We start from the raw sequence: 68,342 nt of genomic DNA, 5'->3' as shown, positions 1-68,342 counted from the left end.
AAATTATTTGTACTTCCATCGGCCCACTTTGTAATTAATTCTCAAGATAATTTCAGAATTTTGGGGTGAAGTTACCTTCTCGCTTTGAAACGTAACCCCTTACAACCCCACTGCGGGCTTTGTCCCCCGAAGGGACTCTTCACTCGAGGACATTTTAAATTTTATCTGAACGGCATCGGGTCAAATGGCACAGTCGGGCTTCGACAAACAAAGTCGGACCGCAGACGTGTGATTCGAGTGGATGTGGTCCAGCGCAGCACCAAGGGGAGCTGGGTTGCGGGCGGGACACCCTAGCGAGAGGGCCCCATAAACAATGCCGTAAACACTGCATCTCGAGCTCGTTCGACTCGACGGGATCCTCCATTTTTTACTAATATTACTCTTTGATGGTTGTTTATTTTAGGGTTTATGTCTTCGGTTTTCTTTCTGGTTATGGGATTTTTTCTAGGGCGGGTTATAATGGTCCCCCATATACCATATTTAGTATTATTGGATAGAGAGATTTACTAGCCGCATCGCATCTCAACAATTTTTTAATTAAAAAAGACAAACACGATAGCCGAACTGACTCGTCCCCTAAATAAACTACAAAAAACAGATTTTTTTTTCAATAAAGACACCCTCGGGCAGTTTTCTTATACATATTACAAGTTAATATAAACCATTAGGGGCTCCCCTACTCCACGACAATAGTTCTTTAAACGAGCTCACTTCCGGTAAACGGGGATGTTTGGTACTTACCAAACTCATCTTCCTGTCTTCCATTCGCTGGGTTCCCATTGTGAAAAGCTAAAAAATTGACAATGATGTATCAATAATCCGGCGAACGGAGAGTAAAATATTATTGAGGGGATATAAGCGTCATTTATTAACGGCGACAGGACCGTATTAATCTGAACTTTGAACCGACATCTCCACATCCGCTATTTCGAAACTGATTCACGCAGAGTAACAATTTACTTACACCAAAGAAATTTAAGAGAAGAAATTCTATGAAATCACCTGATGATAAAATCCTATGACCAAATAAGCACAATTAGTAATTTATCAAACCTAGGTGTTAAAAGAAAATCATCATGACATTTTATTTGTCAGTTTTGTCCCAATTGAAGTAAATAATGCGCACAACTGTCAAAATCTTTGTTTTGTTAATTTTTCTACAACTGGTAGACAAACACGCTTCAGCAGTGCTTAGTCTAATTTTTCATGTTTTTTAGAAGCTATCAGAAGAACAGCAGATAGCCATAGTAGAACATCAAGTCTCGATCGATGGAAAATTAACACCAGAGGAAACACTCAATAGAAACGCAGATAAATATATTGAGCTGATAGAAAGCTTGACTAAAGATCGTGTAATGGCAAAGTAGTATAATTTTGATAGTTTATATACGAGTATATACAATTTTAGGAAATCTTCGTGATCGTTTTCCCAGAAGCGACTTTAGATAACGTAAAACGAAAAGAGGATTTAAAATCGTACTCCGTTGAAATTTCTAATTATGAGAATCCTTGTACCGTCCACAGCAAGAAATATCCAAAATTTTTTCAAAAATTGTCCTGCGCCGCAATTAAACATCATACCGCACTCGTACTAAATTTAATAGAAGAGTTCTACAAACAATTTTACACTTCAGATGTTGTACTACTCGAGGACGGTTCCATCATGTTTAGGTAATAACTACTTCCGAAACGTCGTCTCCTTACCACGTCCTCCTTTTTCAGCATTCGAAGAGAACTTAGACTTGGTGAAAATTTTCTCTACCATTATCCCATAGCTTTTGCAATTCCAGTAGATTATTATTTAAATTATATACTGGCACCGAATCTCTTCACAATGAAAATGGTCAAATTTACTCCGACTTCGCTTATCACAGGATTTGGTTTTTCGTATGAAAAAATTATCACTTTGGCGGAAAAGAGGTACTATTTCGTTTGTAGTAATTGGATCTCGGAGTTACCTTTTCTGACATGTTAGAAATATGCGACATTATAATCTTTTTCAAAAAATGAGAGTGTAGCATTACAGGTTCACCAAATGTGGGCGCAGGAGTTTAATTTAACATTGTTATTCTCCGGAGCCAACAATCCTAAAACGGGACAAGGAGGAACCGGAATTTTTGATTGTAAGCTAAAAAGAATACAACCAGTAAGACGTTAAATTTTTGTAGTTTCAAGTAATACAGTTGCAATGGATATAGTGACTCGTGGTGGTACCAAAGCCTATGTGTATGACCTCAATGACGGATTACTAACACCAATGGAAAATAAAAGTGTTGATACATTAAGTGAAGAGATGGACAGTTTTCATTTCCAAGTAGACCTCGATCTGTACAGTAAATTATACTGAATAGAAAATAAATGAGTAAACAATATCTACTCTATTACAGGATATGAATCTATGGTTTTGAACACGAGTGAAACCAACTCTACTAATGTTGAGGTTTGTTACAACAAAACAAAAAATAATTATTTTTGTTGCCAGTTTTCTGTACGAGTATCCGTGAAGGAGTCAACACAAAACAAAAAACAATACACCTACCATCTCGTTGCGTACAAAGGCTACAAGACTTATTACCTTGTTTTTGAACCCGGGGGAGTTGAAATTTGTGGAGTAATCGCTTGTCTGGACTCTAACGTAAGGTCTTGCGGTAAGAGATTTGACAAATACCAAGAAGTTGAATGGCCGATAACGTTTGAAGAGATTGTGATCAAGGCAAATTTTTCTTGGCCTCTCAAAGAAAGAATTTATTCCAGTTCGCAGTTTCCCAATTCTCTTCTAAGTTCTATGAGACCTCTTAGTCCCAATTTTACCACGTGGAGTAAACAAGTCGTTTGCGATGACACAAGCAATGTTTCCTATTTGGAGAGAACGTTTGCGTTGACGAAACGCCACAACAGAATTCTAACTTTTGCCATTTTTGGAAGAAATTTTACTTTGATCGACGCCAGGTCCACTGTCAGAAGACTCATTTTCATCAGTCCTCTTCTCATATTTGTAAATATTGGAGTTGCACTCTTTATTTAATAAAAGGATTCAGATTTGTCAGAAATCTTCTCAATGTTCTTCCAAAAATAAAAACATCAGAATCACAGTAAAATCAAAATCCAATGACAACGATGCACTCAAATGTCAAAATCTCCATTTTTCTGCAATTGGTCAGCAAAATCAGCTACAATTACGTGTGCGCTGCTCATGTATTACATATACATTTTATATAGTAAGGATTTTATTTCGCTGAACATGAACACTATTAAGCCTACGTTCAATTAAAAAAAAAACCATGTCAATGCATTACATACAAGCAATTAGAACATATCCAAGCAACCTTAATGTTGCCATTAATGCCATTAAAAAGTCTTGGAACAAGAGGGTGGACACTGAAAATTTGTTAAAATGATTTAATTTAAAGTTTCTGTTTAAACTTGTTATTTGGATGTAACAATACTTAAACTATAAAACTAAAATTTCAGTTCGGTCAAAATAATAAAATAAAACACCTGCAAGTTTGGAACATGAAGCCCATGTTCAGCGAAATAAAATCCTCACTGTAGAGGAACATTCTGTAGGTAGCTGTAGTAAGAATATCAAGTGATAGACACAAAACTAACACCAGAAGAAGAAACATAGAGTAAGTGGAAACATTGTCTGAAGATTATTGAATCAGAACAACTCTTAGACCAGTAAGAACAATTCTCAGACCGCTAAGAACATATTTTTTATAAGACTGTTGGACCCCAAACTTACTTCTTGCATTGAATAAGCTATGTATTAAAAGACCAACAACAATTCACATTTGGAGAGAACTTTTGCACTAAGAAACCATCGATTTAAAATTCCTACTTTCACCATCTTTGGAACTTTGACATATACATACTTGCAGAAAATTGAGTCTGCTCATTCTTTTTCTTCGTTTTGTTCTTGTAGTTTTCTAATTGAATAAACAGTTTCTTGTTTATGATAAAAATTGTCAAGTGAAGCCTTTATCCTAAAAGAAATCAGTTGCAATATTGCAGATGTGGCTCTGGGCAAAAATTATCTGATGCTGTTTTTATTACAACAAGTGGTAGAGCCATGGAAGAAGTAAATTTACCATAATCTTTTAAACGCGCCAGAAACAATCTTCTAGGTGTAACAACTGTGTAACATTTGGTCATTTAGCAAGAATTTAATTAGGTACAGTGGGGAGCACGGAATTTCGCACACCAATTTGTATGTCATTAAAAAAAACTATCTAGTCTAAGCTTTATGGTCATTATAATCAATCATGATTTATGTGATCATGACTGATGTTTCACCTAAACTGTGACGAAACTGCCGCCAGTATCTCATTTTAATAAAATTATGTTAGTGAAATGTCCAGTGTGTGCGAAATTCCGTGCTCGCCACTGTACCTACCAAAAATATTTTGGACAGTTAAGACATAAAACGACAAAGCAAAACAAAACATGATGACATTCCACTTGTCATTTTACGTCTGAATTTAACGTCCGAAGTAATGATGCGCTCAAGTGTTATAATCTGTGTTTTAATAATTTTCCTGGAATTGGTAAGCATGTCAGGTGAAAATAATATCTACATATACATTTCTCTTTTAATGCACTTTAGAGACTATCACGGGAACAGGGGTTGGCCATAGTGGAATGTTCAATACCCTCCGACACAAATTTAACACCAGAAGAATCAATAAATAAGAATGCAGAGACATATATAGAACTAATATATAAATTGCACAAAGACCACGTAATTCTAAGCTAGTTACGATTTCAATCATTTAAAAAAAATTGAAAATTGCAGAATATTGCTGTGATCATTTTTCCTGAAGGGACTTTGGATAACGTCCAACGAAAAGAGGACTTAAAATTATATTCTACCAAAGTGGTGGATAAGGAAAACCCTTGTAATTCTCACAGAGCAAATTATCCAACGTTTTTGCATAGACTCTCATGTGCTGCCAGAAAATACGACATCATAATCGTAATGAACTTAATCCAAGAACACAACCATAATTTTTACACCTCTGATGTTGTACTACTTGCCGACGGTTCCATCAAATATAGGTACTATGTACCTATAATTTTGTTTCCTCTTAATCAAGCCGTCTCTTTAAGTGTTCTAAGAGAACTTCGACCTGGTAACAGTTTTCTTTCGTACGATCCTATTCCACTGGAAGTTCCAGCGAATCGTAAATTCCATTTTGCCAAATCGGACGACGGCAAGACAGCAATAAGTTCCAGTCCTTACGTATCCCTTTCAGTAACGTCGATGATAACGGGATTTAGTTTTTCGTATGAAAAGATCATCAATCAGGATGAGGAGCAGGAGGAGAGATACTATCTTGTTTGCAGCAACTGGATCTCGCAGTTACCATTTTTGACATGTTGTTGGAATACGATCGCTGTTTAAGCTTTTTCAAAAATGTCTGCTTGTAGCGTTGCAGGTTTACCAAATGTGGGCCCAAGAATATAATTTCAAGTTGTTGTTCTCGGGAGCTAACAATCCCAAAACGGGGCAAGGAGGAACAGGAATTTTTGATGGTAAGTTAAGAAATAGAAAGTAAGAAACATGAATTTTGACACTCTAGGCGGGCCAGTCTTAATGGACATCCTTGGTGATGGTGGTACCAAAGCTTATGTGTACTATGTTAATAATCGATCATTTGCAACACCTATAGAAAGTAAAGATATTGATACACTGAGCACGGAGATGGACAAGTTTAAGTTGGAAGTGGATCCCGATTTGCACAGTATAATGTAAAAAACAACAGAGAAAATAAATGAGTTTTCTCTATTACAGGATACGAGTATAGCATTCTGAACCTTGGACAAAACAGCTCGTATAATGTGGTACTTTGTTACAACAAAACAGAAAATAATCATTTTTGCTGCGACTTTACTTTACGAACATCTATACAAGAATCGACAAATGCCAAAAATCGGTACACTTATCATCTCGTCGCGTACAAAGGGTACAAAACTTATTTCGAAGTGTTTAAAACTGGAGGAGTCGAAATTTGCGGAGTAGTTGCTTGTTTGGGCTCTAGTCCAACTTCTTGCGGGAAAAGATTTAGAAAATACGAAAAAGTTGGATGGCCAATAACCTTCGAAGAAATTATCATCAAAGCAAAATTTTCTTGGCCCCTGAAAGATGGAATTTACCTAAACTCCCAATTTCCCAGCTCTCTCCTAAGTTCAATGAGACCAATAAATCCCAAACACACCAACTGGAGCCAAGAAATTATTTACGATGAGAACAATGTTTCGTACATAGAAAGAATCTTTTCTCTGACTGAACCGCACAAAAAAATTCTCACTTTCGCCATCTTTGGAAGGAACTTTACTTTGCAGGATGAACGATCGTCAGACAGGAAACTGAGTCTGCTTAGTCATTTTCTACTTTATATAAATATTTTTGCTGCACTTTTTTAATTTAATAAAATTGTTTGACAAAAAGATAGTTATACTCGTACAAGATAATTGTTACTGCGGAAACTAACTGCTTTGAGCAGTCATTTTAATATCTCTGCCAAACGTTCTACTGTGTTCAGTTCTGAGTATAGTGGACAAATGTTTTTCCTTGTTTCCATTCTATTTATTTGCGTTCTTACAGGGACGGTAAGTTTCACAATTTTAATGTTACTGAGTGGTTGATTCGTTTTAAATTAGACATCCCAAAATAACGAAAAAAAAATACTTTTTATGCACGACGAATTCACAAAGAACTCTAATCTCAAAGCTCACAAAGCACAAGAAAGACTCATGACTGTCACCAAGAAGCAGGTAGAATTTACGAGTAGAATATTTAAAAACATCTTCATTTGACTATGTACCAATAATCAGATGGTTTTTATTGGAATAATTTGAGACATTTAGAAAACTGTACTTGCAATTTTTCCCGAGATGCCGCTGCAATCTGGAATGAGTGAAAGGAATATAGTCGCGTAAACTACTAACATACCTAAGTTTCGCAGCGACAATCCATGTGGTATAGACAAATATTACCATCCAAAGTTCATGCAGGAACTGTCTTGCACAGCCAAACAAACCCACACAATGGTGGTCACTAATGTAATCCAGAAAAAAGACAAAAAGTTTTACCCTGCAGATTTGGTTAATGGCGACGGTTTAATATTACACAGGTTAATTGCATAAAAGAAGCAAGTGGTACTACGCGTACGTATTTCAGCAATCTCTGAGAAAATCAAATTGGCAACGACAACTTTAACAAGCATTCGATACCATTCGAAGTACCCTCCCGCAGATACTTCGCTGTGCAAACGGAAGAAACAAAAATAAAACCTTGACCTCAGCACCCGATTTTAGAAAAGACGTTCTCGTTATTTGAGCTGCAAGACAGACTATTTACTTTTGTTATTTCTGCGAATTTTTGGATCACATTTCCTTATCTATGTTCAATAATTTAATAAAACATTTAAAATGTCTTCAAAAATTTAATAAAAAAGTTAGTCAACTTAATTAGCTAAATTTGCTTAATTTGAGTTTAAACAATGATCTGTAAGTGAACTATGGTGACCCCTGGCAAATACATATTAGTTTCTTTAACTATTTCTACTTGATGCATAAACTAGTAAAGTACAAACTAATTTCTCTTAATTTACTTAGTGAGGCAAATTCTTGTCTCTTACAACTTTCAAAACTGAGAGCGCTGAATAAATTGTTTTTAAAATCTACGAAAATATTCATTTAATTCCGTAACTGTCGAAAAAAGTTGTCTCTTACCACAATCCCCAGCTCATAGTTGATCGCATAATTTTGCGAAAATTTCAGTTTAAACATGTTCGTAGTCATCAACCTCAACATCAAAAAGAATTTTTTGTTTTCCTCGTTCCAGTCGTACCAGTTGCAGTTGTCTATGACGTAGTTGACCTCCTGAGAGGTCTGAAAAAATTACGTAGGTGTGAAAATGTTTGCTAAACATTATTGTCTCTTACGGCATCTTCTACTTTTTGCCCAGCCATTATGACAACTGTAAATGTTGTAACTGTTGCTACAGAAACTGTGATTAGACGTTCAAGCTTGTCAAAAATGTTACCTTGAAACTGTCAAAACTATTTTTTAAGTACCTACATATTTCTTTACCAACTCTTACCATTAGAATGAAGAAGACAATGCTGATTCCGAACATGGATCCAATAAGTGCATATAACGCAATGAAGATCCTTGAGAAATTTCTGAATTCTGCGCCACATCTGAAAGAGAAAAATCTTATTGATCTGGTTTTAGACTTGACAAAAATAACGTACATGAGCAATTTGACGTGTCTCTTGTGTGCAAACATCAATCGTTGTTTGATGATCTTTTGATACTTTTGATCGTAGAAAAGTTTGGCGTTGTTAGTGATGTCGTATCCAGTGTTGATGTTTTCCAGGCGTTCTTTGACAAGATAGATTTGTGATTTTGTATGGGTTATCCCATAAAGGAACTGGTAGGTTGGTAAAGGTGTAACGTAAGCAACTATTGGGAATGTTGATTTGTACAATAATATTAGTAGGTCTTTCCAGTGGGGGCAGTGGTCCTCGATGAAGGCAAGAACGTAAAAGATTTCTCTGTCATCTTCGTTTGATAGTATATGCAAGTAAGCACTGTACAGGACGATCAGTAAGGTTGCGATGAAGATAAATGTGATGAACTGTGACTCTTTCTTGAATGATTTGTAAGTGGTAATGCAACATTTCTCAATTTTTTCTAATTCAACTTTTTCAAATAAATTTATTATCAAGTTTGTTTCTGCGATTATCACGGCTGTGACAATAGTCAGTAATACCTAAGGAGTAAAGTTGTAGTTATAAATATTAAAAAAAAAATGTTCATACGTAGAAAGATGCGAAGTATATAGGTGCGTACTTCATGAAGTAGTAGAAATCAAAATCAGAAAGAAACGAGAATGTCTGGATTAAGGAAGTGATAAAATGAACAAGGAAAGTAAATCCCAAAAGCAACTTTGTTATTTTAAATCGTAATATGTCGTTAGAGAGGATCCGTGTGATCTTCATTAAATCATCTAAAAGTAAAAAAATTTAAACGACGAAAAAGTGAAAAGAAAAACAATCTATGAGTAAAAAGAAGAAGAAAATGTTCGGTTTTGAAAAAAGATCAACTTTAATTTTTTTGACATTTTTTCAAATAAATTAAAAAAAATAAATGCACTCCCCACAACAATTACCGCATAACATATGTTTATACTCGTACATGTAAAATTTGAACTTTAATTTATTTTTTTTTCTGTGTTATCCTTCCGAGAATGGAATTGTATAAAATCCATATTGCACATAATTATCAACATAAGGAGTTATAGTCATTGATTTCTAAACTTCTAAAGTATTGTGGTAAACGAGATGGTTCTGTAATGTCTTGCATACAGTCAACAAAAATTAACACAAGCAGTGCAAAAATCAATTATCATTCCAATATGTATGTATGTATAGGGTTGAAATCTTCTTAAAGATAAAATTAGTCTATTTATACCAAATGTTTGCAGACCATTTGCTATACTCAGACATTATTAAATATTTGAAACTCATCATTCAACCAGTTCCAAACAAAATTAATTGAATTTCTATTTTAAGCGGGAATTAAAAATGAAAAAAAAAATTCCAGAACTCACCTCTCAAAAAAACCTCCTTATCAAACGTCATCTTGCCTTGCAGACAATCGACTAACAATGATATTATGTTAATTAAGGCTTCTCTGATGAATTAACTTTGAACGTCATAATAATTAACCCAATGGGACACGTGGCCCGGCTGTTAATGACTTACCAATAATGATTCCTTTAAACATTTTTCTAAAGTCATTTGGCTCATTTCTCTCGTTGAAAATGAAATGATAATTATCGTTTTTAATGATGCTCAACTGAGAAAAGCGGTGATAACATTAACTAAACTCCTTTTCTATTTTTATCACTTTGTTTGAATGTACCTATTTGTTTCCGCAACGAGAGCACCTATCACTGAAGACAATGTGAACGATCAGGAGGGTCTTTGCATGTTCCTGCATCTAAGTCATGCCTTTCGTGACAGTCCTAATATGGGTCGGGGTGCTTGCACTATTAGGAAAATATTTAAAACAAAGCCAAAAAAGACAACGAAAAATAACAAATGTCATCCCGGACTAACATCTGATTACAGATACGCATCTCGGGAATTTTTACATAAAATAAAATTCACGTCCAGGATGTAAAACACCGGTGTTGACCACAGAACGTTACCCCGTGACAAATTGCAACCCTCTTTAGTAACAAACGTGACAGGCTACCTTTCCGAAATTTTAGATTCGATTCTATCTGGTAAAATCTGAAGGGACGTCAACGCGTTACTACCTTTGTTTCGGTAAAACTACCCTCTGAGAGTTGTTTAACATATGTTAACAGCCAGATCTAAAATAATCGCTTGCGTCAAGACTCACCATCTCTCAAATGAATAGAACGGTGATGGGGAGTCCCATCGCTGTCTCCCCTTCGACCGCCATTACCGCGATTAATTCCCAATTTTGTGCTTATTAACACACAATGCTTATTCCCACGCTGTTCCCACTTCCTCGATTTATAAATACAGTCTCTCATAGTAAAAATCCCAACTAACTGTTCATTCCGAATTCAAGTCCTACTAATTACGCAGTTATTGATAAAAATCGTGTAGATTGGAAAGGACAAGGCCCGTCCGATACTATCTGTTTGAAATTTGCATTTTCCTCGACGTGCACGTCATGGGAATAGATAATAATTTTTTTCGGTTTTGGTGAAGTTTCCGTTTTGATGACGCCGTCCGTTCTCGAAACCGGCAAAAAAAGACAGACTCTACGAAGACGGTAGCCATTGTTTATTGTGTTGTCCGATAAAAAAAGGATGTGTGCGGCGAATGCTGCGCCGTTTCGTGATAAGGACCTTAATGCGCAATAATTCTGGTTGCTCAGCAGGAGGCGCAAGATTTTCATCTCGGGACTTCGCAGCAGTTTAGCACCCGAGCGGCGGACGAGAATGGTAAAAAATAATAACCGAATGAGGAATGGATGGAGGGAATAAGGGCCAAATGTAAAGCGGTGTGGTAACAAGACGAATAGGCGGTGGAAGACGTTCTTTACAGAGATGTGTTCTGGACTGAACACATACTCGTACATCAACACAAATCAGTCCAATTGTTGACAATGTAAATCGATGAAATTGATAGGTTTATATAATTTTTTACTCTAGCAAAAACAAATAATTCTCAAAATCTCGTTGTTTTCAATACTAAATTATTATTTCACGTTAAAACTGCAAAAATGCAGTTTAATCTAGAGTTTTCCAATAATCTATCACCATCCATCTGATGAATGATGATACACGAAGATTTCTTGACGAAATTGCTAAAAATCTTGCACTAGATATTGTGAGTCAACTTCATCCTTATCTATCATCATCATCATCATCATGCAAATTCACTTCCACTACAGGTGTCCCAAAATTCGCAAAATTACTGAATGGTACACTATTAACCAGTGTTAGAGGATAATGAGAAGAAAGTTTCAAAACTACAAAGAATCAAGAGTTACTCTTACTTAATTTATTTTGATTGTTCAAACAGATTTTGACGACTTGATTTTTATGGGCTAGTGGAACAAGTTTTAATTATTACGAGTATAATTCGGTTTACTGTGCCACTTTCCCATTTTCAAGGGATAATAATTTTTAAAGATTCTGTCTCAAAAGACATAAAATATTGTCTCTGAATTCACCTACAAATTATTTCAACGTACCTATATTCTACTTTAATGCTTAAATTTGGGATCGAACTAATTTAAATGAACTGTTCAAACAAATCGCCTTCAACAGCCGAACAGTATTCCAATCGAGCTTAAAAGTTTCTTCTAGCTCCAACCAACTGATAACAATTTATTGTTATAAGTAACGGGTGACTATTAAAATTTTCACTTAGGGTTGGCTATGGATCATTCTTTGTTTTCCGTTGCACCTTAGACACTGACAAGTTTGACATTTCAAAACTATGTTTCAATTGTACTGACTGACATTTGTCGTTCGTTCTTGCGTGTGTCTAAAGTAACACAAAAAATAAAAACTCGTTCAAAGCGAACTCCAAGTGAAAATTTTAATAGTCACCCGTTATAAAGAAAACGCTTGGTGCCAAATTTTTAGAATTTGCATAGATCCAACGGATTTAAATAAAGCCATCAAGCGCGAATATTTTTCAATTCGTACGTATGTCGATATAATGAGTAAAGTAAGGGACGCAAAAGTTTTTTCAGTTTTAGACACAAATAACGGATTTTGGAATATAGAGCTAGACGAAAGTAGTTCAAAATTATGTACTTTTAATACGCCTTTTGGACGATATAGATTTAAAAGGCTTCCCTTTGGACTAAAATGTTCATCAGAAATTTTTCAAAGGAAAATTGTGCATTGTTTTGAGGGAATTGACGGTGTTGAGATTTATGTAGATGATATTTTAGTTTGGGGCACAAGTCAAAAAGACCATGATGAAAGATTGAAGTTAGTATTAGAAAGGGCTCGAAAATATAATATAAAGTTTAATGTAAATACATAAATGTAAATTTTCTGTTAATGAAGTTAGGTACATAGGACATAAAATTACCGATCAAAGGATAAAGCCGGATGACAGTAAAATCGAGGTAATAAAAAATTATCCAGTACCAACTAACGTTAAGGAACTGCAATCGTTTTTGGGAATCGTAAATTATTTACATAAATTCATTCCGAACGTGGCAGAACTATCAAAGCCTCTTAGGGAATTGTTGAAGAAAGAGGTAGTTTTTCGTTGGGATTTTGAGCAGCAAAAGGCTTTCGAGCAATTAAAATTACATCACTACCATCCTCCTTAACTAAATAGTTCGTTAAATTTTCTAACTACATGTCCGATTACCCAAATATCGTCTTTCCTGATGTACAGTTTTTCATTTGCCTTTCTTCCAAAATTACGCTCTATTTGTCGCAAAGATACATTTTTCGGCCTCTGCCTAGAAAAACTGATTTTCCATTCGTCTAAATCGTCTGCAAAATAACTATTTTATTCTCTTCGATGGCTAGCAGAACATTAGCAGCATTTTCCGTTGCTCGATTCCTATTCATTTCAGACCTTCTGCACTTACATACACGGTTAACAGTATCTTCATGTTCAAACTTCTCTACAATTCCTCGAACTGTTTCTATGGGAAACCTGACTATTTTCATCACATAGAAGAAATCGTTAAGCTATACATACAAATAAGTATTTCAATAAGTTTCTCCTTTGATTAGTAATACATAAACTAGTTTCAACGTATCCGTTTTTCTGTTTTTTGTATTACTGTCGAATTTGACTAACCAAATTTTTGACAAATATCCAGTTTTGGAAACTTCTCGTCACTGCAATTCCTTGGTGATTTCTTTTTCTCAGTTGGTTGATAGTGATAGTGAAAACATGCTGCTTGGACTTTCTCATTAATGAGACATTGTATCCCCTACAGACAAATAATAATTACGTAATAAAAATAAACAACTACGAAAATCTCTTAACTCTCTTTTACGAAGCACATTTCGAACAAAATAAATCTTAGTGGCAGGAAACTGCGATGACAACATATAAAACCTTATCCCGGACAAAAGGATCCAGCAAAGGACAAATGTTTCCATCACATTAACTCCCACAGTCGCAGATTATTCAGTACGTTCAGGTCACCTAATCTTCAAAGTACTTCAGTCAGCAACCCTCAAATTTTTCCTCTTCGAGCCAACACTAAGTAATTGCTTAATCCCACCGACCATTCTTGACTTTTAATAGTAGTTGATAAATGAATCCAACGGGTGTTGCATATCGTCAGTGCGTACTCGTACAGGGGTGATTTTGTGTACATTTTGGGAACTTCTGACGGCATTCATTTAATAGAGTACAGTGTGGTGAAGTTAACGACATTACGCAATCACTGTGGACCACAAAGTGAGCTAAATTATACGTGAAATTTGAGTACCGCCAATAAAATAAATTGATAGACACTTGTAAAACCAAAGGGTCTTAAACATTTTATTGTCGATCGCTAAAAGCATCTGAAAGGGTCAGTTTTTCGCTGGCTCATCCGTCAGATCGATATTTTATCGGCCTGTCGCCATCAACATTGAAGGGTGTTATTGATAGATAACAGTGTGTGAGTTCTTTACAATTTAAATGATTTTTTTTTTGTGCGAGTAGACGAATACAATGAGGTGGCCACGTTGAATTTGATACCTATAAATTATTAATGATATGGTAAATAACTGTCACCCAGTTTTTGAAAAGAGGGTTTGTTTATGTCTGAATATTAACATAGTGCTATTAGTCTGATATTTTGACTAATCATAGACGATGTGTTGAGTCTGATTAAACATGTGCCGAAACGTAAACAACTACTGGACGGACGAATTTACATTTTAAATTTTCTATGTTTGGGTGGCGGACATGTTCGATTGGTGTCTCACGCAATCACTTCCTTTTATGCAATCCTGGCCGCCATCGGTTTGCTCATTCATCAAAGCTTCGTCAAAGTTATTTTGCTCACGAATTTTCGAAAATTTTACAGGGTCTAGGTTGTGGAAAAAATGAATGTATTTCAAAATAAATTAAAATATGAAAAATAGTGCTTTCAAAGGAAATATGTATTACATACTAGAAATATCAGTGAAGATTCTGATCTCGATCCCGTACCCCCCCATTTTTTTTAAATAATAATGACGGTTAAATTGAAATACATACCGGGTGTAGAATTGGTTTACGAGACATAGGATTTTACATGTAAAAATAAAGAGTTTCAATTATTGGCTCCCCTAATAATTTTATGCCAAAATAGTTAAAATGAAAGTTAGAGAGAATTAAAAATACTGTCTAATTCCACTCTTTGTTTTTTTTCTAACATCTTGTGGTACTGAAAGAAAAGCAAGAAAAGAGTTAACACAAAAATACTAAAAAGTAGCACTAGCCATGAAATTTGACTTTTAAAAGACTATGTATTTGTCAGATGGTTTCTCTATTATTTAATTGCCTTTTAATTTGCCCTTCAAATGAAGTCGTACAGGACTACAGGATGAATGAAAAGGTATCTTCCATTAAATGCTCAAACTTCTCTAAAATTCTTCCAATTGTTTCTGTGGCAGGAATTGATCGGTCTGGAAAATCTGAAGCAAATGTTGCTTGGAAGTTGCTTAAAAAATATCCTCCATAATAACTTTTAAAGAAATAAATACAATTTCATGCTTAGTAGTACTTTTTACTGTTTTGTGTCAACTTTTTTCTTGCCTTTCTTTCAGTACCACAAGATGTTAGAAAAAAAGTAAGACTAAAATTAGACAGCAATTTTAATTCTCTTCAACTTTCATTTTAACTATTTTGCCGTAAAATTATTAGGGGAGCCAATAATTGAAACTCTTTACTTTTACATGTAAAATCCTATGTCTCGTAAACCAATTCTACACCCGGTATATCGAAAATACAAGATATCGAACAATGTAACAAATAAACTAATCAAAATAATTAAGGGGTCAACTTTTATTTAGGCTGTAAATTTTAAACGAAATGGGCAAAAATGTTGGGTGGCTGGTTAGTTGTTGCTATGACAATCTTTTGTTAATCAGGAAAACTTAAATTGTCAAAAAAGCTTTACTTTCTAAAAAATTCCAATTAGAGTCATTTCGTTGCAAAAACAAAGTGATAATTGTGAATCGAGTGATTTTATTTTTACTGTTCCGAAAACGTTCTGAAGAGATGGAACGCAATGGAGGGGTCCATCAAGGTGGACGAAGACAACTAACGTCAGTAGAAGTTTCTCGAGCTGTTACTCTTCTAGAAGAAAACAAAACACAGCGATATGTTGCGGAACAGCTGGGAGTAAGGCAATCTGTCATATGGAGGCTTTGGAGACGGTTCCAAAACACTGGAAGCGTTACTCGTCTTCCTGGACAAGGTCGTCACAGAGCAACGACGCTGCTGGATGACCGTTTTTTGCGTTTACAAGCTCTTCGGAAACGTACAAACACAGCACGCACTTTACAAAATGATCTTTTACGTGCCAGAGGTGTACAAATTTCGGACCAGACCGTAAGAAATCGACTACGAGAAGCAGGCCTGAGATCCAGACGTCCAGCGAAAGTAATGCGTTTGACGAGAAATCAGCGGCAAGCGCGAATGCACTTTGCCCAAGAACATCATAATTGGCAAATTCGTCACTGGAGAAGGATTATGTTCACTGACGAGTCTAGGTTTGCTCTGTGTTCGAATGATGGACGAGTCCGAGTATGGCGACGCGCAGGAGAACGATTTTTGCCCAGTACAGTCCAAGAAGTAGTCCCGTTTGGCAATGGTTCCGTCATGGTGTGGGGCGGTATTTCAATCGACGATAAAAGTGACCTCGTCGTCATAAGAAATGGTGCTTTGAATGCACGGCGTTACATTGACGAGGTGCTGCAAACCCAGATACAACCTCGTGCACATGCTGGCGGTGAGAACTTTGTCTTAATGCAAGACAATGCAAGACCACACGTAGCGAGAATTGTTACTGATTACCTTCAGGAACAGAACATCGCCATAATGCAGTGGCCAGCGTGCAGCCCCGACATGAATCCCATCGAGCACCTTTGGGACGAACTGGGCAGACGAATTAGAAACCGTCAAAACGCACCAATCACACTGCTGGAATTGGAAAATGCTCTTTTAGAAGAGTGGAGACAAATCCCCCAAGAAAACATCCGCAGACTTATCCGCAGTATGCCAAGACGCTGTGCGGCTTTAATTCAAGCAAGAGGGGGTCCAACCAAGTACTGAAAAGTCAAAACCGAAAAAATAAACACGAAATGGCATCAAAAACAATTATGCCAATTCAGCCTTATTTGTTAATTTTTAGAGTTATTTTTAATTATCTGCAATTTGTTAGAAACTGTTGGTACCACTGTAAAACTGTTTTAGGCTTTTGATCATAAATGTTCCTTCTTTTCGAATTTATCATTTTTATTAAATTCAAGATTAATATGAAATATATATTGCCTTTCAAAAGTTTGACCCTTTAATTATTTTGAGTAGTTTATATTAATTTTATTGCGTTAAAAACCATTTAGGCGTTACAAGTCTAATAGTGCTTATTCACAATGGACATAAGACATAAGAAATACATAGGAGATACCTAAGAATAATTTGTAAATTTGGGCAATTGGAAAATAATTTTTGTGTCCATATAACTCGAATATGATTCTCCATGCCTTTTTGTACACAACAATAATGTTTACTGAGGTCACTTCTCATAAGTTACGTAAAAATTAATAGTATATACACTGCATGTATCATGACTTTTTTATGCATTATGTCAAGCTTATGTCCATTGTGAATAAGCACTAATATCGAATAAAACAATTTAAAACGGCAAATAAACGTAAGAAAAACATTATTAATTTTCTTTCATTCACTATTTAGATTGAAGAAAAACAAAAAATCAAGACATACAAGACATAAAAATATATACAGGGTGGAACAAAAGTATCAAATATTGGCTGTAACTTTTTAATTTGACAATTTATGAAAAAATGTTACAACTTAATTTTTTTTTCTCAAAAATTTCCTTATGTAAGATAACAAAATTTTTATACTGTCGTTTAGACAGTTAAAAGGGCTATCTGAATCAAGAAAAAAAATAGGGGGTTTCCATTTAAAAAATATATCGATGACATTATCATTTGAAAATAAATGATTGCTTGAAATTTTTTTTGGTTTTAAAATTTGTATTTTTATAAACTAAAATTGACTCGTTCAAAGATTTTTTTGAAAAAAAATTTGTTTTTCTATTATTGATTCAAAAAATTGAAATTCACGCATAGTTATCGGTGTCTGAAGTGGGTCATTTTCTAACGTGTATTTCTTTTTGCATTGTTAGTAAGATCGAAACCATAGAAACCATACAAAACAGTGTGTGAAATGCGATTTCACGCACACGACTATTTCTGTGTTTCACTTCACGCACTGTATTTTATGAGTTACCTAGCAACATGGTCACTGCATTGAAACTTCAGAGTTCCTTCAAAAATTTGAATTTTTAATTTCAATTTTTTGAATCAATTATAGAAAAAATATTGTTTATATTTCGTGCGTGAAGAGTTTTTGTGCATTCAAAGGCTTATACTGCCTCGACCTTCGTCTCGGCGTAAAAGACCTTTTCATGCACAAAAAACACTCTCTTCACGCACTTAATATAAAAATAACTATTAATTTTTAAGGAATTTATTCAATACTTTTGCTGCTCGCCGTATGTTAATAAATTTTGAATAAATAGATTAATTCTGTTAAATTTGTCATTTTTTATAAAAGTGAGTGAGCATATTATAGCATGTTTATGCATATTTTTTTGCATATTTGTGCATATTTCAGTGCATTTTTAGCTAAAAAGCGCGTATATATATATATATATGTATATATTCTTCATTTTCTAGTGCATATAATCCGAGCTTTAATCATATTTAATTCGAGGAAATGTTTAATTTGATTCGACTACAATTATTTAGAAAATAGAGTGTGTTCAATTAAAATTTTAAATATCAAGTCACTAAAAGGGCAGTTTTAAATCTAGTTGGAAATTTTGGAAACTTAGTTTAATAATTATATTTCATAACGACTGTTTCTAAAAAGAACTCAAATTCCAAAATTATTTTCCACACACTTGGACTAATAACATCTAATAACGTCATTCTTCCTTCTGTCTGGCATAATGTTTCTCTCCTAGCCTTGACTTCTGATCAAAGGTTACTGATCCGTCCATCTATTACAAACGTTCTATTTTCGCCGGAAATCTTTGTCCTTTCGTTATGTCACATCATATATTTTTTTTCTGATGTATGTATATGCGCATTCATTTTTTTTGTACTCATCCCTATTTAAATTTTCGCCTTGTACATTTATCGACTGTCAAGTTTTTCGTCACCAAATTCTTCTGCAAGAAAAATATTCGTCGTGTCAACATTTGCGTTTGTAATGTGTCTATTATCAACATTTCGATACAGACACATTATTTTATGAAAAAAAAGCTTTTTGTTTTCTTCAAATAAACAAAACCAATTTTTAACAATTCCTACTTCTTGGACTGCTTTAATTACTTCACCGTACATTTTTAGGAATATTTTAATTTATAGGCAGCCATAAATTGTTCTTTGAAAAGGACCAGATGATCATTCTCCCGCTGGTAATAAACGAACAAGAACGATTCCTTTTTAAAGTGCCGAAACGTTCAGTTGCTAGACTACGTCCACTGATAGAGTGCATTTTTTTAAATATCCTTAGATAACAAAATCCCCAAACCATAACATTAAAATATTAAGAAAGTATCATAGATTGTGTTGGTAATATCTTGAAGCATTCGCGCCACTGATTCTCATTGGTTGTTATGAAACCCACGCGAAAAATAAATTATATGACATTTCAAATTTGAAATTGTCAGTGCTGTCAAGTGGTTTAAGCATTTAGATTTGCGATTTTTCATCTTTAGCGCTTTGTTTTGCGATTCTCTGGTTTTAAAAGTTATTCGATTTAATCGTGTTGCTGTTTTGATCTGTTCCGTTGCGATTTTTTGTTGATTTTTTTAAATTTGTAAAGTGAGGGCGTGCCTCAAGAATCTACAGGGTTATTCTAAATGATTGTAGTCGAAGTAGGCGTGAAAACTGAATGTAAAATTTATGGTTGCCGCTCCACATAAAAAAACATCAAAATGATATGAATAAGTGAGTACACACCGTTCACACACGGGTGCAAAACAACTCAATTTTTTTGGATTCAATCGTTAATTTAACAAAAATAAATAAAAAACCCTTCACCGCACTTTTCACCTAAAAAATGACAGTGACAGCGACAAAACTGACAGTTCACATGAAAGCGGCAAAAATGTAATAACATGGGCATGGCCTACGTCGACTATAATCATTTAGAATAACCCTGTAGCATTATGAACACTTTAAATGACATTACAAACATCGAAAATAATACAGAGGTAATTTTTGTTAATGCATTAAATAGGAGTGCATAACAAATAATCTCTTGCTTGTGTTTAGCCATTTCCGAAAAAGCTGGATATTTTAATTTCAATAGCCAGCTTTTTCGGAAATTCGAAAATCTATTGTGGGTTGCATTTTTTATTCCGTCGGGCACATTATCACTCGTGAAATACCCTGTATTAATAAAACCTAATATATTACTCCTACTGTACTGAAGTTTTCTTTCGTCTTTCCTAAATGCAAACATGCAGAATAATAATAAAACATCACGTGTAAACCTGCTCTTTCCATTTTTTAAAATTTCGCGCCGGATCTATTTGTTGTGGCGTAGAGTGAACATTTTTAGTAACATTTATGCCAAGCAATCTATGAGTGGACAGAGTTTATCAGGACCGTACTCAATCATTTTCAAACTTCCCCATCACCGGAAAAAAAACAGTCAAAAATGTTTCCTGAAAGAATCCAACAATGCAACAGCAAAGCAAAACTAAAAGAAAAAATGTTAATTCAATATGGGGGTAATTTCAAAATCCAGTTCTTTTGTACATAACTAGTTCGTCTATCTGTGGGGGATTACATTTTATATTTTATCTTTTCAACTGTCTTAAGGAAGAAAGTAGTAAGAAGGCCCCTTCAGCACACAAAACATTTTAAGCATTTTGACCTTGTTTTCAAAGTAAGTATGTATCTTGAAAAAAAATTAAAATTTTAAGGGAGCTGCCTTGTTTTTCTATTGATCCGCTTCAGCACAAAAATGAATACGACTTTAAAAGAAAAACAGTATTTATTATTAAATTAGGATTATATATGATTTTCCTGTTTTGAAGTTTGTACTGTGTGGGCCTGTTCAGCACAGAGATGAATACAGTTACAGCCAAACAAATTCACCTTTTAAAAAGCAAATATTTCAAGGATTTAAAAAAGTAAATGGTTTTTAAAATAAAAACTAGTTAAAAGTATACACAAAATTTTATTTGATTGAACAAATATAAAACATTCAAAGTGAACAAGAAACATGTGAAAACACTGATACCTACATTTTTTTTTAATCAGCATCGCCCATCCGATAGCCATAAATTACTCATTTTGTCAATTATACAAAAATTTTAAACAGAATAAAATTGGTGAAAACACAATTAGGAATCAAATTTTACCTGCTTTAATTCCTGCGACATTAGCTGTAGCCAAAGCATTGGCATTAGGCGCAGCTGGTTATGCTGGTACTAAATTAGCACAAAAAGCCTTTGGAGATGGTATAAAAAAGAATAAAAAAAACACAAAAAACCCGAAGACATATGGACAAGGAATAAAATTGATAGGAAAAAGGGATTAAGTAATATAGAAATATCTGATATTATGAAAAATGAGAAAAATTCGGGTTTGCCTCAGGAAGCTACGCGAAATTTTCGAGGTGTTTTTGCAATTGAAATGTTACCAAAAAAAATTAGAAAAGATGTATCAGGTATAATTAATTTTCAACCCTCTAATTGTTATGGCTCACACTGCACCGGGATTATCTTCGTTAGCCCTACCTCCACTAGTTTGTTTATCTCTTGGTGCGGGGGTAATAGAAATATTAGATAAGAGATTAAAAATATCAGAAAGAATTGAAGAATATAAGTTGATTTATAAATTTTATCGACAGTTATTGCATTTATATAAGGCTAATAAAATAAATGAAAAAGAAATAAATTTACGTGAAGAGGAATTTGTCAGTAATTTTAATTATTTTCCCAGAGAGAAATACTTAGAAAAAGTCCACTTAAACGGAAATTAAATTATTTGATTTAAAGGTTGATAAGCAGGGTCCGGACGAAATAGTACCGCACAAGTCGACCAGTACAACTTTGCGTAATACCCCACTCACATATAAACACGATTCAGCTGGTTCGTTTTTAATAACAGGGAACCAGCTGAATCGTGTTTATGTGCGAGCGAGGGATTACGCAAAGTTGTACTGGTCGACTTGTTCGATACTATTTCGTCCGGACACTGTTGATAAGTGCTATGAAATTACTGCTATAAGTTAATCAGATGATTAATTTTGTAATAAATGAAGTCGATAACAGAACTAAAAGAAATTAAATTATTTGATTTAAAGTCGTATTCATTTTTGTGCTGAAGCGGACCAATAGAAAAACAAGGCAGCTCCCTTAAAATTTTAACTTTTTTTCAAGATATGTACTTTGAAAACAAGGTCAAAATGCTTAAAATGTGTTGTGTACTGAAGGGGCCTTCTTACTACTGAAGAAGCACGTTACACACGCATAAAATTATGGTTTGTTGGATTTAATTATTTTATTAATTGATCATTACTGAGACGCTGGATATAAATATTGTTATGAATCTTTGGAATTCCTGTATAATTGATTTTGGTCCGGAATTATTATTTAGCGATGGGCCGGATTCGGATGGTGTTAATATACCGTAGGGAGTTCCCAGGAAGAATAAATAACGTCAGTCCCACTTGATTAGATAATTAAAAGGTGCCTAGGAATTTTCAACATACCATACACGTATTTTATGAGCCAGCCCCTAGACCAGTTAATACACAAACGAAAACAGAACCCATCAAAAAACTATTTAATCTCATCACTTGACCTCCTCCATTAAAACGTCCTGCCCCCATCGTTATAAATCACCCCAGAAACTTCGCCAATATCCAGATGAATTCCCTCGCTCCAATTGGATCAAAATCTGGACGTTCTGGTGGCCACCAACCAAAAAAAACAACAAATCGTTGGCAATTTTCTCGGTGTTTAAGGCTGTGTGAGCCCCCCGCAGTCCCAAACCAGCCAACTAGACTGTGATTAATTACCTAACATTCCACACTACAACTAAACACACATCGTCACTCCTCCCCGCCACGAAAAAACGCACGGAATTAAATCCTCGCCTTCTTTTGCTCTCCTTTGTTGGTCTAATGGACAAACAAAATTGGACGCGCTGATTAATGGCGGCGAGCCCTTTCGAATTTTCCCCGATTCCAAGGAATCACCGGCGAAGGAGGCGATGGGTCCGGGCGTCGGAATCCGACTTGTGGGCCTCCCGCCGGGGCCCCTAATTGGCGGTCCACCCCTGGGGGGCGGCGCCCTGCACAGGTGTAATGAATTTCATATAAAACACTCTTGCACGTCGTGAAAAATGATTTTTGTATAGATACAATCTCTTGATGGAAGGATATTAATAAAGCTGTACGTACGCATTGTCAAAAATAAACTCTTCGCTTTTTTAATCAACTGATGGGATTTTCGAGGGGCCATTATTTACCGTGTGATTGCCTCTTATATGTCGACAGGGGCGGCCGCACCTGATTTATCGATTCAGATATGCCGTCTTAATTCGTAACAAGAAAAAATTGTTGACAACTCCGATCCTGTTGAGTTCTTTCCAAATCTACAAGATGTAAATTGAGGGGCACAAGGCGAATGTGATAACATAAATCAACGGTTTGTATATGTATATATTATATAGCGCATCACCTGTCCACTAACTTAAAACACGATCCATCACTCGAAATAATTACCGAAGAGATGTGATGTGTTCTTCGGAAACAGCGCCGGTCCTAAATTGGAAAAGTATTAGCCGGTGATGAAAAAATCGCAGATGCGAAGTGAGCGGTATTGTTACGGTTTACGAACTGAAATATTATCTGATCGTTTCTCTTTGGAAATTTGAGCGTGCCCGTGTGACAGTGCTGCTCTGTGGCCGATTTTCAGAATTAATTGATTTCATAATTAATTATCTTACAGAGAGCGTGACAGTGATTAATTGTTTTAATCTACAAGAAATCATAATTAGAAAGCAGTGGACTGCAAGCGCCTCTACCTCCGGAACCATCGTCTGCATCCAATTTATGTGTTGCCAAAAAATTACAGTTTTTCTGTGGAATTAGAACACTGGAAAATTTTATTAGCAAAAGCTAGTTTAAGAGATGGCTTCAAAAAAATGTCATTTTAATTGAATTCGAAAACGGTTTAATAACAGTGATGATCAAAATTGCCTGTTGAGAACTTCCAAAAATGGATAATTATAAATAATACAAACGATATAAAGAACAAAACCAAAAAGTTTTTAAATGTACCACAAAAAATTCTCTGCAAAATTTATAGGTAATAAATTATTTGTTAGAAATTAGATTTGACAAAAAAAAAATCAAATGAGCACGGACGTTAATCAAAAATACTGTCAGAGTTGTCATCTAATTAGTCGGATTAGATATGTTGCCAATATATGGGCAATACTAACAGAATGCAGCTGTGGCGTCCAGGGAGTAGGTACACAGAGCGATTATGGGAAAGACATCATCCTGGGCCACTTCAGTTTATTATTTTAGTTTATTAATCTAGTACAGTGGAGAAATAGACAGGACCCAACTCAAAATTTTAGAAAACTATAAAAATATACAATCAATTATCTCCGTTAATACAAACATTTTACGGAGAAGATTTAGGCTAAAATTCTTAAGAATAATGTCTAGTACCTCGTGTTACAAGAAACAAATCTAGGTAAATTGCTCGAATGCAATTGCTCGAAGACGAATTGCTCGAAATCAGCTGCTCGAAAGTCAATTGCTCGAATATGACTTTGCTCGAATTGCAAGTTCCTCGAACGGCAGTTTCTCGAAAGTATTTTGCTCGAAAGTAATTATCATACACAGGATAATGCGGTGATTGTTATTACAAAGGCCACATCCGTATTGCATTTAATAAATTAAAAAAAAAACTGTTTTACAAAAAATTCTTAACTTCTGATTTTTACACTGATAAGAGGATTTCTAACATTTATAAACGAAATTACCGAAGAAAGATATTAATTAGATTTTAAATCAAACGATATTAAAAATTTGAAGACTGGTTTTATTTATGATGTGGGATTTGTAATTGCGGTAAGGCGGTAAGGCCGTTACAGATCTTCAGGTGCAGGCATTTGAGATTCCATTATTTTCTCCAAGGCCGCAACAGTTTTTTTTGTTATAAAACAATAAGTTTATGGAATATGCAATTGGGATATAAGGTTAGTAAGTGCATTATAACAGAATCGAGAAAGAGTTTGAAAAATCGCTTATACGAAAAAAAAATGGCTTCGAGTAATTTTTTTACAGGAATATTTTGAAGGCATTAATGTCATTATTACGACTAGTCCGTAATTACTAATAATTACTAATTACACTCCAATTACACATTTTCGACCATATAAATTCGAGCAAAACATTTTCGAGAAATTGCAGTTCGAGGAACTTGTATCTCGAGAAAAGTTACAATCGAGCAATTTCATTTTCGAGCAATTGATTTCGAGCATTTGATTTCGAGCAACTGCATTCGAGGAATTTGCCGGAGACGACAAGAAACGCCTCAACTTCGAAAACACCCTGTATTTTCGTGGTCTCCCCTAATAATACCGTGGGATCGAAAAAAAAATTAGAGTAGGCCCTGACCAAAAATTTCAGTTGGGAATTCGTTAAGATTTCAATTATCAGATGTCAGTCTTAAAAGTTAGGTTGGTGATTTTGAGAACGTTGAAATTTGGATTTTCATAAAGGTGTGAATTATGTGTGACCTGTCGGTTGTGAAATAATTTCCTCAGCTAGTGCAATGAAACAATGAGATTTAAAACTCCCGCACCCACCTTTATTCAACGTCAACGGTGAGCAGGCGCACGCCGCTTGTTTATAAATCGATCCAACGATCATCGATCAATATATTATCCAGAGAGGTGCTTGTGGGGGCTCTTATTGCAAAAGGTAATTTCATGCACAATAGACACACGATAGGGAAAAAAGTGCAAATCTTTTTTAAGGATAAGCTGAAGTGTACCAAATGATAGGTTAATCTATGCAATTCTTTGTTCATCCTCTTCAATATTTTCAGCTGATCTTTTTGTCGCTCGTCTACTGCCTTTTTTGCGCAGAACACTACCTGTTTACAAAAACATGTTTACGCATTTGTAGACTTTCTGGGCAAGTTGTTGGTAAGTACCTCGAAAGTCCGGAAACTTTGATTGCAATTCCTAAAAAACTCGAGGTGTCGAATAAGTCATTCATCGTTTTACGTTGCTCTAAAGTGAACATATTGTAATTGCAAATTTTAATATTCAATAATTAATAATGACAATTAGCATTGTACTGAAGCGTATTAATCACGGCCTGCTCGATTTTTTTATTTTTGATCGCACGGTACTACAATTAATAGTTATTTACGAACCGAGTGCGAGAAGACATTTTTCGGGCATTATTTGATTGAGTGTGCTGAATACGTCTTGGCGCATCGAGGTTTGTATAATTTTCCCATTTTAAATTTGGTTTTACTACCAGCCCTATTGCGAGGAAGTTAAATATCCCAACAATAGACAACTACCACCATAAATCCTAGGACTGTAAAAGAAGGTCTGTTGTCGTGAACGCGTGCCGGTATGTCTAGAATTTTGTTGTTTATTAATTAGCGAACATAATCAACATTGAATCATAAATTCAAATTATTGTCTTTTTCAATCATTAGGTAAATACGAGAACATAAATTTATTCAGTTAGGTATTTATTTCTCAAAAACATGCAGCAACCCAGCAACATCACTTTTCTCAAGCTTTACGAAACAGCCGAGACGGCCCTGGAGCGTAGGTATAACATTTTCACGGCTGGTCCCACAACAACAAGCCCAGCTTCGAATAATTACAATTGCACTGCCATAAAACCAAATGTGAAATGGGAAAATAAATAAGTAAGAACACAGACAGTAAGAAATAAAAAAAGGAGTCTGTAACATAACTATAGAAATATGTTTTATACGTTGGCACCATCTAGTTCAGAATTGCTTTAATGTCGACATAAAATTGGTTAAACAGTCACATTCCTTTACAAATAATTGATAAAAATATGCGAATATGCCATAAAAAATAAGTCGATATAATTAGGCACTATAACTCCAGCTATTCATCTATTATAATTATATTTATAATGTAATAAATAAATGAACTTTTTACTGCTACAGAAGTTTTGAGTCTACGACATAAATCTGTAGATGGCGACGTCTAAGATCTAAGACCATAGATAAAATAAAGACAAATAGAATGAAAAGAGGCCTATCAATTTTGTGCAACAGAATCCATGGTAATGGTTTATCGCACCGTCCACAAGCCAAGAGATGGCGCAAATTTGCAAGGAAGATTTAAACTTTTGAAATCAAAGTTGTCTCAATTCATTTCAAATCAAGGGACTTTGCATTCTATTTATCTTTATTTTATCTATGTCTAAGACCAAGCTGTTGTCTATGCCAAGCTGATGCCAAGCTGCATACCAAGCTGAAAATCCGTCGAATTTAAACCTCACAGAGATTTAATAAAAAATTATGTACTTAGGTAACGATAATATTGTGATGTATAAAAATTAATTTTATTGCTCTTGCAATTTCATCTCGTCGGGCCAAAGTTTTTTAATTTCTGCAGGAGCTCCCACGTCGTACATTAAAATATCGGCGACTTCGGAAAGTAGATTTTTCATATCATTTTCGCAAATCTGAAACAAATTAAGAAATTATAAGAAGGCAAACTACCTCCTGCTTTGAGATAAATTAAAAATAACTCAAACAATTAACAGGCCGTTCATGTTCTTGCGTTAAACACAAAATAACAATAATTACAACCGGAATAGAAGAAAAGTGTTTTAGTGTGAAATGGCCATTATAACCTATAACATTTTATATCGGGTGTCTAAATAAAAATTTGGTCAACAGTGCTTTGTTTCATTGACATTTTGTTGACATTGAACATAATCAAGCTGGGAGAAATTTTAATTTGTGACAAAACCACAAGATTTTAAAATGGTTTGACGACCAAAATGTATTATACAATGGTATTATATTATTATACAGGGTGTCTCAGCTAAGATTTTCGAGCCTAATATCTCGATTATTTGCCAACAGATTTTTATGAAATTTAAAATACAGATACTTTAGACAGAGTGAAGGTTCAATTAGTGATAATAAAATTACCCCAAGTTAAAAAATGTAATTTTAACACATGTTTCCTTTATTGAAAATTAAGCGCAATTATTATTAGATTGTTAAAAAATAGGTGTCTACAAAAACAATTAACTAAATCACACGTCCAATTCAACGAAAAGATTAGATATTGTTGTTAAAAATTTAATTTAAATTTTTAAGGTATTTGAGCAGTTACCTATTGAAACAATAATTGATGAAAAGTTGCCAAGCAACATTTTGTACACCCCTTAAGATCTGTCAAAAGTGGGTGCGTTTTAAAAAAAAGGCAAATTGTGTAAATTTATTGCAGCCACGTTTGACACGGTTTTTTTCTTTTTTTTTGCCAAACCAGAAGTCCTTCAAGGACGAGTTTCTCCTTACAGCATTTTTTATTGACGATCATTTTTTTAAATATAAATCTTCAGTGATTAAACATTTTAAAAAGGCATGTTAAAATTACGTTTTTAATACTTTGGTTATTGCATTAATAGGATTTTATTGTTTTCAACTGTCATAAATTCTCATTTTTCTCCTTTGTAAACTGCCTCTTAACTGCCCTAAGCAAAATGAGCAGATAACGAACCGTTGGTTGCCCTAGACAACACATTCAACGTCACATTTCTGACAGGTCTTAAAAAAATTGTCAAAACTGTCAAAAGCAAATGCAAAAGCAGTTTTAAAAGATTTGGAAGCTTCAGGGACGTCGTTTCAAACAATTTTGTGTGCAACTCGTTTCTGGGTAAATTGGGCTTTTCTATTGCCCTCGAGGCCTTAAAACCCTCGCTACGCTCGTGTTTTAATCTTGTCCCTCGGGCAATTAGAAAAGCCCAATTTACACAGAAACTCGTTGCATAAATAACTATTAGGTACTCTTCACCATCTAAAATATCTGCATTTTACATTTCACAAAGATCTGTTGGAAAATAACCGAGATATTAGGTTCGAAAGTCTTAGCTGAGACACCCTGTATAGTGGCAACTATACTTGTAGGTACTATCGGCGCCATCGAAATGTGAACGCCAAATTTTCCTAGTGTGTGTTGAAGCATTAATCATAGGCGTGCGTTAATGTGACAGATTTGTGACAATTTTCACAAACATAATTAGTCAACAGATTTAATTTATTTTTAAACAATATACCTGCCACGACACTTGAGCGATATAGGAAAAGCGAGGGCTGTTGCCAAACTCGACGAAAATTGTAAAAATTGTAATAGAAAGTTATAGGTAATAGAAATCTTTTCTTAACTTCCATACATATAGTACGCCAGTGAACAAAGTTTTATTTAATGTAGAACAAAACAGAAGACGTTTCTATGGCACCAGAAATTCGTTCACATTTCGTTGGCGCCGATAGTACCTACACCACACCTAATTTTTATTCATGTCAAACAAGCAATATTCTTAATATACAGTGTGGAAACTACTTATGGAATAAATTCAGTAATTTCAAAACTAATGACACTTGTCGAAAACATTGAAACAGGTCAATTTTTATTTCTCATAATACTTATTTTATGTAGCTTTACTTGCTCATGACGTTATCCATTTTTGAGCTATGACGTCACACTATTTTTTTTTAAATGACAACTCCTACTTTTTTCTTCTCTTTCTGATAGACCTTCATACTAGCTAAACGATGAATGAAAAAAGTTGGTACCTTACATTTCAATTTTTTTGAGAAAATGAAAACTTTTAATTCAAAAATTTAATTTAATTTTTAATTTAAAAATTCTTTCATAGGGGTTTATTTAAATTAGAAGATTTATTTGAATAGACCAAACAATTTAGAAGATTTACGGCAGAGAATTTGCGCTGAAATAGCACAAATCAGCCCTAACATTATTGAGCGCAGTGTACAAAGTGTCGGTGAGTGCCAAATAGTTGGCGGGGGACAAATTCAACATTTGCGTTACATTTTACTGTTAACCTTAAATGTTTGTTTGTTTTTGTTTGAGGTCAGTTAAAATTTTTACATCAAAATTTAAATCAAATTTTTGAAGTAATATGTCATTTTCTCAAAAAAATTGTTATATAAGGTACCAAATTTTCTCATTCATCGTTTAGGTAGTAGGAAGGTCTATCAGAAACAGAAGAAAAAAGTAGGGGTTTCCATTTAAAAAAATTGGGGATGAGGTCATAACTCAAAAATCGATGACGTCATGAACAAGTGAAGCAACTCAAAATAAACACTATGAGAAATAAAAATTGACCTGTTTCAGCGTTTTCTACAAATATCATTTGTTTCGACATTACTGAATTTATTCCATAAGTAGTTTCCACACGGTATAAATAAAATGTGTGCAACTGCCTCAGAATTTTGCTAAATGTATTGATTAATATCCCACACTTGCAGAGTAAAATAATGCACTTATTAATAATAATAATTCTTAGGGCCAGTTTATAGAAAGAGAATTAAATATTTAATTCGAATTAAATTTTAATGCGCGATTAACCCATGAATCTGAAATTTTGATTGGTTCAATCTGATCACGTGTTCAGTTAATCTCGCATTTGATTACGATTAAGTTAATTTCGCTTCTGTAAACTGACCCTTAAACATCTAAAATAACGTTGGATCACGCTTAGAGTGTTATTGGACAATAATCAAGTTTTATTTTTGAGATTACATAAACAAGCTTTTATTTAATGATCCAACGAAAAACACATCGAGATAAACAAAATTAACCTTGACATTTATTTTTCAGCTAGTTCAACAACATCTAAATGTCACCAAACCAATGTAATTACTTTGTTTTACTACAATTTCGCCAAGACATTAAAAAATAAAACGATTATTTTAGTGCCATCGGGCACACTTTACGACCCCAATCTTGACACTAGGCCAAGCTAAAAATAGTTTTCTAATGAGTTTGATCGATCGCTTGCATAGATGCAAAAAATAAATTCCTCTATACCAAGTGATTTGTGTATTGTCCAAAAAATGACGACGTATTATGACTCGAATATTAGAAAAATATTTTAGGGCGCCTTAAGCAGGTGTAATACGAAGCAGCTGCATCCTGTAGCGGTTTCCGTCGATTCTAAATTTTGACCAGTTTATTTGTTTTTCGTTCAGATTTAATCTGAAAAAACATCTTTGAAAATCATAAATTCAAACGAAACATGCACTATTGCAAACAACTCGAAAACTCTACACAAACACAATTCCTCTCGTACATTATGAGTAAAGTTGTTTTGCTTTCGGTTAAATTTAGCAAGAGAATTTAATCAAAATTATGAAAACACACCTTAGAGACATTTCCAGATTTCACTTGTCTGCGTTTCGCTTCATTGCAGCAACGGTAGAACTCGTACAGCAACAAGCCTCTCATTTTACACTGGCCCAAACGAAGGGTTTCCAACAGAGCCAGCAAGTCCTTGCAGAACTTTTCCTTGACGAAGAGGAGATTGTCCGAAAGCTCTACAATTAGAAGGGTTATTAAATTAAATAACGACGTAGGTATTTTGGGTTATTTATATAGTTCAAGTCGAGGCAAAAATACGAGCGGGTGCTATTTATAAATCTATTTATCAAATTCCTTCAGTCTTAGCTGTACAATTTCTGCAAAAAAATATATCAAATTAAAATAACTCACCTGTCCAGGTGAATCCTTGTTGGTGTCCCAACATCCAGATGATCTTGTACTTCATCTCGACGACAGTTTCGTTGTTTTCTGATACCAGAGTTTTGAGTTTTTTGTCGATAAACCTCAACATAAAGTCGATGTCTTCAGGTGAGAAACTATTAAGTGCAGATCCCAAAAGGGAAGAAAGTGAAGCAACATCTTTTCTGTTCACGCCCTCTCCACAACCCTCACATTGCCACTTTCCATTCTGCACAAGAGGGTCAATCGGAATGACCCTCCCTACTTTGCATACTTTACACAAGACTGCGCTGACGTATGAGCCAAATTCAGTCGGATCTTGACATCTTCGACACTTGCACAAGAAGTGTTTGGTTTTGTACAAGTGGAAACGTCTAGTGGGAGTAGCCCATATGAATCTGGAGTAGGAATGAAAAATTTCTGCTCCTTTGGGGATAAAAACCGTAGCTCTGACAATCATGTGCTGGAACTCGTCGAACACGTGGATGGTGTTAGGGGTGCAAGAGTGATTAGCTAAGCTGCCCAAAGGGTACAGACCTTTGATACTAGACTGGTGATCTTCATGACCGACAATCACTTCAAAAGCGTTGGAATCCAGGACGGAACAAACGAAACGCATGAAGACTTCTTCGTTTTCTTTGAGGTCAAAATGAAGAAGATTTTTCATCACATTGACTTCAAATCCATGTTGGTCGGACCTATGCGCCTTCAAACACTTCACCACAGCTTTGTCTTGGTCACTCAACAACAAAGAGCGAATCGGAGACAACACTTTAAAGAGTTTTTCTGAGACTTCTTCTGGGATCGGTCTGGTCTGCCATTGCCGGATGATTTTGCACTCCTTTTGGTGGTTGGAGGAGTTTTGACACTCAAGAGAGCACAACCGAAGGCCACACTGTCGCTCGCAGGGCTTCAAATTGTCCTTGTCGAAGCAGTTGACGCACAACAAAGGACTGGTTAGGGCTGCTCTCGGTCCTAAAATCACTGGATGGTCCTTGAAGATCACCTCGCCGATCTCTATAGGTCGAGATGCGAAGATGCCGAAGCCCCCCAAGTTCGACTTCTTGATTTCCCAAGGGGCGCTGGGGTCAGTTAGCGAGTTTCGGTCGAGGTATTCGCGAATTGTTTTGGTTAATGTGTCGATGTTACGTTGCATTTTGCGCAAGTATTGAAAATAGATTTGGCTTAAGTCGACAGAAATTAGTCAATTAGGACGGGTTCGATTTATATTTAAGTTGGAACTGTGTGGCAGCGTACGGTGTGTGCTACTTGGTTCTTATCGGTGCGCACCTTAAAAATATACTAGTGGAGATGTGGAATGGCGGCGTAAGTCTTCGGACAGGTGGGATGCAGATTTTCAAATATCTTATTAAAAATCTATTTATGTTAAGATCATAATTTCTCATCACATACCACAGAAGGATGATGTGGTTATATTTTTAGATTTTTTAAAAAGAATTTTAAATTAGTAAGTTCTTCGGGGAACAAGGACGTGAAACCCAAATACATAGGTATTTTTATGATTAACAGGTTTTTCTGTGATGTGAGTAATGAATTTAGACTTGTTTGATTTAAAATTGAAAACAACGTTAAATAGTTATTTGTACATATGTACATAGTGGCTGATTCAAAATGATTGTGGCCAAGTATGGCAACTATGTACGAAAATTTATGTGGCAACTGTGTGAATAGGGTACAGTTAATATTTGTACTATGCCGGTCAAAAAATTTTGGTCGTCATTGTCTGTCAATTAAAAAAAAAAATCCGTACTTTATTGTCATCATGATTACCGTCTTGATTATGAACGTTATTTTTTGGGTGGTAAAATTCAAAACTCAAAATTATTTTGTCATTTCTACTACACAGAACGTTTAACTCAGGTTATCTATGTACGATTGCTCTAATTTTATTTATTCTTGTCGGATTTTTGGAATATCTGAGCTTCAAGCAGTTTAAATTGATTGTCAAAATGACAAGAATCGAAAGTGGGGTTACGATTTCTAAAGGTTTATTTACACTTTACTTGAATGTCATGAAAGTGACGGCCAAAATTTTTTGGCCGCCATAGTATGACATTTCATAAGCGTGAATTTGATTTTTTTAATTCCATTGCACATTGATTTGACAACTTTCAAAATTGCACGCCTATGAACTGTCAAAGAAATCTCAACTCTACCCTACCCACACAGTTGCCAAATAATTTTCGTACATAGTTGCCATACTTGACCACAATCAATCAAGACTTTCTTAACGTATTGTACACACAATTTTTTTGCATATCGATGTAAGTTGAGAAATTTGGTGTTATGGAAATCCACGTAATAAATTTAACCACCAATAGGACTAGTTAAAATTAAAAAAAAAAAATATTCATCATTTTTTCCGGAAATTCTTCCAAACAGAGTTAAAATTAAATATAATTTGAACCCTGAAATTCATACCCGCTCATGTGTTTACACATCCATCGATAACGAAGCACGAAAAACAAATAGATTTGAGGTACAGTTAATTTCAAAATTATCGAGTACACTCCAAAATCAAGAAGTCGATTTATTACAGTTTTTTCCACATGTAAAGATGCCTTTTTGAAATTTGAGTGTCATATTTTTTACATAGGTTAGGTAAGTTTGACAACATAAAATGTCGCTGATATTTTAGAACACCATAATAGTGTCTGTTTTATTCTCTGCACGGTGCTCTTCGCGATATTATAATAGTGGGCTACCCTCCGGATTGACCACCCTTCTTCTAATTTGGAAAGAATGAGCACTTTCGCATTTTCGGTTAGATCAGGCATTTTGTTTGTCAAAATTGACATTGATCTATGACAAACAAAGTATGTAAGTGCATTTCACACTGTAGAAAATTAGGTGTACTCTATAATTTTGAAATTAACTGTACCTATGCCGGAAGTTACGTGATATTTTTTGCCGGTAATATGTTTTGCCTTTAGAGATACAGCGACTATTGTCGTAGTAGAATTTTCAACAAATCAATTAATAAAAAAATTTCTCGTGTGGTGCAAAACGTTTTTGAAACACTGTACACAATAAATAAGTATGTACGTCTTCATTTCTACAAAATTAAAACAATGAAAAAGTTGATCGAGAACCTAAAAAAACATAAACACTAGATCTTAACAATCTTGGTATGGATACCATCGGGAACATTGAACAATATAGAAGTAGTACTAGGGTCTATAGAAAGATGTTTCCTCGTCCTACAACTCGGTATAAATTTGAATTCATTCAAAAGAGAAGCTACTGCCAGTTTTGTTTTCACCATTCCAAATCTCAGTCCTGCAACAAACAACAATTTCTCGTTATCATGATTTTTTAGAAGCGCGAATCCTCACCGATACAATTTCGAGGGCCATCACCAAATGGTAAATAAGTGTAAGGTACAATATTGTTTTCGTTACTGAAACGCTCTGGATCAAATTTAAGTGGTTCAGGATAATACTCAGGATCTCGTTGAAGTCCCAAAAGAGAGATAATGACAGGAGTACCTTCTTCTATCACCACCTCAGTTCCAGGAACTCGATATGGCTTAACACAAATCCTGTTGAGCATTGGAAGAGGTGGATATTTTCTCATGGTTTCTGTAAACATTACCACTTTATTAAACCAATTTAAAATCATATCTAACGTATGTCGTACCTTTAACAACTTTGTCTAGATTGGGCAGTGCGATGAGATCCTCATAAGCGTATTTAGACAAGTCTCGTCCCAAATTCTTGTGAATTTCTTCCCTAACTTTTCTTTGAAGTTCTCGATTTTGGGCCAACTCGTGAATGCAGTAACACATAGTCAAAGCAGAAGTTTTAAATCCGGCAATAAAAAAGAGAAACGATTGAGACACTATCTCTTTAAATGCCATCCCACCAGTGGTTCTCAACTGCATCAACATGTGCAAAAAATCTTGTCGTACAACGTTATTCTTATCACGATATTCTATAGTTTCCTTGACTAGATTAGTAAAAAAATCTTCTACAACTTTGTCATTGTATGCAATTTTTTCGATGTTTCCAGGATTCTGAAGACCTTCTTCTATGGCAATTCTCAACAACTTCCACCCGGAGTGATTCGAAATTCGGTCGACTATTTGAGAGAACTCGGTCGTGGGGTTAATCAAACTGTTGCAGTCAATTCCGAAAGAAGTAGAACCGATCGTGTCAGCAGTAAACCTCATCAAGACTTGTTTAATATCAATCACTCGTCGTTCCTCAGCGTCTGGTCCCAAAACTTTTACCAAACTTTCGCAATTCTTCACCACAATATTGTAAATACTTTTCATCTTGTTTGATGTAAAGCTTGGCGACATTTTTGTTCGAATGTTCTTCCACTCCTCACCTTTCATCGAGAAAATGTGGGAACTGAGAGGCAGTTCATCTCCGTTTCCGTACATCCCTCGATCGACAAAGTACTCAAAATCTGTCACCAATATTTTTTTCACTAATTTCGGATCTATGGGGAAGTAGATGGGACCGTTGAAGAAGTAGATTCCTGCATGTTTGAAACCTTTCGCCTTGAACTGATTGTAGAGATCCTGGAGGCGGGTGTAGACGCTCTGCTTTCCCCAGGCTGACGAAGACAGATCACCAAAGGGAAAGCGAGGAGTGCTAGTTGGTAGTCCTTTTTTCTTCCAGTACGTAAAGCAGTACTTGTAGTAGAGGTAATATGCGAAAAATATTGGAACTGTAGCTACGGGAAGGAGTCCAATCACAGAAAAATTGAAGACACCAAGATTCATAACTGTTGTGTTGAAGGTCACTGAACACTGATGGAGACTTGTTATCTTTGTATGAAACCACAACGGGTAACGGGAAATGAAATGAATGAGTAGGTAGTGTTGGTTGTTTAAATAGCAGTCGTACACAACATTTTGTCGAACCAAAACAATTTATGTAACTGATTTACTAAAGATTTTAAATGCTTTTCACAGATGAAGGCAATAAAAATTTATAGAAATGAGTGATAATGATAAGAGGTCATTGCCAGTTAAGATAAACAAATCGATGAACTTTCAACTCGATGTGGTTAGGTTCATCTTATGTATCTACATAATTATGTGATAATTGTTCAAGGATAAATTCCATTTTGAAAATAAGTACCTAGATTAAAAATACTTTTCAACATATTAAATAATAATTTAGCGGTGCTACTGCTACGTAGAAGAAGTACAGGGTTATTCTGAATGATTGTAGTCGAAGTAGGCCATGCCCATGTTATTACATTTTTGCCGCTTTCATGTGAACTCGGTCAGTTTTGTCGCTGTCACTGTCATTTTTTAGATGAAAAGTGCGGTGATGAGATTTTTATTTATTTTTGTTAAATTAACGATTGAATCCAGAAATATTGAGTTGTTTTCCAATCAATTTTAAAAATATTGAGTTGTTTTGCGCCCAAACGGTGTGTACTCACTTATTCACATTATTTTTTTCACGCCTACTTCGATTACAATAATTTAGAATAATCCTGTACCCATAGACTATAAATATACAGTCTGTGCATTCTCAAACTCGAACATAGGCAATTAACATTGTATTAAACGTTTTTGCTGATTCCTGCTCGCCAGTTGAACTTACAGGTAAGGTAATGGTATCAATAGAAAGATAAAATTATTGCGCTTGAAATTATACTAATAATAAGATTAAAGATCTATTTTTATTTTAAAATACTAATTTAAAACTTGACGATTTTTAAATATGACATGCCATGATTTTCAAATTGGACAGGATTTGTTCAAAAAATTTAGTAATTTGTTGGGTTAAGTCAGCGAATTTTGGTAAATTACTGTCAAAATTATTTACGGAAAAATGAATAGTTACTCCATACAGATTAAGACAAATTTCTCTTGAAGTAAGTTTATGTAAATCGCGAATACTGAATATCCTCAGGAAGTACAAATATCATCCCTACAAGACACAGTGTCATCAACGGATTTTTGCTGTTGAAGAAGAAAGTAAGAGTGAAACTTGAAATACAGGAGCGTGCTAATGATCGTCGCTTTCTGTCGACAATTTGCTTCACAGACGAATCTACTTTTACACTAAATAACGAACCAAATGTTCAAAACACGCTATATTGGGCTCAAGAAAACCCTCGAGTAAATATTCCTACTAGAAATTGGTATCCGCAAAAAATTCATATCTGGGCTGGGATTTTTAATAACATTTGAAATAAAGGGAAATTTAAATTCAGCAAATTATTTAGATTTATTATTAAAATATTAACTAAAGTAGGAACTGCATTGTAATTTTTTCAAATAATTTATAATAAAAACTGCTTAAACCTTTAATTATTTACTTTAATATTATAATTCAATTTATTATTGATGTATCGAAATAATGGCATAATATCTATTACCTGAATGCACAGTGTTAATTGCCTATCTTCGACTTTGAGAGTGGACACCCGTATATAAAGTCCATTCAAAAATCAAAAAACCACCAACGTCGCAGTTTCTTCTATAATTACTAGATATTTTCAAAAAAACTGTCAAATTAACTTAAGCTTGGTTATGAGTAGCTAAGGTATGGTTTAGAAATTTTGACAACTGAATGACACATCTGCCCAGTTTTCCGTGTCCCCAATAGTACCTAATGTTAATTTTTCGTTCACTTAAAAATAAAATTGAACATGAAATTATTGGTAAAATAATTAATTTAACCACATTTACATTAAGGGGTAAAATTTAATTTTAAGTGGTAGCATACTTGAACGATAGCAGGAATAATATTTATAAAAATAAAGCAGAACTGTATCACATGGGTCTGTCACAATAGTGTTAATGTTAGTGGTAATGTTATAATGTTAGTGGAGATGGCAATGGTGATGTTAGTAGTCCAGTGTTCACAATAATGTTAACGGAATACCCAATATATATCTTTAGTCTGTGAACGGAATGTTACTCTTACAGCTGTCAACGTGGTGTGAACTGTCACTGCGCCTGCGCGTGCGTGAAATTCTCGATGGTGATTGGTAGATGTTAACGAAGATGTTAAAGAACCAGACATTTTCTGGATCTCTTAACATCGTTTCTAACATTAACATCACCATCACCATTATTGTGAACGGTTGAACGTTTCACCAATGTTCTGAAGATTAACATTCTGGCTAACACTAACATTAACATTACCATTAACACTATTGTGACAGATAGGTACATCAAAGACGGTTGAAAACAAAATATCGAAAGTACCTAATAGACCTTTTTAGAATTTGCGTTTATAATACGTCTATAAACGTCAGTCAGTAGGAGTCGTTTATGGCTTTATAAAAGTGCACTGTACTTTAATGAAATTTTTATCAATATTTCAGTGTATTACACCAAAAAACTTCCACTCTACTTTTTAACATCTGTTGCAGATGTAGTTGCATCCGTTACCTTGAATTAACAATTAATACGAAATTCCCTAGAATTTGAAAATTTATTTTTTTTATTTAAAAATTAAAACAAGGGTGCAAATTCTAAAAAATAACATAAAAAACTCCCCTACGGGTCGTTTTCTACACCTGGGACTCGTGCGCCAAATCAACCCTTTCTTCTTTAATATACTATCATTACAAATAAGGATGTTCTTTGTCGCACAGTGACGTCACTGCGCGCCTCCTATGAGACAACATTGCTGTCAATTTGTACAGAGCCTGCGCTTCTTTAAGGTTTGTGTTCTGTGGAGACAACAAAGATGGTGATAGCGACTGGATACGGAAAAGAGTGAACAAAATGTAAATGACAAATCGTTATTTTATTAATTTGAATAGTAACACGAATAGGTAATAAAACGAAACTAATGTTTGCAGTGAAACATTGTGGAAAGTTTGCAAACTTTTCATCCACACAATTGCTTGTAATTTTAAAATAACTTCGACGAGTAAACCAACACAAAGCAATGGGAATACGGTTTGGCGGTCAACTGTTGTTTCACAATGCGCAAATCTACTGCACATATTTTCCATCTCTTATAATAATGTTAAGGTCCATTGTTGGCGTTTTAATTTGTTGTGAAAATGCAATGATAAAAAAAAAAATCAAAGGAACGGTAAACTTGTGGGTAAACTCATCCGGTAGTGTAGTAGGCTGTAATTTTGCACCATCACCGTCACCGTCACCGGATAATAGATGGCGGTAAACGCTTTGTGCCCAAAAAATGTTTTGGGACTTTGCGTTCTATCGTGGAGGGAGAAAAGACTTTTCTCCCTCCACGCGTTCCATACATATGTTCTTATTTTATCTATGGGAAAATATTTTTTGCGGCGCCATCTGTACGAGGTGTGGTAAGGAGACGAGCTGTGGAGGCGAGTTTGAGTTTGCCGATAAAGCCGATAACCTAACAGTCCCATGTGCCGGCAACGTCAATCGTGAAAGAAGAAACGTAAATATGGTAGCGTCAAGTGTTTGTTGTTCGCTATTTTCAATCGAAAACTCGAGAACTATTTGTGAAAATGTCTAAACAAGTAAAACGGAAAATAACGGTGAACCTTACTCCGAAAAGCAAAGATATATCGAAGCCTCGGCCCAGCGTGTTCGAGCGTTTAGGTACGAAAGCCAGCACAACTCAACAAAAAGAATTTTGCCATCACTGGGCCCAAAGCGGCACATGTCCGTACGGAAAAGGCTGTAAGTATTCGTCGACACATACGTTAATAAGTCCGTCAAAGCAGAGGGCCGCGAAGAGCCAAACTGAACCCAAGCGGAGGAAGGAAAATGCTCATAAGCGATTACACACAGGTAATCCAGACGAAGACTGGGATCAGTGGGATCCCGAAGAATTAGCCGACGCGGATCCGGATGATCTAGAGAAGCGCAGACAAGAATTGCAAAGAGAGCTCGAATTGCAAATGAAGATGGAAAACAAAGCGCGCAAGAAAGACAAAAAGACAAAGAAAGAGAGCAGTCCGTCAACGGAAAGCTCGACGACCTCCTCCGACTCGAGTTCGTCGAGCGACGACTCCAGTTCAAGCAGCTCCTCGTCGACCGAGACCCGTCGTAAGAAGAACAAAAAGACTAAGTCGAAGCGCGACACGTCGTCCTCATCGGACGAGAGACCCCCCAAGAAGAAGGCCAAGACCAAGCGCACCTCTTCCAAGTCGTCCCAGCGCGGCGACAAGACCAAGAAGATCGCTGCTAAGGCGAAGCCGGTGACGAAGTCGCCGACCCCTCCACGGAATCGCAAACAGTCGCAGACACCGCCGCCCAAAATCAAACCGGGGGTCCCGCCACTGAAATCGACGGAGTCCAAGTCGCCGAGACCGACGAGTCGCTCAAGTGACAGAAAGGAGAAGCACCACACGCCGTCTCCCAAGCCAAAAGAGCGGGAGAAGGACAAGGAGAAGGAGAAAGAACGGGAGAAGGAGAAGGAGCGCGAGAGGGAGAAAGAGCGAGAGAAGGAACGCGAACGGGAGAAGGAGCGCGAGAGAGAGCGCGAAAAAGAGAGGAACAAGGAGCGGGCCAAAGAGAAAGAGAAGGACAGGGATAAGGAGAAGGACTACAAGAAGAAGGAGTCGAGGTCGCCGAAGAGGGACAGCAGATCGACGAAAGACAGCAAGAAGAGGGACACTCCAGATTCTTCGCATTCAAGGGACAGGAAGTCGTCGCCGAGCAGGTCCAAAGGAAGCGGCAGCAGTAGCAGCAGGAGAGACAATCACAAAAGTCCGCCTCCAAAGGAAGAACGGGGCAGAGACAAAAAGGACGAAAAGGATAGGTAATGAACATAAATTTTTTTTAATTACAGATCAATGAGATCAATGGATCAATGTACCTATTTATATGGCTACTTACGCAATAATAGTAATGATAGATATCCGTAATGTAGAATGAATAAATTCCGACTTGAATGTGTAAAGAAAAATAAATGACGATATAATAATTATGTAAATAGGGCTTTTAAAACGGAGTTGTGTATTATTACTTGAGAAAAATAGACTTAATGATAAATAGATCCGGCCTCAGTGCCGTGCCTTTCTTTTGTAATTAATCTTTATTAACGTTAAAACTATACAGTATTTTATACAACCCGGAAGCCAGAAAATAACTATTTATGATAGCTTAAGAATTCTGCGGTTAACAAATTACAAAACTTTATACCATAATAGAAAAATATATCGTAGTGTTATCGGCCTAAAGAGTAACATTGAAATTTGACATTATTTTTTTTATTAAAGTTATATTGTGTTAGTTTCTTTGGGATAATAATATGAGAAACGCGATCAAGAGCTTTGACATGATCTAAGAAAAAGGTTAAATATGAGTTGTTTTGTCCAAAACCTATTCACATTGTTTAACACTTTTTTTGTAAATTTAAAAAACAGTAGTTTTCAATAAGAAAATAGTATATGAATGAATTGGAGAAGTAATTCTGAACTCGACAAAAATCTGTAAATTTCTCTTCATTGGTGGTAATGAACCACCAAACCTAAATACCTATCTAGTTCTCTACGACAATTTAAAATTGGAGCCATTTATTTCTTTGCAGATCTCGGGGGAAAGATCGTCAGAACGACGACAAGTCCCGCAAAGACAAACGCGACTCCCGAGACCGCGACCGGGAGCGAGAACGCGAACGGGAACGCCGCCTTGCGCGAGAAGAACGTGAAGCGGCGCGCGAAAAAGAACGCGAAGAGGCTCTGGCTCGGTGCCAAGAACGTCAAAGAGAGCGCGAACGGCTGAAAGAACTCGCCAAGAAGGACGAAGAGAGGAGCAGAGGCCGAGACCGGAGTCGGCGCGAAGACAGAGGTCTGGACAAACCCTCCGGGGACAGAGTCGAACGATTGTTGCCCCTTCCGGAGGACAGAATTCCTCCGAGCCGGAAGCACTCGAGCGACAGGGAGAGGAGCGACAGGAGGGAACGCGACCGCAGGGAGAGAACTCCGGAGAGGAGGAAGTCGGTGGAGAGGAGAGAGGTCGACAAAGATAGAGGCTACGAGAGGAGCTACGATAGATCGAGCGATCGGAATTATGACAGGGAGTCTAGGGATCACGATCGAGACAGGGATTATTCGTCGATACCGGCGAGGATCAGAGAGACAGAGAGGAGAATAGATGACAAAGAGTACGACAGTCCGTACGAAAGAACGAGACACGACGACCGACGGTATCTAGATATAGACGATCACTACAATGAGAACTCCCGAGAGGAGCGGCTCCCGATTGACAGTAGAGATTATGCGGAGGACAGGAGGTCCCGCAGGGAGTTGTGGGACTCCAGAGATGAACGGGACATAGATTTGGAGCACCGCAGGTACACCCGAGAGGACTCGAGACCTCCAGCATCCCTTAAAGGCCGCGACTGGGAGACGGACTACCCCGACCACGACTGGGACAGAGCAAGACGTCCCATGGACTGGGAAGGACGCGAGACTTGGGACGGCTCCGACCACAAACACCTAACAGAAGAAGACTGGCGCCTGTACAACTGGTCAAGCGAAGAGAGAAGAAGATGGCCGGCGGATTGGAGGGAGAGGTCCAGGCCCAGGAGTTCGACGTCGCACAACAGAGACGGTAAGTGTTGGATTTGGGGGTGCGAGAGAGAATAAAAGTTTGTGTCGGTGCAGACGAATCCATGTCGGACAGTCGCAGAAAAGAGCTTCCTGCGAGGCAAGATCCTCGCTCCGACCGGTCCGACTCGAAGACGTCGATGCCCGAGGTCGAGGTGAAGAAGGAGTCCACCGGGACGAAGAGACCCGCCGAAGAAGCCGCGGAGAGTCCGGTCGAAGCGAAGAAACCTTGCGTGGTGGAGTCAGCGTTGGAGGACGATCTCAGCGAGATCAGCGATGACGCTGACGACATCTTGAACAGAGATGAGGTGAGGTACGAGACCGTTGGGAGATTTGTTCGAGTAGTTGTTTTTCAGGAGGTCAACGAGCCCGCCTCCGAAGAAGCCGTGGTCCCCGAACAAGCTGAAACTTCGTCGATCAAAGACCAACAGAACTCGTCGGCGTCGCAGAAGTCGCAGTCGCCGAGCCGCTCCCCGCACCGCATCCCAAAGGACGAATCCATAGACGAGGAGAACATGGATCTGGACTTCGAAGAAATCTCGGAAGACGAGCTGGAAGAAGAGTCCCGCGTGAAAGGAATCGGGGACGCGTTGGGCGTCGACTGGGCCAGTCTGGTGGCGGAGTCGCGACCCAGGACAAAGCCGATGAGTTCGGCGAAGAGGCGATGGGAGAGCCACAACGTGCTAATCAATCTGGGAATATCGGTCCAGCTGGCTGGCGAGGACCTGGTGAAGGATATCCTGCGAGAGCACGCTGAAGCGGAAGCGAAGGAACAGGACGAAGAAAAGGACAAAGAGAAAGAAGTGGAGGCGACGAACATGAACGGAATGAGAGAGGACGACCGGGAGAAGGTCGCCGTGAGCATTTCGCACCCGATTGGGGCGATCCAAGTGGCAAATCGCGAAAAGCAATCCGTCAGGAAGGCGCTCTTTTCGAACGTGGGGCCTAACTGCAGGGCCCTGTCAGCCAGGCGCGACCTCACGATTCGGAGACACTTGTGCAACCTTCCGCTCAAAGATGCGTACGTCGAGGCTCCGAAAAGGCACGACCCGGAACTATTGAAACTGGCGGTGCAGATGTTCGAACGGTGTTTATAGCGGTAGATGCAGTTCAGTTAGTAAAGGGATTAGTGGAAATTGGAATTTTTTAAAAAATTGTGACGATTGGGACGTCAAATTGTTATAAAATTTATTATCAAATTAAAACTTATAATTGCATCGATTGTAATTCACTTTTGAGGGTGTAGGCGAAAAGCTGAGACAAGTCGGTTCCCACGTCGATCTCCTGTGGAGCTTTGCCCCTGAAAATGTAAAATATGAATGATATGCGGTACAACGGGGGCGTCAGTATGATAAAATGGAAAAGTCAAGATGTTCTGTCAAAAGTTGTTCAGAGAGTATTCTGATTATTTGTTTGCCATTTATGCTACAAAATCAGCTTGACTTCAGTGTTTTCCAAATTCATCGTAATCTGTGATAACATGATTTAACACCGACCTACAAGGTTATCTAATGAATAAAAATAAATGACATTTCTATTTGGGTAATGTAAGAATTGAAACAGGATCTATAAATCTGAAGCTATTATGTCAACGTAAAAACTTCCTACGATTGGTAGTATACCATTTTTGATCGAAAAATACTTAGCAAGTTGTACAATCGACGAATTCTTCAATGCAAACTTGCACAGTATGTATGTTTTTTAGTTTTACGCCATTTCAAAAATATGTTCATTAAATGGAAGAATAATCTTATTGAACATAGAATTAGTAGAAACATGATATTCTCAATATCATCTTCATCACTGACTTCTAGATATAAGTAGCGCGAGTGGTATATCTCAAACAATCCGTAACTGTTTGTCGTTTAATTTTTAACTCGCCGATTTTTTTTTTTTTTAAATTTGATCTAGGGCCAGTTTATACAGCATGAGTCAGCTTAAACAGGTTAGTCCACTGACCTGTTTTAGCAGATTCATCCTGTAGAAAGAGAATTAAATATTTAATTCGAATGAAATTTTAATGCGCGATTAAACCATGAATCCGAAGCTTCGATTGGTTCAATCTAATCACGTGTTCAGTTAATTTCGCATTTGTAAACTGGCCTTTAGTCTTGTTTTTGTAGCAGGTTTCATGCTTACTGATGGCCAAAAAACGCCATATTTTTTTTTAAATCGTTTTGATTTATAATCAGCGCATTCCCTAATGCTATATGTTTCAAGTTACATCAAAGCATCTTAAAGATAAGTTACAAAAAATGAAATGTAAAGAAATAAAAGTGATACACTTTTTTTTTACAATAATTCGAACATGGATTAAGGATTTATTGTACCTGAGAAACAGTCGCGCCTTGTTTATCCCTTTAAGAATGGCGTTTTGCCCGTCCACATAGAGAGTGGACCCTTCCCTTAGCGCCAACACGTTGTACACAGGATAACGACTCGGCAAGCTGTGGTACTGCAGTATCCTCTCTTCTCTGGTCTCCCCTTTGTGAGTCGAGTTAGGGTCTGAATCCACATAATGCGGATTAATATTAAACGGAATTAAATTTAGAGCCTCAAAGCTTGACGGAAACACTATGGGCATGTCGTTGGTATTGTGTATGGCCGGGGCGGACACGTTAGTTCCGGCGCTGCTCCCAATGTAAGGTACTCCATCATCGAGAACTCTCTGACGGATCACCCTGATCAGATTCAAGTCGTGCAGAGTTTTGAGAAGGAGGAAAGTGTTGCCGCCTCCAATAAAAATCGTTTCTGCTCTTTTCACAGCTTCGATGGGGTCGTCCTTGTGGATGCCCTCAACTTGATAACCTGCAAATTCTTCAGTAGAGATGTGAAATGTGTACTCGTTTTACTCACCCCACTTGCTGAAAGTTGGACTGACTTTTGCTAAGTAAGCATCATGGTCTACTGCTGCGTATGGTATGAAAAGCACAGTAGAGACACGGTTTCTAAAGACAAGTGGACGTGTAAAATTGTACTGATGGGAAAGTAACTTACTTATTTAAAAAGGTGTTGATGTCTGCAGCTGCATACTCCAAAAATCCATAACCGTGGACCACTGAAGAGGACAACAACAACAATCTGGGTCTTGACATTGGATGGAATCTAAATTTGAAAAACTGTTCGTACACCCTGGAATATTGTCATTTGATTAGAATTCTCAAGTGCCTTTTACTTACAGTTAATCTAAACTGAAAACTTCACTGATAAAACACAAATAATAAACACTTATTAAAGCAGTCATAAAATGTGCAATTAAGATAAAAATTAATAGAAAAGTTAAAAAAATAGGTGGATTAAAAATTTAATCACATATCTGATAAATAATTCGCATATACTTACTTCTTTGAGGTTATGTTTTCCACTTTCTGATATTTACATTTCCGCAAATTGAGAGGGATGCTATATTTCAGAAGATTTTTAAAACCAAAAAAATTATTCACGATCATATAAAACCAATTTTTCATTAATGTTGGGTCACATTGTGTAAAAAATAAAATTTTGATTTTGAAACCCGCGCCCTTACCTTACAAAACAAACTAATTTTAAATTCTTAAAGTGTCAAATGTAGGTAGAATAACCTGCGTTTAGTTGGTAAATTAGACAGTTTTAACGTTTTTAAACGTGTTTTAAATAGTGAATACTAGTTTTTTAATTAATGTATTTAGACATCCTGCCGAGGGAATATAATCTGATGATTGTGTACGTATCATAACCTAAACACTAGTACAGCACAGCTTGGGTTTGCGTGAACAAGAAGATGCCGGTCTCCAACAAGGGCACCCCAATGGAAATTATCTTCGTAAGTATTTACGTCTTAATTGTGTAAAGTATTAATTTTAATTTTTTTAGACTGATGATGATTTGCCGTATGAGGAAGAAATTCTACGGAATCCCTACTCTGTCAAGCACTGGCTCAGATACATCGACCACAAAAAGAAAGCTCCCAAGCACGGCGTGAACATCATTTACGAACGAGCCCTGAAAGAACTTCCAGGCTCATACAAACTCTGGTACAATTACTTGCGCACGCGCCGCCTCCAAGTCAAAAATCGCTGCATTACTGACCCCGCTTACGAAGACGTGAACAACGCTTTCGAACGCTCGCTCGTTTTCATGCACAAGATGCCGCGAATATGGATGGACTATTGTACTTTTCTGACTGACCAGTGTAAGATCACTCGAACCAGAAAAGTTTTTGATCGCGCGTTGAGGGCGCTGCCTGTCACCCAGCATCACAGGATTTGGCCTCTCTATTTGACCTTCGTCAAAAAACACGACATTCATGAGACTGCTGTGCGAATATTCAGACGGTACCTCAAACTCTGTCCTGAAAATGCTGAAGAGTATGTCGAGTATTTGTCTGAAGTGGGGCGGCTTGACGAAGCCGCTGTTGTTCTGGGGAAGATAGTGAACGACGAGAATTTCGTGTCGCAGCATGGAAAATCCAAGCATCAGTTGTGGAATGAGCTATGTGAACTGATTTCTAAAAATCCTGAAGAGGTGCACTCATTGAATGTTGACGCTATTATCAGAGGGGGCTTGCGACGGTACACTGACCAGTTAGGACATCTGTGGAATTCTTTAGCTACATATTACGTGAGGAGTGGTTTGTTTGACAGGGCGCGTGATATTTATGAGGAGGCGATCCAAACAGTGGCGACCGTGCGTGATTTCACGCAGGTTTTTGACGCTTATGCCCAGTTTGAAGAGTTGACGCTGAGCAAGAAGATGGAGGAGGTGGCTAAGCTGCCTAATCCGGCCGAAGATGATGACATTGAGTTGGAGTTGAGGTTGGCGCGGTTCGAGAATTTAATGGAGAGGCGGTTGTTGCTATTGAATTCGGTGCTTTTGAGGCAGAATCCGCATAATGTCCAGGAGTGGCACAAACGAGTACAACTTTACGAAGGTGTGTATAGAAATAGAGAACTTCTGTAAGAAAGTGGAATGGTAATTATACAGTTTAGGTCGACAAATCTGACGCATGCGCAAATGATTGAATGTCACGCGGATTTTGCTAACGATGTTGGTTCTAGTACGAAGCGATAATTTCCCGACTCGGCACCCCCCACTATGCACCACTTGTAAAAATTGTCAATTATCAACAAAGAGTAAACATTAATCCTACATTAAGGACTTAAAACCCGACTTGACCTGACCTGACACGTGACCAAAAGTGGTGCAAATATGTACAAAATGTACAATACAACCCTGCTTAAAATATTACCTGCTAGTGGTAAACTAGGATTTATAAGCCCCGCAAGATCTTTAACTTAAAGTACCATAAAATTTTACGACCTACAACCAAATTGAAAACACAGTACCAGAATAATTTTATTTTTCTGAAAAGAACAACGGTTCCTCTCTCTCTAACGCAAAGGGTCTGCAGCTGTTCACTTGGGCGGTTTGTTAATCCCGTAATAAACCATTTGAGATAAGTTGATCTTTTTATAATGGCTCGCTATATCCCTAAAATTTTATGAGCTCTTAGCAATTTTGGAGGACTATACTGTGTCAGGAAAGGATCAGAGGCGCCATGTTTCTTGGAAGGGTGCGGTGCCAGGACACTTGTTAGCAGCGGTATAGTTTTCCCATTTATAATTTGGTTTTATGGCAGTACAATTGTAATTATTAGGGGCTGGGGTTGTGGTTTTGGCAATAGTGAAGATATTGTAACCTGGTCAGACAACAGACCTTCTTTTACAGTCCTAGGATTTATGGCGGTAGTTGCCTATTGTCGGGGTATTTAACTCCCTGACAACAGGGCTGGTAGTAAAACCAAATTAGAAATGGAAACACTATACCGCCACCACCCGATTCTGTCCTACCTGGACGGCCATCTATAAAACCCCCGGTTTAGCAAGAAAACTCTCTCACTCTCAGACTTAATTTTCCAACAGTACGACCAACAGGTCATTTGTGCAATGTTACTCGTTCATTAAATTGTAAATAATTTGTTGTGCCAATGTATCACAAAAACACGTTGTGTGTTTTAATTTAATACCGAACACGGAACCACAAACGTGTCTGGAGGAAACCGCCAGACTAGATCGGCGTTTTAAACTGGCCCATTCATGCCAAAAAAAGCCCAATTTACACACGAACTCGTTAAATAGACTAACAATTAACACAATAATATAATCCTCAAATTAATTGAAATATTACATTTGTGCACGCTGCACGTGTTTACCGTACGTTATACGAATGCACTAATGCGGTCTGTTCTCTGTTAACTGTTTTCTGTTGCCAATCGATGCGGCTTCGCTGAGATGACGACTTCCGTGTCGTGACAACGCGTCATTCCGTCATTCCGAAGCTTGCGTTAGGAAGCTTCGCTTCAAAAATGAGGTTTTTTTTTACCAGGACGTCAATACTTCCACGATTATTGATAATTTCTTTTACATTTTTCCAGGCAAACCACACGAAATCATCAACACCTACACCGAAGCCGTACAAACCGTGGACTCCAAACTGGCCGTCGGCAAACTCCACACCCTCTGGGTGGAATTCGCTAAATTTTACGAAACCAACAATCAAATCGAAGACGGCCGCATGATCTTCGAGAAGGCCACCCAAGTAGCTTACGTCAAAGTCGACGATTTAGCAACGGTTTGGTGCGAGTGGGCCGAAATGGAGATCCGCAACGAGAACTACGAACAAGCACTCAAACTGATGCACAGAGCTAGTACCATGCCTTCGAGAAAAGTGGCGTACCACGACGACACCGAGACTGTGCAAGCAAGACTGTACAAATCGCTGAAAGTGTGGTCGATGTACGCCGACCTGGAGGAGAGTTTCGGTACTTTCAAGTCTTGTAAAGCTGTCTACGACAGGATTATCGACTTGAAGATCGCTACTCCTCAGATCATTATCAATTATGGATTGTTTCTGGAAGAGAACAAGTACTTTGAGGAAGCTTTCAGAGCTTACGAAAAGGGAATATCGTTGTTCAAGTGGCCCAACGTGTACGACATTTGGAACACTTACTTGACCAAATTCTTGAGAAGGTATGGTGGGAGTAAGCTGGAGAGGGCGAGAGACTTATTCGAGCAGTGCTTGGAGAACTGCCCTCCACAGTTCGCCAAGAGTCTCTACGTACTCTACGCAAAACTGGAAGAGCAACACGGAATGGCTCGTCACGCCATGGCGGTCTACGAGCGCGCCACTAGCGCAGTACCACAAGAAGAAATGTTCGAAGTGTTTAACATCTACATCAAGAGAGCCGCAGAGATCTACGGTATTCCCAAGACCAGGCAAATATACGAGAAAGCCATAGAAGTACTACCGGAGGACAAGACTCGCGAGATGTGCATCAGATTCGCCGACATGGAGACGAAGCTAGGCGAGATTGACAGAGCTCGCGCCATCTACTCTCACTGCAGTCAAATCTGCGACCCCCGAGTCACCACCGAGTTCTGGCAAATTTGGAAAGAGTTCGAAGTGAGGCACGGCAACGAAGACACCATGAGGGAAATGTTGAGGATCAAGAGGAGCATACAGGCCATGTACAACACTCAAGTGAACATGATGTCAGCGCAGATGCTGAGTTCTGCTGGTTCCATCGCCGGGACTGTGGCAGATTTGGCGCCGGGGGTCAAGGATGGGATGCGGCTGCTCGAGGCGAAGGCGGCCGAGATGGCAGGGACTTCGACGGGGACCAGGCCCGGGAATATCATGTTCGTCAGGGGAGAGACGCAAGGGGATAATAAAGATAAAGTTGTCAATCCGGACGAAATCGATATTGATGATGACGAGGAGGACGAAGGGGAGGATGTTCCGGTGGAGAAGCAGAGTATTCCGTCGGAGGTTTTCGGAGGGTTGAAGAAGAATGATGATAGTGTGGAGGATGAGGCGTGAGGGGTGAATTTAGTTTAGTATGTTTGATTTTATACTGTAAGTGAAAAAAAGACAGTTAAACTGTATTCGATGTTTTATTTCAGTTTCCTTATACCTACAGAAAAAAGAAAGCCACTTACGGCGATGAATTTTGCACCGTTGGATTCTTCTCGTCAAGGAGCTTCTTGTGAGATAAAAAAAATTGAGAAATTCGCAAAAAAATAAAATTTTTATTTTCGAAAATTTTTGGCTCAAAAGAAGCTTAATAACGGAGTTATGGCCGTTTGAAATTTCAAAAATTTAAACGGCCATAGCTCCGTTATTAAGCAAGCTACGGCAATGAATTTTACACCGTTGGATTCCTCTCGTCAAAGAGCTTCTTCTAAAATATTTTTTTGGGAAATTCGCAAAAAAATATTTTTTTTAATTTTCGAAGATTTTCGTGTGAGATGTAGAAACTTACGTCTTTTTAGAAAATTTAATAATTTTCGGCCGAAACCGTACCTTTCATGAGTTATAATTGAAACTTACGTCTTTTCAGAAATTTAAGAATTTCTGGCCGAAACCGTACATTTCTTGAGTTAAAAAATTTCTGCCTCGAAAAGTTGTGGTTATGAAATTCGTGTGAGATGTAGAAACTTACGTCTTTTTAGAAAATTTAATAATTTCCGGCCGAAACCGTACCTTTCATGAGTTATACCTAATTGAAACTTACGTCTTTTCAGAAATTTAAGAATTTCTGGCCGAAACCGTACATTTCTTGAGTTAAAAAATTTCTGCCTCGAAAAGTTGTGGTTATGAAATTCGTGTGAGATGTAGAAACTTACGTCTTTTTAGAAAATTTAATAATTTCCGGCCGAAACCGTACCTTTCATGAGTTATACCTAATTGAAACTTACGTCTTTTCAGAAATTTAAGAATTTCTGGCCGAAACCGTACATTTCTTGAGTTAAAAAATTTCTGCCTCGAAAAGTTGTGGTTATGAAATTCGTGTGAGATGTAGAAACTTACGTCTTTTTAGAAAATTTAATAATTTTCGGCCGAAACCGTACCTTTCATGAGTTATAATTGAAACTTACGTCTTTTCAGAAATTTAAGAATTTCTGGCCGAAACCGTACATTTCTTGAGTTAAAAAATTTCTGCCTCGAAAAGTTGTGGTTATGAAATTCGTGTGAGATGTAGAAAATTACGTCTTTTTAGAAAATTTAATAATTTCCGGCCGAAACCGTACCTTTCATGAGTTATACCTAATTGAAACTTACGTCTTTTCAGAAATTTAAGAATTTCTGGCCGAAACCGTACATTTCTTGAGTTAAAAAATTTCTGCCTCGAAAAGTTGTGGCTATGAAATTCGTGTGAAATGTAGAAACTTACGTCTTTTTAGAAAATTTAATAATTTCCGGCCGAAACCGTACCTTTCATGAGTTATAATTGAAACTTACGTCTTTTCAGAAATTTAATAATTTCTGGCCGAAACCGTACATTTCTTGAGTTAAAAAATTTCTGCCTCGAAAAGTTGTGGTTATGAAATACGTGTGAGATGTAGAAACTTACGTCTTTTTAGAAAATTTAATAATTTCCGGCCGAAACCGTACCTTTCATGAGTTATAATTGAAACTTACGTCTTTTCAGAAATTTAAGAATTTCTGACCGAAACCGTACATTTCCTGAGTTAAAAAATTTCTGCCTCGAAAAGTTGTGGCTATGAAATTCGTGTGAGATGTAGAAACTTACGTCTTTTTAGAAAATTTAATAATTTCCGGCCGAAACCGTACCTTTCATGAGTTATACCTAATTGAAACTTACGTCTTTTCAGAAATTTAAGAATTTCTGGCCGAAACCGTAAGTACATTTCTTGAGTTAAAAAATTTCTGCCTCGAAAAGTTGTGGCTATGAAATTCGTGTGAGATGTAGAAACTTACGTCTTTTTAGAAAATTTAATAATTTCCGGCCGAAACCGTACCTTTCATGAGTTATAATTGAAACTTACGTCTTTTCAAAAATTTAATAATTTCTGGCCGAAACCGTACATTTCTTGAGTTAAAAAATTTCTGCCTCGAAAAGTTGTGGTTATGAAATACGTGTGAGATGTAGAAACTTACGTCTTTTTAGAAAATTTAATAATTTCCGGCCGAAACCGTACCTTTCATGAGTTATAATTGAAACTTACGTCTTTTCAAAAATTTAATAATTTCTGGCCGAAACCGTACATTTCTTGAGTTAAAAAATTTCTGCCTCGAAAAGTTGTGGTTATGAAATACGTGTGAGATGTAGAAACTTACGTCTTTTTAGAAAATTTAATAATTTCCGGCCGAAACCGTACCTTTCATGAGTTATAATTGAAACTTACGTCTTTTCAAAAATTTAATAATTTCTGGCCGAAACCGTACATTTCTTGAGTTAAAAAATTTCTGCCTCGAAAAGTTGTGGTTATGAAATACGTGTGAGATGTAGAAACTTACGTCTTTTTAGAAAATTTAATAATTTCCGGCCGAAACCGTACCTTTCATGAGTTATAATTGAAACTTACGTCTTTTCAGAAATTTAAGAATTGCTGACCGAAACCGTACATTTCCTGAGTTAAAAAATTTCTGCCTCGAAAAGTTGTGGCTATGAAATTCGTGTGAGATGTAGAAACTTACGTCTTTTTAGAAAATTTAATAATTTCCGGCCGAAACCGTACCTTTCATGAGTTATACCTAATTGAAACTTACGTCTTTTCAGAAATTTAAGAATTTCTGGCCGAAACCGTACATTTCTTGAGTTAAAAAATTTCTGCCTCGAAAAGTTGTGGCTATGAAATTCGTCTGAGATGTAGAAAATTACGTCTTTTTAGAAAATTTAATAATTTCCGGCCGAAACCGTACCTTTCATGAGTTATACCTAATTGAGACTTACGTCTTTTCAGAAATTTAAGAATTTCTGGCCGAAACCGTACATTTCTTGAGTTAAATAATTTCTGCCTCGAAAAGTTGTGGCTATGAAATTCGTGTGAGATGTAGAAACTTACGTCTTTTTAGAAAATTTAATAATTTCCGGCCGAAACCGTACCTTTCATGAGTTATACCTAATTGAAACTTACGTCTTTTCAGAAATTTAAGAATTTCTGGCCGAAACCGTACATTTCTTGAGTTAAAAAATTTCTGCCTCGAAAAGTTGTGGTTATGAAATACGTGTGAGATGTAGAAACTTACGTCTTTTTAGAAAATTTAATAATTTCCGGCCGAAACCGTACCTTTCATGAGTTATAATTGAAACTTACGTCTTTTCAAAAATTTAATAATTTCTGGCCGAAACCGTACATTTCTTGAGTTAAAAAATTTCTGCCTCGAAAAGTTGTGGTTATGAAATACGTGTGAGATGTAGAAACTTACGTCTTTTTAGAAAATTTAATAATTTCCGGCCGAAACCGTACCTTTCATGAGTTATAATTGAAACTTACGTCTTTTCAGAAATTTAAGAATTGCTGACCGAAACCGTACATTTCCTGAGTTAAAAAATTTCTGCCTCGAAAAGTTGTGGCTATGAAATTCGTGTGAGATGTAGAAACTTACGTCTTTTTAGAAAATTTAATAATTTCCGGCCGAAACCGTACCTTTCATGAGTTATACCTAATTGAAACTTACGTCTTTTCAGAAATTTAAGAATTTCTGGCCGAAACCGTACATTTCTTGAGTTAAAAAATTTCTGCCTCGAAAAGTTGTGGCTATGAAATTCGTCTGAGATGTAGAAAATTACGTCTTTTTAGAAAATTTAATAATTTCCGGCCGAAACCGTACCTTTCATGAGTTATACCTAATTGAAACTTACGTCTTTTCAGAAATTTAAGAATTTCTGGCCGAAACCGTACATTTCTTGAGTTAAAAAATTTCTGCCTCGAAAAGTTGTGGTTATGAAATACGTGTGAGATGTAGCAACTTACGTCTTTTTAGAAAATTTAATAATTTCCGGCCGAAACCGTACCTTTCATGAGTTATAATTGAAACTTACGTCTTTTCAGAAATTTAATAATTTCTGGCCGAAACCGTACATTTCTTGAGTTAAAAAATTTCTGCCTCGAAAAGTTGTGGTTATGAAATACGTGTGAGATGTAGAAACTTACGTCTTTTTAGAAAATTTAATAATTTCCGGCCGAAACCGTACCTTTCATGAGTTATAATTGAAACTTACGTCTTTTCAGAAATTTAAGAATTTCTGACCGAAACCGTACATTTCCTGAGTTAAAAAATTTCTGCCTCGAAAAGTTGTGGCTATGAAATTCGTGTGAGATGTAGAAACTTACGTCTTTTTAGAAAATTTAATAATTTCCGGCCGAAACCGTACCTTTCATGAGTTATACCTAATTGAAACTTACGTCTTTTCAGAAATTTAAGAATTTCTGGCCGAAACCGTAAGTACATTTCTTGAGTTAAAAAATTTCTGCCTCGAAAAGTTGTGGCAATGAAATTCGTGTGAGATGTAGAAACTTACGTCTTTTTAGAAAATTTAATAATTTCCGGCCGAAACCGTACCTTTCATGAGTTATAATTGAAACTTACGTCTTTTCAAAAATTTAATAATTTCTGGCCGAAACCGTACATTTCTTGAGTTAAAAAATTTCTGCCTCGAAAAGTTGTGGTTATGAAATACGTGTGAGATGTAGAAACTTACGTCTTTTTAGAAAATTTAATAATTTCCGGCCGAAACCGTACCTTTCATGAGTTATAATTGAAACTTACGTCTTTTCAGAAATTTAAGAATTGCTGACCGAAACCGTACATTTCCTGAGTTAAAAAATTTCTGCCTCGAAAAGTTGTGGCTATGAAATTCGTGTGAGATGTAGAAACTTACGTCTTTTTAGAAAATTTAATAATTTCCGGCCGAAACCGTACCTTTCATGAGTTATACCTAATTGAAACTTACGTCTTTTCAGAAATTTAAGAATTTCTGGCCGAAACCGTACATTTCTTGAGTTAAAAAATTTCTGCCTCGAAAAGTTGTGGCTATGAAATTCGTCTGAGATGTAGAAAATTACGTCTTTTTAGAAAATTTAATAATTTCCGGCCGAAACCGTACCTTTCATGAGTTATACCTAATTGAGACTTACGTCTTTTCAGAAATTTAAGAATTTCTGGCCGAAACCGTACATTTCTTGAGTTAAATAATTTCTGCCTCGAAAAGTTGTGGCTATGAAATTCGTGTGAGATGTAGAAACTTACGTCTTTTTAGAAAATTTAATAATTTCCGGCCGAAACCGTACCTTTCATGAGTTATACCTAATTGAAACTTACGTCTTTTCAGAAATTTAAGAATTTCTGGCCGAAACCGTACATTTCTTGAGTTAAAAAATTTCTGCCTCGAAAAGTTGTGGTTATGAAATACGTGTGAGATGTAGAAACTTACGTCTTTTTAGAAAATTTAATAATTTCCGGCCGAAACCGTACCTTTCATGAGTTATAATTGAAACTTACGTCTTTTCAAAAATTTAATAATTTCTGGCCGAAACCGTACATTTCTTGAGTTAAAAAATTTCTGCCTCGAAAAGTTGTGGTTATGAAATACGTGTGAGATGTAGAAACTTACGTCTTTTTAGAAAATTTAATAATTTCCGGCCGAAACCGTACCTTTCATGAGTTATAATTGAAACTTACGTCTTTTCAGAAATTTAAGAATTGCTGACCGAAACCGTACATTTCCTGAGTTAAAAAATTTCTGCCTCGAAAAGTTGTGGCTATGAAATTCGTGTGAGATGTAGAAACTTACGTCTTTTTAGAAAATTTAATAATTTCCGGCCGAAACCGTACCTTTCATGAGTTATACCTAATTGAAACTTACGTCTTTTCAGAAATTTAAGAATTTCTGGCCGAAACCGTACATTTCTTGAGTTAAAAAATTTCTGCCTCGAAAAGTTGTGGCTATGAAATTCGTCTGAGATGTAGAAAATTACGTCTTTTTAGAAAATTTAATAATTTCCGGCCGAAACCGTACCTTTCATGAGTTATACCTAATTGAAACTTACGTCTTTTCAGAAATTTAAGAATTTCTGGCCGAAACCGTACATTTCTTGAGTTAAAAAATTTCTGCCTCGAAAAGTTGTGGTTATGAAATACGTGTGAGATGTAGCAACTTACGTCTTTTTAGAAAATTTAATAATTTCCGGCCGAAACCGTACCTTTCATGAGTTATAATTGAAACTTACGTCTTTTCAGAAATTTAATAATTTCTGGCCGAAACCGTACATTTCTTGAGTTAAAAAATTTCTGCCTCGAAAAGTTGTGGTTATGAAATACGTGTGAGATGTAGAAACTTACGTCTTTTTAGAAAATTTAATAATTTCCGGCCGAAACCGTACCTTTCATGAGTTATAATTGAAACTTACGTCTTTTCAGAAATTTAAGAATTTCTGACCGAAACCGTACATTTCCTGAGTTAAAAAATTTCTGCCTCGATAAGTTGTGGTTATGAAATTCGTGTGAGATATAGAAACTTACGTCTTTTTAGAAAATTTAATAATTTTCGGCCGAAACCGTACCTTTCATGAGTTATACCTAATTGAAACTTACGTCTGTTCAGAAATTTAAGAATTTCTGGCCGAAACCGTACATTTCTTGAGTTAAAAAATTTCTGCCTCGAAAAGTTGTGGTTATGAAATTCGTGTGAGATATAGAAACTTACGTCTTTTTAGAAAATTTAATAATTTTCGGCCGAAACCGTACTTTTCATGAGTTATACCTAATTGAAACTTACGTCTTTTCAGAAATTTAAGAATTTCTGGCCGAAACCGTACATTTCTTGAGTTAAAAAATTTCTGCCTCGAAAAGTTGTGGTTATGAAATTCGTGTGAGATGTAGAAACTTACGTCTTTTTAGAAAATTTAATAATTTTCGGCCGAAACCGTACCTTTCATGAGTTATAATTGAAACTTACGTCTTTTCAGAAATTTAATAATTTCTGGCCGAAACCGTACATTTCTTGAGTTAAAAAATTTCTGCCTCGAAAAGTTGTGGTTATGAAATACGTGTGAGATGTAGAAACTTACGTCTTTTTAGAAAATTTAATAATTTCCGGCCGAAACCGTACCTTTCATGAGTTATAATTGAAACTTACGTCTTTTCAGAAATTTAATAATTTCTGGCCGAAACCGTACATTTCTTGAGTTAAAAAATTTCTGCCTCGAAAAGTTGTGGTTATGAAATACGTGTGAGATGTAGAAACTTACGTCTTTTTAGAAAATTTAATAATTTCCGGCCGAAACCGTACCTTTCATGAGTTATAATTGAAACTTACGTCTTTTCAGAAATTTAAGAATTTCTGACCGAAACCGTACATTTCCTGAGTTAAAAAATTTCTGCCTCGAAAAGTTGTGGCTATGAAATTCGTGTGAGATGTAGAAACTTACGTCTTTTTAGAAAATTTAATAATTTCCGGCCGAAACCGTACCTTTCATGAGTTATAATTGAAACTTACGTCTTTTCAGAAATTTAAGAATTTCTGACCGAAACCGTACATTTCCTGAGTTAAAAAATTTCTGCCTCGAAAAGTTGTGGCTATGAAATTCGTGTGAGATGTAGAAACTTACGTCTTTTTAGAAAATTTAATAATTTCCGGCCGAAACCGTACCTTTCATGAGTTATAATTGAAACTTACGTCTTTTCAGAAATTTAATAATTTCTGGCCGAAACCGTACATTTCTTGAGTTAAAAAATTTCTGCCTCGAAAAGTTGTGGTTATGAAATACGTGTGAGATGTAGAAACTTACGTCTTTTTAGAAAATTTAATAATTTCCGGCCGAAACCGTACCTTTCATGAGTTATAATTGAAACTTACGTCTTTTCAGAAATTTAATAATTTCTGGCCGAAACCGTACATTTCTTGAGTTAAAAAATTTCTGCCTCGAAAAGTTGTGGTTATGAAATACGTGTGAGATGTAGAAACTTACGTCTTTTTAGAAAATTTAATAATTTCCGGCCGAAACCGTACCTTTCATGAGTTATAATTGAAACTTACGTCTTTTCAGAAATTTAAGAATTTCTGACCGAAACCGTACATTTCCTGAGTTAAAAAATTTCTGCCTCGAAAAGTTGTGGTTATGAAATTCGTGTGAGATGTAGAAACTTACGTCCTTTTAGAAAATTTAATAATTTCCGGCCGAAACCGTGCCTTTCATGAGTTATAATTGAAACTTACGTCTTTTCAGAAATTTAAGAATTTCTGGCCGAAACCGTACATTTCTTGAGTTAAAAAATTTCTGCCTCGAAAAGTTGTGGCTATGAAATTCGTGTGAGATGTAGAAACACACGTCTTTTTAGAAAATTTAATAATTTCCGGCCGAAACCGTACCTTTCATGAGTTATACCTAATTGAAACTTACGTCTTTTCAGAAATTTAAGAATTTCTGGCCTAAACCGTACATTTCTTGAGTTAAAAAATTTCTGCCTCGAAAAGTTGTGGTTATGAAATACGTGTGAGATGTAGAAACTTACGTCTTTTTAGAAAATTTAATAATTTCCGGCCGAAACCGTACCTTTCATGAGTTATAATTGAAACTTACGTCTTTTCAGAAATTTAATAATTTCTGGCCGAAACCGTACATTTCTTGAGTTAAAAAATTTCTGCCTCGAAAAGTTGTGGTTATGAAATACGTGTGAGATGTAGAAACTTACGTCTTTTTAGAAAATTTAATAATTTCCGGCCGAAACCGTACCTTTCATGAGTTATAATTGAAACTTACGTCTTTTCAGAAATTTAAGAATTTCTGACCGAAACCGTACATTTCCTGAGTTAAAAAATTTCTGCCTCGAAAAGTTGTGGCTATGAAATTCGTGTGAGATGTAGAAACTTACGTCTTTTTAGAAAATTTAATAATTTCCGGCCGAAACCGTACCTTTCATGAGTTATAATTGAAACTTACGTCTTTTCAGAAATTTAAGAATTTCTGACCGAAACCGTACATTTCCTGAGTTAAAAAATTTCTGCCTCGAAAAGTTGTGGTTATGAAATTCGTGTGAGATGTAGAAACTTACGTCCTTTTAGAAAATTTAATAATTTCCGGCCGAAACCGTGCCTTTCATGAGTTATAATTGAAACTTACGTCTTTTCAGAAATTTAAGAATTTCTGGCCGAAACCGTACATTTCTTGAGTTAAAAAATTTCTGCCTCGAAAAGTTGTGGCTATGAAATTCGTGTGAGATGTAGAAACTTACGTCTTTTTAGAAAATTTAATAATTTCCGGCCGAAACCGTACCTTTCATGAGTTATACCTAATTGAAACTTACGTCTTTTCAGAAATTTAAGAATTTCTGGCCGAAACCGTACATTTCTTGAGTTAAAAAATTTCTGCCTCGAAAAGTTGTGGTTATGAAATACGTGTGAGATGTAGAAACTTACGTCTTTTTAGAAAATTTAATAATTTCCGGCCGAAACCGTACCTTTCATGAGTTATAATTGAAACTTACGTCTTTTCAGAAATTTAATAATTTCTGGCCGAAACCGTACATTTCTTGAGTTAAAAAATTTCTGCCTCGAAAAGTTGTGGTTATGAAATACGTGTGAGATGTAGAAACTTACGTCTTTTTAGAAAATTTAATAATTTCCGGCCGAAACCGTACCTTTCATGAGTTATAATTGAAACTTACGTCTTTTCAGAAATTTAAGAATTTCTGACCGAAACCGTACATTTCCTGAGTTAAAAAATTTCTGCCTCGAAAAGTTGTGGTTATGAAATTCGTGTGAGATGTAGAAACTTACGTCTTTTTGGAAAATTTAATAATTTCCGGCCGAAACCGTACCTTTCATGAGTTATACCTAATTGAAACTTACGTCTTTTCAGAAATTTAAGAATTTCTGGCCGAAACCGTACATTTCTTGAGTTAAAAAATTTCTGCCTCGAAAAGTTGTGGCTATGAAATTCGTGTGAGATGTAGAAACTTACGTCTTTTTAGAAAATTTAATAATTTCCGGCCGAAACCGTACCTTTCATGAGTTATACCTAATTGAAACTTACGTCTGTTCAGAAATTTAAGAATTTCTGGCTGAAACCGTACATTTCTTGAGTTAAAAAATTTCTGCCTCGAAAAGTTGTGGTTATGAAATTCGTGTGAGATGTAGAAACTTACGTCTTTTTAGAAAATTTAATAATTTCCTGCCGAAACCGTACCTTTCATGAGTTATAATTGAAACTTACGTCTTTTCAGAAATTTAATAATTTCTGGCCGAAACCGTACATTTCTTGAGTTAAAAAATTTCTGCCTCGAAAAGTTGTGGTTATGAAATACGTGTGAGATGTAGAAACTTACGTCTTTTTAGAAAATTTAATAATTTCCGGCCGAAACCGTACCTTTCATGAGTTATAATTGAAACTTACGTCTTTTCAGAAATTTAAGAATTTCTGACCGAAACCGTACATTTCCTGAGTTAAAAAATTTCTGCCTCGAAAAGTTGTGGCTATGAAATTCGTGTGAGATGTAGAAACTTACGTCTTTTTAGAAAATTTAATAATTTCCGGCCGAAACCGTACCTTTCATGAGTTATAATTGAAACTTACGTCTTTTCAGAAATTTAATAATTTCTGGCCGAAACCGTACATTTCTTGAGTTAAAAAATTTCTGCCTCGAAAAGTTGTGGTTATGAAATACGTGTGAGATGTAGAAACTTACGTCTTTTTAGAAAATTTAATAATTTCCGGCCGAAACCGTACCTTTCATGAGTTATAATTGAAACTTACGTCTTTTCAGAAATTTAAGAATTTCTGACCGAAACCGTACATTTCCTGAGTTAAAAAATTTCTGCCTCGAAAAGTTGTGGTTATGAAATTCGTATGAGATGTAGAAACTTACGTCTTTTTAGAAAATTTAATAATTTCCGGCCGAAACCGTACCTTTCATGAGTTATACCTAATTGAAACTTACGTCTTTTCAGAAATTTAAGAATTTCTGGCCGAAACCGTACATTTCTTGAGTTAAAAAATTTCTGCCTCGAAAAGTTGTGGCTATGAAATTCGTGTGAGATGAAGAAACTTACGTCTTTTTAGAAAATTTAATAATTTCCGGCCGAAACCGTACCTTTCATGAGTTATACCTAATTGAAACTTACGTCTTTTCAGAAATTTAAGAATTTCTGGCCGAAACCGTACATTTCTTGAGTTAAAAAATTTCTGCCTCGAAAAGTTGTGGTTATGAAATACGTGTGAGATGTAGAAACTTACGTCTTTTTAGAAAATTTAATAATTTCCGGCCGAAACCGTACCTTTCATGAGTTATAATTGAAACTTACGTCTTTTCAGAAATTTAATAATTTCTGGCCGAAACCGTACATTTCTTGAGTTAAAAAATTTCTGCCTCGAAAAGTTGTGGTTATGAAATACGTGTGAGATGTAGAAACTTACGTCTTTTTAGAAAATTTAATAATTTCCGGCCGAAACCGTACCTTTCATGAGTTATAATTGAAACTTACGTCTTTTCAGAAATTTAAGAATTTCTGACCGAAACCGTACATTTCCTGAGTTAAAAAATTTCTGCCTCGAAAAGTTGTGGTTATGAAATTCGTGTGAGATATAGAAACTTACGTCTTTTTAGAAAATTTAATAATTTTCGGTCGAAACCGTACCTTTCATGAGTTATACCTAATTGAAACTTACGTCTGTTCAGAAATTTAAGAATTTCTGGCCGAAACCGTACATTTCTTGAGTTAAAAAATTTCTGCCTCGAAAAGTTGTGGTTATGAAATTCGTGTGAGATGTAGAAACTTACGTCTTTTTAGAAAATTTAATAATTTTCGGCCGAAACCGTACCTTTCATGAGTTATACCTAATTGAAACTTACGTCTTTTCAGAAATTTAAGAATTTCTGGCCGAAACCGTACATTTCTTGAGTTAAAAAATTTCTGCCTCGAAAAGTTGTGGTTATGAAATTCGTGTGAGATGTAGAAACTTACGTCCTTTTAGAAAATTTAATAATTTCCGGCCGAAACCGTGCCTTTCATGAGTTATAATTGAAACTTACGTCTTTTCAGAAATTTAAGAATTTCTGGCCGAAGCCGTACATTTCTTGAGTTAAAAAATTTCTGCCTCGAAAAGTTGTGGCTATGAAATTCGTGTGAGATGTAGAAACTTACGTCTTTTTAGAAAATTTAATAATTTCCGGCCGAAACCGTACCTTTCATGAGTTATACCTAATTGAAACTTACGTCTTTTCAGAAATTTAAGAATTTCTGGCCGAAACCGTACATTTCTTGAGTTAAAAAATTTCTGCCTCGAAAAGTTGTGGCTATGAAATTCGTGTGAGATGTAGAAACTTACGTCTTTTTAGAAAATTTAATAATTTCCGGCCGAAACCGTACCTTTCATGAGTTATACCTAATTGAAACTTACGTCTTTTCAGAAATTTAAGAATTTCTGGCCGAAACCGTACATTTCTTGAGTTAAAAAATTTCTGCCTCGAAAAGTTGTGGTTATGAAATACGTGTGAGATGTAGAAACTTACGTCTTTTTAGAAAATTTAATAATTTCCGGCCGAAACCGTACCTTTCATGAGTTATAATTGAAACTTACGTCTTTTCAGAAATTTAAGAATTTCTGACCGAAACCGTACATTTCCTGAGTTAAAAAATTTCTGCCTCGATAAGTTGTGGTTATGAAATTCGTGTGAGATATAGAAACTTACGTCTTTTTAGAAAATTTAATAATTTTCGGCCGAAACCGTACCTTTCATGAGTTATACCTAATTGAAACTTACGTCTGTTCAGAAATTTAAGAATTTCTGGCCGAAACCGTACATTTCTTGAGTTAAAAAATTTCTGCCTCGAAAAGTTGTGGTTATGAAATTCGTGTAAGATATAGAAACTTACGTCTTTTTAGAAAATTTAATAATTTTCGGCCGAAACCGTACTTTTCATGAGTTATACCTAATTGAAACTTACGTCTTTTCAGAAATTTAAGAATTTCTGGCCGAAACCGTACATTTCTTGAGTTAAAAAATTTCTGCCTCGAAAAGTTGTGGTTATGAAATTCGTGTGAGATGTAGAAACTTACGTCTTTTTAGAAAATTTAATAATTTTCGGCCGAAACCGTACCTTTCATGAGTTATAATTGAAACTTACGTCTTTTCAGAAATTTAATAATTTCTGGCCGAAACCGTACATTTCTTGAGTTAAAAAATTTCTGCCTCGAAAAGTTGTGGTTATGAAATACGTGTGAGATGTAGAAACTTACGTCTTTTTAGAAAATTTAATAATTTCCGGCCGAAACCGTACCTTTCATGAGTTATAATTGAAAATTACGTCTTTTCAGAAATTTAAGAATTTCTGACCGAAACCGTACATTTCCTGAGTTAAAAAATTTCTGCCTCGAAAAGTTGTGGCTATGAAATTCGTGTGAGATGTAGAAACTTACGTCTTTTTAGAAAATTTAATAATTTCCGGCCGAAACCGTACCTTTCATGAGTTATAATTGAAACTTACGTCTTTTCAGAAATTTAATAATTTCTGGCCGAAACCGTACATTTCTTGAGTTAAAAAATTTCTGCCTCGAAAAGTTGTGGTTATGAAATACGTGTGAGATGTAGAAACTTACGTCTTTTTAGAAAATTTAATAATTTCCGGCCGAAACCGTACCTTTCATGAGTTATAATTGAAACTTACGTCTTTTCAGAAATTTAAGAATTTCTGACCGAAACCGTACATTTCCTGAGTTAAAAAATTTCTGCCTCGAAAAGTTGTGGTTATGAAATTCGTGTGAGATGTAGAAACTTACGTCTTTTTGGAAAATTTAATAATTTCCGGCCGAAACCGTACCTTTCATGAGTTATACCTAATTGAAACTTACGTCTTTTCAGAAATTTAAGAATTTCTGGCCGAAACCGTACATTTCTTGAGTTAAAAAATTTCTGCCTCGAAAAGTTGTGGCTATGAAATTCGTGTGAGATGTAGAAACTTACGTCTTTTTAGAAAATTTAAGAATTTCCGGCCGAAACCGTACCTTTCATGAGTTATACCTAATTGAAACGTACGTCTTTTCAGAAATTTAAGAATTTCTGGCCGAAACCGTACATTTCTTGAGTTAAAAAATTTCTGCCTCGAAAAGTTGTGGTTATGAAATACGTGTGAGATGTAGAAACTTACGTCTTTTTAGAAAATTTAATAATTTCCGGCCGAAACCGTACCTTTCATGAGTTATAATTGAAACTTACGTCTTTTCAGAAATTTAAGAATTTCTGACCGAAACCGTACATTTCCTGAGTTAAAAAATTTCTGCCTCGAAAAGTTGTGGCTATGAAATTCGTGTGAGATGTAGAAACTTACGTCTTTTTAGAAAATTTAATAATTTCCGGCCGAAACCGTACCTTTCATGAGTTATAATTGAAACTTACGTCTTTTCAGAAATTTAATAATTTCTGGCCGAAACCGTACATTTCTTGAGTTAAAAAATTTCTGCCTCGAAAAGTTGTGGTTATGAAATACGTGTGAGATGTAGAAACTTACGTCTTTTTAGAAAATTTAATAATTTCCGGCCGAAACCGTACCTTTCATGAGTTATAATTGAAACTTACGTCTTTTCAGAAATTTAAGAATTTCTGACCGAAACCGTACATTTCCTGAGTTAAAAAATTTCTGCCTCGAAAAGTTGTGGTTATGAAATTCGTGTGAGATGTAGAAACTTACGTCTTTTTGGAAAATTTAATAATTTCCGGCCGAAACCGTACCTTTCATGAGTTATACCTAATTGAAACTTACGTCTTTTCAGAAATTTAAGAATTTCTGGCCGAAACCGTACATTTCTTGAGTTAAAAAATTTCTGCCTCGAAAAGTTGTGGCTATGAAATTCGTGTGAGATGTAGAAACTTACGTCTTTTTAGAAAATTTAAGAATTTCCGGCCGAAACCGTACCTTTCATGAGTTATACCTAATTGAAACTTACGTCTTTTCAGAAATTTAAGAATTTCTGGCCGAAACCGTACATTTCTTGAGTTAAAAAATTTCTGCCTCGAAAAGTTGTGGTTATGAAATACGTGTGAGATGTAGAAACTTACGTCTTTTTAGAAAATTTAATAATTTCCGACCGAAACCGTACCTTTCATGAGTTATAATTGAAACTTACGTCTTTTCAGAAATTTAATAATTTCTGGCCGAAACCGTACATTTCTTGAGTTAAAAAATTTCTGCCTCGAAAAGTTGTGGTTATGAAATACGTGTGAGATGTAGAAACTTACGTCTTTTTAGAAAATTTAATAATTTCCGGCCGAAACCGTACCTTTCATGAGTTATAAATGAAACTTACGTCTTTTCAGAAATTTAAGAATTTCTGACCGAAACCGTACATTTCCTGAGTTAAAAATCTCTGCCTCGAAAAGTTGTGGTTATGAAATTCGTGTGAGATGTAGAAACTTACGTCTTTTTAGAAAATTTAATAATTTCCGGCCGAAACCGTACCTTTCATGAGTTATACCTAATTGAAACTTACGTCTGTTCAGAAATTTAATAATTTCTGGCCGAAACCGTACATTTCTTGAGTTAAAAAATTTCTGCCTCGAAAAGTTGTGGTTATGAAATACGTGTGAGATGTAGAAACTTACGTCTTTTTAGAAAATTTAATAATTTCCGGCCGAAACCGTACCTTTCATGAGTTATAATTGAAACTTACGTCTTTTCAGAAATTTAAGAATTTCTGACCGAAACCGTACATTTCCTGAGTTAAAAAATTTCTGCCTCGATAAGTTGTGGTTATGAAATTCGTGTGAGATATAGAAACTTACGTCTTTTTAGAAAATTTAATAATTTTCGGCCGAAACCGTACCTTTCATGAGTTATACCTAATTGAAACTTACGTCTGTTCAGAAATTTAAGAATTTCTGGCCGAAACCGTACATTTCTTGAGTTAAAAAATTTCTGCCTCGAAAAGTTGTGGTTATGAAATTCGTGTGAGATATAGAAACTTACGTCTTTTTAGAAAATTTAATAATTTTCGGCCGAAACCGTACTTTTCATGAGTTATACCTAATTGAAACTTACGTCTTTTCAGAAATTTAAGAATTTCTGGCCGAAACCGTACATTTCTTGAGTTAAAAAATTTCTGCCTCGAAAAGTTGTGGTTATGAAATTCGTGTGAGATGTAGAAACTTACGTCTTTTTAGAAAATTTAATAATTTTCGGCCGAAACCGTACCTTTCATGAGTTATAATTGAAACTTACGTCTTTTCAGAAATTTAATAATTTCTGGCCGAAACCGTACATTTCTTGAGTTAAAAAATTTCTGCCTCGAAAAGTTGTGGTTATGAAATACGTGTGAGATGTAGAAACTTACGTCTTTTTAGAAAATTTAATAATTTCCGGCCGAAACCGTACCTTTCATGAGTTATAATTGAAACTTACGTCTTTTCAGAAATTTAATAATTTCTGGCCGAAACCGTACATTTCTTGAGTTAAAAAATTTCTGCCTCGAAAAGTTGTGGTTATGAAATACGTGTGAGATGTAGAAACTTACGTCTTTTTAGAAAATTTAATAATTTCCGGCCGAAACCGTACCTTTCATGAGTTATAATTGAAACTTACGTCTTTTCAGAAATTTAAGAATTTCTGACCGAAACCGTACATTTCCTGAGTTAAAAAATTTCTGCCTCGAAAAGTTGTGGCTATGAAATTCGTGTGAGATGTAGAAACTTACGTCTTTTTAGAAAATTTAATAATTTCCGGCCGAAACCGTACCTTTCATGAGTTATAATTGAAACTTACGTCTTTTCAGAAATTTAAGAATTTCTGACCGAAACCGTACATTTCCTGAGTTAAAAAATTTCTGCCTCGAAAAGTTGTGGCTATGAAATTCGTGTGAGATGTAGAAACTTACGTCTTTTTAGAAAATTTAATAATTTCCGGCCGAAACCGTACCTTTCATGAGTTATAATTGAAACTTACGTCTTTTCAGAAATTTAATAATTTCTGGCCGAAACCGTACATTTCTTGAGTTAAAAAATTTCTGCCTCGAAAAGTTGTGGTTATGAAATACGTGTGAGATGTAGAAACTTACGTCTTTTTAGAAAATTTAATAATTTCCGGCCGAAACCGTACCTTTCATGAGTTATAATTGAAACTTACGTCTTTTCAGAAATTTAATAATTTCTGGCCGAAACCGTACATTTCTTGAGTTAAAAAATTTCTGCCTCGAAAAGTTGTGGTTATGAAATACGTGTGAGATGTAGAAACTTACGTCTTTTTAGAAAATTTAATAATTTCCGGCCGAAACCGTACCTTTCATGAGTTATAATTGAAACTTACGTCTTTTCAGAAATTTAAGAATTTCTGACCGAAACCGTACATTTCCTGAGTTAAAAAATTTCTGCCTCGAAAAGTTGTGGTTATGAAATTCGTGTGAGATGTAGAAACTTACGTCCTTTTAGAAAATTTAATAATTTCCGGCCGAAACCGTGCCTTTCATGAGTTATAATTGAAACTTACGTC

General features: G+C 35.9%; 8 protein-coding genes and 2 long non-coding RNA genes across 19 annotated transcripts in view; 5 read left to right on the top strand and 5 right to left on the bottom strand.

Annotated features, from left to right (window-relative positions):
• LOC138130604 (uncharacterized) overlaps positions 1-1,088 on the bottom strand; it is a 1,434-nt gene extending 346 nt beyond the window's left edge. The window contains exons 1-3 of the long non-coding RNA XR_011159611.1: positions 1,003-1,088; positions 649-789; positions 76-585 (exon numbers count right to left, since the gene is read on the bottom strand). This is a non-coding gene — a long non-coding RNA (uncharacterized lncRNA). The remainder of the gene's footprint in view (positions 1-75; positions 586-648; positions 790-1,002) is intronic.
• Positions 1-3,761, top strand: part of LOC138130601 (vanin-like protein 1) — a 7,376-nt gene extending 3,615 nt beyond the window's left edge. The window contains exons 1-7 of one of the 2 annotated variants that reach the window (XM_069047175.1): positions 1,046-1,166; positions 1,218-1,352; positions 1,409-1,671; positions 1,723-1,970; positions 2,019-2,123; positions 2,169-2,333; positions 2,388-3,761. In XM_069047175.1, coding sequence (XP_068903276.1) covers positions 1,119-1,166; positions 1,218-1,352; positions 1,409-1,671; positions 1,723-1,970; positions 2,019-2,123; positions 2,169-2,333; positions 2,388-3,025 — 1,602 coding nt within the window. In that variant the 5' untranslated portion in view covers positions 1,046-1,118 and the 3' untranslated portion in view covers positions 3,026-3,761. Of the gene's footprint in view, positions 1-1,045; positions 1,167-1,217; positions 1,353-1,408; positions 1,672-1,722; positions 1,971-2,018; positions 2,124-2,168; positions 2,334-2,387 lie in introns of those variants that run through there. The other variant, XM_069047176.1, reaches the window with a different exon arrangement.
• Positions 3,762-4,171: 410 nt separating this feature from the next.
• On the top strand, positions 4,172-7,432 carry LOC138130600 (vanin-like protein 1). Of its 4 annotated transcripts, none has more exons than XM_069047172.1 (7): positions 4,172-4,547; positions 4,607-4,741; positions 4,796-5,058; positions 5,110-5,381; positions 5,431-5,535; positions 5,592-5,744; positions 5,795-7,432. In XM_069047172.1, the coding sequence occupies exons 1-7, from the start codon at positions 4,497-4,499 to the stop codon at positions 6,424-6,426; spliced, it is 1,611 nt and encodes a 536-aa protein (XP_068903273.1). In that variant the 5' UTR covers positions 4,172-4,496; the 3' UTR covers positions 6,427-7,432. The 4 variants fall into 4 exon arrangements, with proteins under 4 accessions (XP_068903273.1, XP_068903275.1, XP_068903271.1 ...); XM_069047174.1 differs by having other exon boundaries at positions 5,110-5,378; positions 5,795-7,431; XM_069047170.1 differs by having other exon boundaries at positions 5,583-5,744; positions 5,795-7,431.
• Positions 7,433-7,447: 15 nt separating this feature from the next.
• LOC138130602 (uncharacterized) lies at positions 7,448-8,395 on the bottom strand. Its single transcript, XM_069047177.1, has 5 exons — positions 8,262-8,395; positions 8,108-8,207; positions 7,950-8,057; positions 7,738-7,896; positions 7,448-7,685 (listed from the first exon to the last, which is right to left on the bottom strand). Exons 1-5 carry the CDS (start codon positions 8,294-8,296, stop codon positions 7,617-7,619), a joined length of 471 nt encoding a protein of 156 aa, XP_068903278.1. The 5' UTR covers positions 8,297-8,395; the 3' UTR covers positions 7,448-7,616.
• Positions 8,196-8,742, top strand: LOC138130605 (uncharacterized). The gene is made up of 3 exons (XR_011159612.1): positions 8,196-8,284; positions 8,337-8,464; positions 8,510-8,742. It is a non-coding gene; the product is annotated as an uncharacterized lncRNA (long non-coding RNA).
• A 15,564-nt stretch (positions 8,743-24,306) lies between these two features.
• Positions 24,307-34,654, bottom strand: SmydA-8 (SET and MYND domain containing, arthropod-specific, member 8). 3 transcript variants are annotated; one of them, XM_069049254.1, is made up of 4 exons: positions 31,574-34,654; positions 31,226-31,398; positions 27,349-27,509; positions 24,307-27,295 (listed from the first exon to the last, which is right to left on the bottom strand). In XM_069049254.1, the coding sequence occupies exons 1-3, from the start codon at positions 32,736-32,738 to the stop codon at positions 27,387-27,389; spliced, it is 1,461 nt and encodes a 486-aa protein (XP_068905355.1). In that variant the 5' UTR covers positions 32,739-34,654; the 3' UTR covers positions 24,307-27,295; positions 27,349-27,386. The 3 variants fall into 3 exon arrangements, with proteins under 3 accessions (XP_068905355.1, XP_068905354.1, XP_068905356.1); XM_069049253.1 differs by having other exon boundaries at positions 24,307-27,509; positions 31,574-34,653; XM_069049255.1 differs by lacking the exons at positions 24,307-27,295; positions 27,349-27,509 and adding an exon at positions 30,337-31,060 and having other exon boundaries at positions 31,574-34,449.
• LOC138131960 (cytochrome P450 6a2-like) lies at positions 34,638-37,789 on the bottom strand. Of its 2 annotated transcripts, none has more exons than XM_069049252.1 (3): positions 35,243-37,789; positions 35,092-35,184; positions 34,638-34,882 (listed from the first exon to the last, which is right to left on the bottom strand). In XM_069049252.1, the coding sequence occupies exons 1-3, from the start codon at positions 36,333-36,335 to the stop codon at positions 34,713-34,715; spliced, it is 1,356 nt and encodes a 451-aa protein (XP_068905353.1). In that variant the 5' UTR covers positions 36,336-37,789; the 3' UTR covers positions 34,638-34,712. The 2 variants fall into 2 exon arrangements, with proteins under 2 accessions (XP_068905353.1, XP_068905352.1); XM_069049251.1 differs by having other exon boundaries at positions 34,939-35,184; positions 35,243-37,784.
• Positions 37,790-39,886: 2,097 nt separating this feature from the next.
• LOC138131958 (zinc finger CCCH domain-containing protein 13-like) lies at positions 39,887-44,298 on the top strand. Of its 2 annotated transcripts, XM_069049249.1 has the most exons (5): positions 39,887-40,205; positions 40,317-41,289; positions 42,061-43,085; positions 43,139-43,389; positions 43,438-44,298. In XM_069049249.1, exons 1-5 carry the CDS (start codon positions 40,031-40,033, stop codon positions 44,176-44,178), a joined length of 3,165 nt encoding a protein of 1,054 aa, XP_068905350.1. In that variant the 5' UTR covers positions 39,887-40,030; the 3' UTR covers positions 44,179-44,298. The 2 variants fall into 2 exon arrangements, with proteins under 2 accessions (XP_068905350.1, XP_068905349.1); XM_069049248.1 differs by having other exon boundaries at positions 39,887-41,289.
• LOC138131963 (alpha-aspartyl dipeptidase) lies at positions 44,253-46,558 on the bottom strand. 2 transcript variants are annotated; one of them, XM_069049256.1, is made up of 5 exons: positions 46,424-46,558; positions 46,079-46,213; positions 45,938-46,029; positions 45,412-45,889; positions 44,253-44,381 (listed from the first exon to the last, which is right to left on the bottom strand). In XM_069049256.1, exons 1-5 carry the CDS (start codon positions 46,546-46,548, stop codon positions 44,288-44,290), a joined length of 924 nt encoding a protein of 307 aa, XP_068905357.1. In that variant the 5' UTR covers positions 46,549-46,558; the 3' UTR covers positions 44,253-44,287. The 2 variants fall into 2 exon arrangements, with proteins under 2 accessions (XP_068905357.1, XP_068905358.1); XM_069049257.1 differs by lacking the exon at positions 46,424-46,558 and adding an exon at positions 46,261-46,402.
• Positions 46,559-46,742: 184 nt separating this feature from the next.
• fand (Pre-mRNA-splicing factor SYF1 fand) lies at positions 46,743-51,003 on the top strand. The gene is made up of 3 exons (XM_069049250.1): positions 46,743-46,883; positions 46,934-47,990; positions 49,494-51,003. Exons 1-3 carry the CDS (start codon positions 46,842-46,844, stop codon positions 50,936-50,938), a joined length of 2,544 nt encoding a protein of 847 aa, XP_068905351.1. The 5' UTR covers positions 46,743-46,841; the 3' UTR covers positions 50,939-51,003.
• Positions 51,004-68,342: the final 17,339 nt, after the last annotated feature.

Source organism: Tenebrio molitor, chromosome 5 (genome assembly GCF_963966145.1).
Source record: "Tenebrio molitor chromosome 5, icTenMoli1.1, whole genome shotgun sequence".
Classification (NCBI taxonomy): Eukaryota; Metazoa; Arthropoda; class Insecta; order Coleoptera; family Tenebrionidae; genus Tenebrio; species Tenebrio molitor.
The sequence above is the reverse complement of the archived record's forward strand: the minus strand, read 5'-3'. Positions and strand labels throughout refer to the sequence as shown.

What these genes read in the sequence shown, in the direction of transcription:
- LOC138131958 (XM_069049248.1), top strand. Translation starts at nt 40,031, where the DNA reads ATGTCTAAACAAGTAAAACGGAAAATAACGGTGAACCTTACTCCGAAA. An exon ending in GACGTCGCACAACAGAGACG is followed by an intron (nt 43,086 to 43,138) that starts GTAAGTGTTGGA and finishes GTGTCGGTGCAG; the next exon opens with ACGAATCCATGTCGGACAGT. An exon ending in ACATCTTGAACAGAGATGAG is followed by an intron (nt 43,390 to 43,437) that starts GTGAGGTACGAG and finishes GTTGTTTTTCAG; the next exon opens with GAGGTCAACGAGCCCGCCTC.
- LOC138131963 (XM_069049256.1), bottom strand. Translation starts at nt 46,548, where the DNA reads ATGAAAAATTGGTTTTATATGATCGTGAATAATTTTTTTGGTTTTAAA. An exon ending in TCCAACTTTCAGCAAGTGGG is followed by an intron (nt 45,890 to 45,937) that starts GTGAGTAAAACG and finishes AAGAATTTGCAG; the next exon opens with GTTATCAAGTTGAGGGCATC. An exon ending in AAGGCGCGACTGTTTCTCAG is followed by an intron (nt 44,382 to 45,411) that starts GTACAATAAATC and finishes TTACATTTTCAG; the next exon opens with GGGCAAAGCTCCACAGGAGA.
- fand (XM_069049250.1), top strand. Translation starts at nt 46,842, where the DNA reads ATGCCGGTCTCCAACAAGGGCACCCCAATGGAAATTATCTTC. An exon ending in CCCCAATGGAAATTATCTTC is followed by an intron (nt 46,884 to 46,933) that starts GTAAGTATTTAC and finishes TAATTTTTTTAG; the next exon opens with ACTGATGATGATTTGCCGTA. An exon ending in ACGAGTACAACTTTACGAAG is followed by an intron (nt 47,991 to 49,493) that starts GTGTGTATAGAA and finishes ACATTTTTCCAG; the next exon opens with GCAAACCACACGAAATCATC.
- LOC138130600 (XM_069047170.1), top strand. Translation starts at nt 4,497, where the DNA reads ATGATGCGCTCAAGTGTTATAATCTGTGTTTTAATAATTTTCCTGGAA. An exon ending in GACGGTTCCATCAAATATAG is followed by an intron (nt 5,059 to 5,109) that starts GTACTATGTACC and finishes CGTCTCTTTAAG; the next exon opens with TGTTCTAAGAGAACTTCGAC. An exon ending in AGGAACAGGAATTTTTGATG is followed by an intron (nt 5,536 to 5,582) that starts GTAAGTTAAGAA and finishes TTGACACTCTAG; the next exon opens with GCGGGCCAGTCTTAATGGAC.
- LOC138131960 (XM_069049251.1), bottom strand. Translation starts at nt 36,335, where the DNA reads ATGAATCTTGGTGTCTTCAATTTTTCTGTGATTGGACTCCTTCCCGTA. An exon ending in TCTAGACAAAGTTGTTAAAG is followed by an intron (nt 35,185 to 35,242) that starts GTACGACATACG and finishes TAATGTTTACAG; the next exon opens with AAACCATGAGAAAATATCCA. An exon ending in TGGCCCTCGAAATTGTATCG is followed by an intron (nt 34,883 to 34,938) that starts GTGAGGATTCGC and finishes TGTTTGTTGCAG; the next exon opens with GACTGAGATTTGGAATGGTG.
- SmydA-8 (XM_069049254.1), bottom strand. Translation starts at nt 32,738, where the DNA reads ATGCAACGTAACATCGACACATTAACCAAAACAATTCGCGAATACCTC. An exon ending in ACAAGGATTCACCTGGACAG is followed by an intron (nt 31,399 to 31,573) that starts GTGAGTTATTTT and finishes TTCTAATTGTAG; the next exon opens with AGCTTTCGGACAATCTCCTC. An exon ending in AATCTGGAAATGTCTCTAAG is followed by an intron (nt 27,510 to 31,225) that starts GTGTGTTTTCAT and finishes AATTTGTTTCAG; the next exon opens with ATTTGCGAAAATGATATGAA.
- LOC138130602 (XM_069047177.1), bottom strand. Translation starts at nt 8,296, where the DNA reads ATGTTTGCACACAAGAGACACGTCAAATTGCTCAT. An exon ending in AGACACGTCAAATTGCTCAT is followed by an intron (nt 8,208 to 8,261) that starts GTACGTTATTTT and finishes TTTCTCTTTCAG; the next exon opens with ATGTGGCGCAGAATTCAGAA. An exon ending in TTGTCTTCTTCATTCTAATG is followed by an intron (nt 8,058 to 8,107) that starts GTAAGAGTTGGT and finishes TAGTTTTGACAG; the next exon opens with TTTCAAGGTAACATTTTTGA.